We start from the raw sequence: 66,246 nt of genomic DNA, 5'->3' as shown, positions 1-66,246 counted from the left end.
AAAAAACTGAAATCGAACATACTTAAATTATAAGTTGATCTTGATTAAAATTAATCTAGACCCAGGAAATGGATGAAACAAAACCTTGGAAAAACTCACTCAGTTACAAATACTCATGAGAAAGGATATACGAAGTACTGATATCTACTAGAAAAATGCTAGAACTTATTTTGCGAAGTGCAGTTCTTACAGAAACGTTTCGTTCTCTACATTAAGGCAAACAATATAATAGAACACATAAACCATATGATTAGGCGTAATATTTCGTATGTAGCACACTTTTACGCAATTATTATAAAGGTAACATAACGTCAAAAACAATAAAGGACTAACGATGCTTCATCTGTTATACGAATATTGGCTATCCTGGCTGGAAATGCACGCAAAGGCATTCTTCAACCGTCTATATTCACAATCTCACGATTTAATGGAAACGTGACACCACAAAAACTTCTCCTACCCACATAAATATTTAATCAAAAAATGTAACAAAATTACTTTTTTTCTGGTATGTTATTTATAAGCTATTTAAACTTTATCGAGAATTTTTATTAATGGGCGAAGGAAATTACTTTTCCACAAAGTAACATGGAGCTTTTGAATATTGCAAAGATTCGCAAATCAAACTAAAGCTGCAATGGTGGCTTCATTAGTACGGCAACGCAATGATTTCTTTTAGGACTAAGTTGTGATTGCTAATGATCTTGTTCTAAGAGAAAAAAACATTTCCATTGTATACGAATGTATGTGTATCCGTCCATAGGACAGTCCGAGAGTGACATACAAAGTCAGTTGCACGACAAGTTGTGTGGCGTTCTTCTAACTTAAATAAGTAGGCTTCATAACTTTTTAATAATCGATACATCGATTTTCAATTTAGATATTTTTATTTTCGGATTATACAGGGTGATTCATGAAGTTCTCCCCCCACTTCTACAGCACATTTTACTAGTAAAAATAATGAAAAAAAATGTTATATAAACATAGGTCCGAAACGCTTCGTTAGCGAGTTATAGCTAGAGAAAGATTTCGCCTGAATTCCTGGGTAAAGAGTAAAAATAAAGCCATACTGAACTTTTGGAAAGGTTAATTAAGTAAGAAATATCGTGGATTCTTATGTATTTTTACCTGATAAAGCTAATAAAATAGGTTTCAGAACTGTAACCTGTAGTAGTTTTTGAGGGATTCAGGGTTAAATGCAAAAAATCGGGGCACGAAACCATGTTTTTTTAAGTTTGATGTACAATAACTTTGTTGAATTGGCAATAAATACATAAAATCAACAAACATTAATTGTAGAGAATTTAATTCTGAGAAAATTGATATAATCAAAGTCTAAAATAAAACTGAAATAAGTAACAAAAAATCGATTTTATTCAGTATAATACATTACTAGTTTTAAGCAAAATTAATCAGGTTGGGGCCAACCGTACGCACCTTTTTATAATAGATGTTCGAAAATGAGGCCATCATTATCAATACATTTTGCAGCACGTTTGTGTATTGCTTTTGTTGCGTTTCTTAATTTTTCAGGACTTCCCTGTATCTGCACAGCTGAATCCATAATAAGGGCAATTAATTCATCACGAGAATTCACTTTTGTCTTGTATACAATGTCTTTCATCCATCCCCAGATGCAATAATCCAATGGAGATAGATCTGGTGATCTTGGTGGCCAAGGGTGTGAGGCCCTCCACGACCAGTCCAGTGTCCAGGAAATTGATTATTTAAGTAAGCAGAAACGGCACGTGGAAAAGTAGGGAGGTGCTCCGTCATGCTGGAAGTAATAAATTTTGTCTGAGATGTAAAGGAACATTCTCTAACATCTGCGGCAACTCTTCTTGAAGGAAATGCAAATAGAACTCAGCATTTAGGCGTCCAGGTAATATGAAAGGTCCAATCAGCCGATTGTGCAAAAGGCCACACCAGACATTGACGCTAAATTGGTTGTTGAAAGTTCTGTTCCACTACCTCATGTGGATTTTCTTCTGCCCATGAGTGTTCATTTTGCAAGTTATTGACACCATCCCAAGTGAATTGTGCCTCATCCGTAAAACAAAATACGCTTGTAGAGTTGGATTATTAATATTCAAAAAGTTGCAAAAACTCCAAGCGAAGCGGACCATCCCCTAGCTGTAGATTTTGAACATTTTGTTTATGAAACGCGATAAAATTTGTTTCGATTAAGTGACCTCCACACCGATAATAAACAATATCATCATCAAGTTGGACAGCTCGTTCATAATTGGTTGTAGTACTTGGTAGTGATTCCTGTTTCCCGAAGAGTACGAAAAGTTCCTGAAATTGTTTTGGTATCTGGAATCCTCCCTATTAGGGAAACGTAGTTTCATATTCTTCTACAGGAGCTCTAGCATTACCATTACAGTAACGCAAAATAAAAACCATATCAGCGTATTCCTCTGATGTAAATAAGTAAGGCATTTTTTCGCTGAATAAACAATCGAATTATAACTCAGAACAGAAAAATTGCATTTAATAACACGATTACACAGAACCCGATTTCCTGCTTTAGCTTGCAAAACACCACTAATACACAGTTCTAACGAACAGTACAGAATACCATTGTTGATCAGCTGTTATTCGTGCGTTACCAACTTAGAAATTAATAAAAAACAAAAAACTGCATTTCGATGATTAGTAAACAATAATGGGAAAATGTTTGCTTCATTTATTTTCGAACATTTGATGTAAATTTTTATTAAAAAAAAATACAACGTAATAAAAACATGATGTTTTTATTATTTACAAACAAATTTATTTAACAGTTAATCTTGTTTTCTCAATTTATCTCATCATTAAGGAACAAACATTTTGTTTTTGTTTTATTTTAACTAAATACCGTACGGTATTTCTTTACAGCTAGTAATGTATTATACTGAATAAAATCGATTTTTTGGTACTTATTTTCAGTTTTATTTTAGACTCTTTGATTATATCAATTTTCTCAGAATTAAATTCTCTACAATTAATGTTTGTTTATTTTATGTATTTATTACCAATTTAACAAAGTTATTGTAAAAAAAAAACATTGTTTCGTGCCCTCCGATTTTTTGCATTTAAAACCTGAATCCCTCAAAAACTACTACAGGTACAGTTCTGAAAACCTATTTTATTAGCTTTATCAGGTTAAAAAATACATAAGAATCCACGATATTTCTTACTTAATTAACCTTTCCAAAAGTTCAGTATGGCTTTATTTTACTCTTTACCCAGGAATTCAGGCGAAATCTTTCGCTAGCTGTAACTCGCTAACGAAGCGTTTTCGGACCTATGTTTATATAACATTTTTTCATTATTTTTACTAGTAAAATGTGCTGTAGAAGTGGGGGGAGAACTTCATGAATCACCCTGTATAAAAGTTATATATTTATATATATATATATATATTATATATATATATATATATATTCCAAATAAGGAATATACTTTGAATACGTCATGTACTTCTGCTACCTTTTTACGCTCCGCCGTATGACTTCTGACAATCTTTGGCCGGAGCTAGTTAACAGCTGGTAAATTGTTTTGGTTGGTTGAAGGTTATCTCTGCTATTTGTGGTCTACTGTGTTAAATTAATGTAACAGTCAGTGTCCTGGTTGTGCTTTCTTTGGCGATTTTGTTAGTATTATTTTTGGTATTGTGAACCCCGTTCCTTTTTTTTTGTGAGATACTAAATTATGGGTTCCTAGTAAATTTTCACTGCAGGTGCACCATAAATATTTCTGAGCAGCTTCAGAAGACGTACGTTTTAAATTTATACCGAGAGGTTTATGGAGCGTACACCAAAATAAAGTTATTATATGTGCTAAATAATATGTTTTTTGTTCATTCTGTGAAAGAAGAGAGGCTGGGTTGCCATTCATTTAGTTTAATATCTCAGTTATAAGCTGTCCACTTCACACCTGGCTAGAGTGTGATTGGATTGTAATTAGATTCTTTGTGATTAGCTGTGACCCTTGTGCTCCCTGGTACTTGTAAAGGGATTTAGTGTACACAACTAAATTTATTATTTTTACTTTTTACTCCCACCAAAACTATAGCCTACAACTTATTATACATGGTCTAAAATAAGTTCCGCGTGAGCTTTATTCCCGAACGAATACAGGTAAAGCAATAAAACTTGGTACATCATTACTGCACTAATAAATGTACTCTTTGAAGTAACTAATATATTTTTGTTGTGTTAATTGGATGGCCCATAAGGAGTTAAACATAAATCTTAAATAAGACCATGGATCAAATAATACATCAAATTAAAAATTTTTATTATTAGAGTACAATCCACCACAAATCCGACCTCAAAGGGTTCACGCTTTGAAAAGTTATGCTGGTTTAAAATTATAAACAATTACAACGCAGGTCCTGCTCTATATTGTTCTTGTCTTGGAACACGTTGTAAAAGTTAAACTTAGTAAATGAATATTGGACTTATAAAATAAATCTATTGATATGTTATAATTGTTCATTATTAAAGAGATTTAGAAAGCTCTTTTGTTTCTTAAAAACTGTCTCTTAATTCTATAAGATTTTCTGCAATCTATGACTACAAATTTGGCTTTTTTCAAAAAGGCTTGCAAAAAGATATTTATTGTGTTTTGATTTAAACAATATTTTCTAGGAATATAATCTGTCCGTAAAATGTCTTGATAGCAACTACAATATTGCTACCTCTATGTAGAACGATTTAAGGAAATATTGTTTTATTTGAGAATCACTTTTCATAAAATATTTATAAATGTTTTAAGATTTGTAACATTTTGAAGGTTTCATCTTGATTTTAATAATTTTTTATAGTTAATGTTGTTTACATTTTATTAATGACTTTTTTTACAGTTTTGTTAAATATTAGCATTAATTCTTCGATTTTCAGAAAAATAAGAGATTTTCTGCAAATTCTTAAAAATATATATTTCTTTAATTTCAAATGGTTCCAAAAGTTTATTTTTTAATTTTTCAGATTATTTTTTTAACATTATATTTGTATATGATAGAAACAGCCAAGTACAATATAAATGAATAGTAATTAGTAATGGCTTTGTGGTGTAGTGGTAGCACACTTTTCCGGCAAGAGAGAGATCCGGGAACATTTATACAGATTGTTTTTTAATGTTTTTTGGCGTATAAAAGATTTAGGAGCATGCACTACATAATGTTATAGATCCGATAATTGTATTTAAAACAGAATTTGAATTAGAATTTTTACTGGCTTCAAAAGTAGACTGGGAGTGAAAGCATAACATCTACTGATAGGCTTCAACGGTGTTCAGCCAAATTCCATGTTATGGAAAATTATTTAACTCATTCTTGCCTATGTGTAAACTAAATTTCAATTCTACATATGTAGCGTTTCTCAAGTAATCTTTAGACTTCATTCATTAATATTTTATCATGCAATTTAGTTTAAAAACAAAAAAATTTTACATACCAATTCACCATAAAATGATGTTTGATGTGTTAGGATGATTAGGCTACATATGTTAAATACGTCACGTATTAAAATATTTGGTGAGTATAATAGGTTTATTTTAAAATTTATTCACTCTGCTATTGTTCCGCTGCTATCATGGTTACCTGTAAGACCAACGTAAAAATATTCACTAACCTCAGAAAATTCATGCAGTGACATGCATTCGATAATTACGGAATCAACTCATCTTATTTATATAAATATAAAGCAACATAAACAATTTATAGTTTATAACTTAGTTTTTGAGATAGGCAGACAAAATTAAATTTTCCAATAACGCGAGTGGTGCCTCGCTAACGCTCAACCAATCAACAGGTTTATTGCAATCAATGATTATAATTGTTCTTTTATTTCATGTACAACTTGACATATGTAGCGTGTAATGGTTTAATATTCTTTTGCCACCTATAAATTGTATTTCGCTCGTTAGATTTTCAATGTTTTATATATAAGCAAGACGTATCCAGTCTCGCCACGGAACTCCCGGCAAACGTAAGATTAACAGACATTTTTGTTTTGGCAGATGATTATTGTTAAAATGAAAAATCCTAACTGCAGATACGTCCCCACTCTTCAATAGATCTCCATTGGTGCAAAATATAATCTATATAGGTAAAAAAGGTTTAAATTTATGATTATATAAACCCATGCTCGCACACACCCAAATGCACAAAAGACGTAAACGTTTCAAACTGTCCGGGTTTACTAAGAATGTTTACGATTGGTTTAATTCCTTTAAAAGCAACGTATGCCTACTTTGCGGGCCACCTAGCTCATTGCTTTTTTACAGCCTTTTGCATCCTAATCCCTGTTTATGGTACTTTTTTTGTTAACTCTAGGAATTATACGCGTACAATGTAGGAGTACAATGTAGGACGCCACATCATATGTCGCGTAATAGGCTTATATGAGGGTGCTTGCAAAATTTTAAATTTTTACCTCATATCATTCTTGAGGTGACCTGCGGACAGATAGATAGGAATAAAGTATATAACTATATAGGAAGGAGGATTTCAAAAGTAGCGATACAACTCATTCTTGTCTATGTTGTATTAAATCTTCACGGAAATGTCAAACGTACAAATGAATACACCAAGTCACTATAAAATTATGATGTATTTGTTGGGATAGCTAGGCTGCAAGTTAAAATCTCTTATAACTGTTCATATATCTCAGTAATGAAAAAAGCTCGTCTTAAAAAGGCGAATCTTATTATAAGAATCTTGGTTTGGGTTAATCCTACCTTGTCTTAAATAATGCAGTATTAATAAGTAAGATATACTTAATTAATTATATTAAATCAAGTCAACACTAAAATTATAATTATAGAATATAATACTGGTAATAATGGTTTTTTTCATTCCTATGGATGTAAATAACATGGTAAGAAACGGTAGATATTTATTTGAATTAACCTATGGACTACAGGAAAATGTACTAGAATATCACTTTGAAAGCGCCTTCAATTAATGAAAGCTTGCATCAAAACAAATCAGCAGCAATATTGCTTCTCTAGAAATTAAATTCTGCATTTCCAAATCCGATTTTTATTTTGTAACTGTTGTGTTAAAAAATGTATAATTGTATTTAATTGTCAGTTAAATGTAAATAATTTCAGAATATTTAATTAAAAATCTTACTGTAACTGAAATTGATGAAATAAAATATTACCTATGTGTATTATTAAAAGTTATCCAAAAATATTATAAATGAGATTATATATTTAACTTAAATGAGAGTATTCACTTTTAGAATTGTTAACTTAGAAAACATAATTAGTAACTAAAATATTTAGTGAATTTTCAATTCTTGTTTTCCTAATTCTTAATCTACTCTTAAATGAAACATAAAAATATAATTCAATATTTTTTAAATCTATTTTTGGAAAAAAATAACTTATATACAAGTAACGAGTTAAACTGAAACTACAAGTGAATGGTATGTAAGACCAACTATTATTACACTATGCCTGAATAATGATGAAGCGTTTATTTCATATCATTCAGTTTGAAACTAATGAAATAACTTACATTTAATTGAAAATATTACTACAAATTATTTCTTATCCGTATGATAAAAACTCAACAACACGTATATCCCTGTAAAGAATTGTTTAAAAGAATTTTTAGTCTAGTGAATGGTTTAAAATGTATGCTCGTGTGCATTTTACCATCCTTTACCTTTTCAACGTGATAAAAATATTGGATTGCTTATGTATTGTTGTCTTAATTACATGTACTTAACAATAACATAAATCATAACTTTCGTCTTCGATGCAACGGAAGGTTAGTTGGGTGATAATCATGTATAGTCTAGGTTACGTTTGTCATTACCGGTCATTTCTAACTCAGTTCTCACTATTTATTCACTCTTACATCAATAATTCCTGACTCCTAAAATATAGCAAGCTCTAGGATAAGCAAGTTTTAAAACACCCATAAGGCTAAAACATCCAACAACTGGAGAAATTAGGTATATAAAGAAAGTGTGAATCATGTAAGTCATAGATCATTTGCCGTTTACACTGGCTAATTTCGGTATGAAAACTTTCCTGGTCTCCAAAGTGTTTTAATTACACTACACCGTACAAGAGTTCACCCAATGGAGAACCAGCATCTTGTAATAACAGACACTGAATTGAACACAAATTGTAACACTAACACAAGTGACCTTTGCTCTGTTCTCAATGAATATATGCAATAAAAAAAAATTAACCAGTTGAATCTAATTATCATAGTACCAATGATATCTCTCTCTCTCTCTCCTTCTCTCTCTCTCTCTCTCTCTCTCTCTCTCTCTCTCTCTCTCTCTCTCTCTCTCTCTCTCTCTCTCTCTCTCTCTCTCTTCTCTCTCTCTCTCTCTCTCTCTCTCTCTCTCTCTCTCTCTCTCTCTCTCTCTCTCTCTCTCTCTCTCTCTCTCTCTCTCTCGAATTCGTAAACATATTAAAATTATATGACTTTTGACATTTGCCATAGTAACACAAGTAGCCTACCTATCTACCATAATTCTATACAAATATTTAATCTGAAGACTAAATTTCACATGAATCTTTACATCTACAAATACAAGTATGATTTATATGATGGAGTATTCTCACCATTGGGATTGGCTGAACGTTTTTGAAGCCTACATATCACAATCTAGGCTAAAACAATACGTTTTGCGACTTACAAGGCATTGTTACACTTCTTTTCTAAATGTCTGTACATCTAAAAAATTAACTAAGTCATAGATATGAATTTTTCTTGTCACCTAAACGAAACGAGTCGCCTTTTTATCATATTAAAAAGGCAAACGATGCAGGATTGATTACTAGTACACATTTTAAACTTTTATTCAACAAACATTTAAGCTAATGTATTTTTTATTTGGATATACGTGTGTCTGAGTTGTTGTGTTAGAGTTTTAATCTAAATGATACACAATATTATATTCAGAATTACTCACGTATAGTGTAATGGTAGTTAATTTTATACGACATTTCCTTGTAGTTTTAGGTTTAATTTAAGTCTACTTTTATATAGATGAATCTTGATACACAAAAATAGTAAAAACCAGTGTACACTGATCTTTTATTAAATTCTAATAGTCAGATAATACAGGTAATCTCCCCGATCCATGAATTTACCAACCATGATGAGTAATCATAGTTCATGAACTACAGGTGAAAATAGGAATTATTATTCAAGATCATATCCATTTAATGAAGTTTCTATTGGGTGGCGACGGCGTTTTATCTTTATGGAATAATGAATCGTTGGTCATAAAAGAGACCGTATGACTTGGAAAGGTCATGACATTCATTACTAATTTATTACACATTTTAACGTTTATTTTACAGTCACTTAGGAACAGCAGCTTGGACTGGATAACGACCCGAGCTGACTTTACACGTCGTGACACGTACACAGGTTGTAAGTAAATGTTAACGGTCTTTACCGTAAAACGTGCAATGGAAGCAAGGCGCTTATTGCAATATCATATAGTAGAGTACCAAGTACGCATGAATTAAATCAGTCCGTTTCTTAATTTAAAGTATTAATAAAATAATTGAATTATAAACTCTATTTTTTTTTATTTTTCCCTGCTTAAATAATTATTAACGGTAAGGCATACTTTAAAAATTTCAATGCATGAGAACTTAAGTGGCCGGTGCTTACGACTAATTTTTTTTATAGTTGCTCCTTCAAATCATAGCTTTACCTTCAGAAGCCTGCTATTATAACCATCCTCACTCTGATTTACTTTTGTAGCAAACGGTAAGCAATATTATTTTGGCTTCTCAAGTTAAAGGAACTCAAGGAGTAATTGAACTTATGAGACATAGGTCATCTAATTTGTTTCATCTCAACTCAATATAAAAAATGAATACTTTAAAGATAGATATTTTAACTTGAAGCCGATTTTAAACTACTAATTATGTACTACTAACTGCGTTACTATTGGTAACAATAAAGTATGCTACAATAGGTGCAAATGGTTGTTTCTCGAAGTATAGTACGTGTTTTATTAGTATCATTCGTTGACCTCATTTTAAGACGTTTTACTCTGGTACGGGACATTTTAGTTGTCATATTATCAATACCGTTATGAATGCTGACTTAAATTATGTTAAAGTTTATTTGAATATTTTTTATGTTCATTGTGCATTTATATTTATGAACACCAGTTAAGTATAAGAAATTACCTGATAATAAAAATTTTGCCTGTAATAAATAAAGAACTGACCCATTCAAAATTCATCTCCTATATGATATTGTATGACCTATCCAATGGTCTGCTGCTTTCAATGCTGGATATGCAAAGGCGACCCTAAATGTGCAAAGGAATAGTTAGTCCCTAAATCATTGCAAGTCACGAGTAGGGTATGCCTACTATGTCAATCAAGTGTTATTCATTAAGGTATTAGGAAATCCCAATTCAAAACGTAAAAATCAATTTACAAATCACGAAAAATCAAACACAATTTTTGTAAAGAAATTTAATCGGTGTTTATAAAAAATTCTTAAAATGAGGAAACATAACTAAGGAATTAGTTACATCCCTCTTATGAGCATATTGTACTCAAAAGACGCTCATAATTTTAAGGCGAGACTTTTGACTTTTTATTACGAGTAAATTAACTTAGTTAAACTAAGGCAGATGCATACACTCTTTTTCATAGCTCATAAAGAATCCTCAACATCAAAGCTCATAAATAATTTATATTGTATTATGTTGTATTGTATAAAGAATTTCGTATCCCACAGTTGTATATTAAGAAATAAGGTTACACATAACCGAATTCTTATTAATATACATGACAAACTATCACCAGGACTACATCCAAAAGGACGGTTCTAACATTCATTCATTTGACAATAACTACAAATCCATCAAACGTTAAGCCGATTTACTGGGGCTTTGTGTCAGTTGAATCCCTAGCAATGATGATAGAAACGACACAATGGGCTATTGACAACATGCTTGTCAGTTTTTACCATTGAATGTGCTAAATTTAGTGATCATACTGGTACAAATGTCTTGTAAAATCATTTAGCTTGGTATTTCCGTCCAGGTAACTAAATATTGAAACTGGTCATTTTTTTAAGTTCTCGAAATCTGCATGCAAAGTCAACAGGGTGAAACAGAGGCTGAAAACCCACAATATTTCGAAGCATCTGATCACAGAATACTGGAATTTCAGATGCCAGTCTAACCCAGAAACTGGAAGATTTTGAAGTCAGAGTTTCCATATATCAATGATCCTATAACTCTTACAGGTAAGGACTTTAACAAATGAAAATACCTAAAATAACCGAAAGTTTACTAGAGCCAAAATATTTAAATAAAAAAAAAACTAAAATTCTTAGTGTGCATAAACTTTCAGGCGACGCGCTCTAAGGGAAAAGTAACTTAGAGCCTGGAATCTTCCTTATGTGCACAATCTTTCAAAAATCGGGAGTTCTTTAAAGCTTTTCAATTAGATCACTCAAGTGGCCGGAAGCTTCCTTAAAGCGGAGTAACCCCATTGCGTACGTTAATAAAAAAAAAAACATAATTTGTAGTTATCAGTTTAATTTATCGTGTTTTAAAATGTTCATATTAGTTTGTAGCTTAAATTTGTTTAGTGTAAAATGTATTTTCCTTTATTAGATCAACTGATAATTTCTTTTGATTTATACTATGTTACTTATACTTGTAAGCTTAAATTATTCATTCTTTAAGCAAATAAAAATGTTTAGTGTAATTTATATATATATATATATATATATATATATATATATATATATATATATATATATAATTTCCATAAACATTTGATAGCAAAAAGTACTTGCTCCGCCGGGACTCGAACCCGGATCTCTCATTTGCCGGGTGAATGTGCTACCATTACACCACAGAGCCCTCACTTTTTACGATTCAATTATTTTGTATTTGGCCGTATCTGTCACATATGCGTTTAAATAACCAAACTAACATATGATCGGAAGACCAAATACCTGTATTAAATATATATATATATATATATATATATACATAAATATAGCCAAAAGTCACGCTAGAATTCGATTACTGGTACCTAATTATATAGTATTTATTTAGTCGTAATATAAGAGTATACTTCAACCTACAAACTATTGCGTGGCATAAATATTAGTAATAAAATTACTATTAATAATTGGTAAATTTTTGCTGAGAAGCCTAAAGTAAGAAAATGCCGTAGCTATTCAAGTCACATTATCTGGAATATACTGTGGTTTCAGTACTTAAGTTTCACTTCACTAAACATTGCTGATACTCCAATTTGCAATACAATCGAAATCAGTCCAAGCTCTTTCAGAATGACTGTCTAAAACAAATACACTTTAGATTTTAATATCTATGTAAGACGTACATAGCTGCAGCTCAATTATGGGGAGAAGCATTTTGGTGGATAATTAATTTTGATACGGAATATTATCTTTCCGAAATTATCTTAAGGCACAAGACTGCAAGTTGAATATTTGCAGAAAGATATCATAGTCTACCAGATGAAATGGCTGGGATAGAGCGAATAAAACTTAACGGCAATAGTTGTGGAGTGAATTTAAAGAACCCGTGTTTGACTTAGGGTTAGTTTTATGTGACCTGTAATCCAGTAAGTTCTGCAGACAATCAGAGGTGATACTACAAAAGAGGTTAGCACAAAAATATCGTATATAGGACATTTTTAAACGATTATCCTACAAATATCATTGACAGATATTTATTTCGATAATCAGTTATAGTGAAGGAAACAGGATTTTTCCGTACTTTCGCCATCGATCAGTGAAACAAGAAATCAGTAACACTACGTTTCGAGATCTGCAATCTGATTTCTTCTTCAGGTATAACTAACCTTATACATAATTACAAACTAGGTTAAAATAAACTAAAGTTTGTAATTATGTATTAGGTTAGTTATCCCTGAAGAAGAGATCAGATTGCAGATCTCGAAACGTAGTGTTACTGATTTGTAGTTTCGCTGAACGATGGCAAAAGTCTGGAAAAATCCTTTTTCCTTCACAATCCTTCCATCGTGAAAATAACCTTCAAACAAAGAATCAGTCATAGTAACAGTAAGTATATAAAAACCTTGCTCTAAAATTCCAATTTATGAGGGATTGCAATATAAAACATATATCAAGGTTATAACATTGTGGAGTTAAGAAGTTAACTTTACGTAATACAGCTAGAGAGGTTTATATAATATGTAACACGTTTCCTACTGCAGGTTTTAATATAAGCTTACTACAAAACGTCCAATATTATCCAAGAGGGCTAGTAAAAATGCTATCAATACAATATTACACTACACAATCCACTTGAAATTTGGCGGATTTACTGCAGTTGGATTATCTATTTAGTAGGAATAGGTACTCGTACAATAAGTAATATTATTTATAATATCGAAATCCTTATATTTATGTACATGTTTATTTATACTTTCATTCTTTATTGTTGAAAAGAATTGTTCTCAGAAATATACAGTTAATCCATTGGAAACAAATATTGGAAGAGGCTAGAACAAATATTGGCACTCCGCAGGTGGTCTCTGAATTCACAAAGGTCAGCTGGCAAGATATTTCCCACTTACATACCTGGCATAATAGAATATGCTGTAATGTCCACGGCATTACTTTGTCTGAATATTACATTTTAAGTTTTTAATAGTTATACAACAGATAATACATGTATAATAATCTATATGCAAATATAAAATTACCACAGAAAATGGAATTACCGCACGAACTGTACATTGTTGGATATCGTGTAAGGTATACCGTTGATGATAATGGGCAATAGGGTTTTGGGGCAGTTTTAAAGAAAGACAAAATCTCTTATAGGCGTTGAGATGGATCAATATATTGCATGCACCTCAGAAGAATGTATGTATTAATAATGTGCCCGGCTACAAACAACTACATCCGTAATGCACACCCTTACAGTATACGTTAAATTGATGACTATCAAAACGCAATAATTGGCGTATTGAAAGTTTTAACAAAATGTTACGATTTTCAGAATGCCAGCTACACCTGATTTGGAATGGTATTGATTTTCTCCCAAATACTTGACCCGTATATTATTAACGTAAATAAAACAATACTAAAACACTGAATATATCTCTCCTGAAGCCTGGTGAGCAACGTCACACAATCTACTGAGAATCTACCCAGACCTAATATTACACTAGTATGTGTTTTTATTCACCTAAATATTCTCGAGAAATATACCCACTTGATCCGCAGATAGATTAGGAGTCGAGAGGGATGAACCCTTTATATGTTCTGAGTTACAGCAAGTTAAATATTTCGCCCGGATTCCAGCTCTCCACGTACAATGAGGACTTCCTGAAACTCTATTAAGATAGATTAAAGGACAAATTCAATCATTTATCACGACTTCTAAACCGATAAATTGAACAAAACAAGTCGTATAACTGTTAACTAAGTAGTTCTTGAGAACACCCGTTTCAAATGCAAACAAAATTGGAGTGAATAAACATCTTTTTCTATCTGTTCGCTTTTCGTATATTTTATTTACACTATTTTTTCAAAACTAAATTTCTAAAAGTTTTATTACATTTTTTATATGTTTCTGCGTGAATAAGTGTTATTGTTGTCCAAAGATTTAAAAAGTGTCCCTGCACTCTAATTGTATTATATTTTTAACCTTATTCATCATTTTTACATCTAGAATGATCTCTAACAGTTTCTGCATATCTTCGTGAATCTCCCTATATGACAAACTTCATGGAAATTCCATTCTTGAAGTCAAAATACTCTCTAGATATGTTGTGTTACAGAAATATAAACTATAACGAATGTTTCGTTAACTAATCTGTACCTGACTGATTATAATTATTAAAAAAGAGGGAAAGGAGCGTCATGGTATTTCTACATGCCACAACTTTGGGCTGTAAAATTTGTATCAGAGCTTAATGTTACACAGATCTTTTAGCCTTCAAAACTTGTCTTCTTTTCACTAACCCAGGTTAAAAGTATCTTATTCAAATATCAGAGCAAAATTGGATTTAGTGCTAAAACCATCTATGTTTTAATTTTAAAGCAGGATCTGAATTTAAAATACTTATTTTTTTGAAATTTGAAATATTCTCTTTTGAGAAACATACACGTTGAGAAACTTTGACGATTTCCACACAAAAGAATACATATTTTATTCGTTTAAAATGCATTAATACTGCGGCTCCTGGAAATTAAAACATGCACAGTGTGTGCTTTCTTGACATAAAATTGCATCATATTGATTGAAGGAACTGTGGAAATTCCAATTACTGGTATATATCACAAATTACAAACTTTAATAACAAGAAATATATAATACTAGATTGTCATTAAACATGATAAGAACAAAACCTTTTTCTAAAAAGCATATTAACTTCCTAAAAAAGGGTTTGGAAAATCTTTATACAATGAATACAAACCAAAATACTCTCAAAAGTTCCAAAGCCCATAAGAAAGTCCTGGGAATACCAGTAGCTGAGTTTGCCATGTCATCTCTTATTGTTACCAGTTAATATGTGAGACCATTCAATACAGTTACTGTGTCAAATTGGTATTCCCAGTACTTCCTAATAGGTTTCGGTCAGACAAAGCCAAACCTAATAAATACAATGTTAATCACGGTGTTTTATGTTTGCTGGTTATTGAAATAACTTGTTAAATTATTTTCTTCCAAGTTAAGTTAAAATAACTAGGCAGAAAATGTTTTATCTGTCTTTATATATATATATATATATATATATATATATATATCTCTTCAATAAGAATAGAAAAGAATAGAAGAAAAGAACATAAAAATTCTCTATATTTCGTCATAAGACATTTTCAAGAGATATACAGAAGGTAAATAAGCAAATATATCAACAAAAAATAATAAACAAAAGAAACATCATATGTTAATAAAACTAATTTTGAATTACGTACAAAGAGTAAATAATTTTGCTTATTACAAGGAATATAAAGTTATAAATTAAAATTGTAACATGTAATTTATACATACTGCTATCCGTATCTCAAATTTAGACCATCCGGATGTTTAGTTTGTAGCACCCTCTGATGAGCTATTTCTAAATAATTTATTTTAAGTTTATGGGGGTTCTGAATTTTGTTAATACTTTTTAGAGAAAAGCATTCATCGAATTTTTTGTTATGCTCCATTGCGTGGGCCGAAATAGGATTTGATTTAATTTAAAGATTTGTATCGCTGCGATTTTTGTTCATTCTAATGTGCAATGGAGTTATAGTCTGACCAATGTAGTCCTTCGGACAGTCTTTACATGACAATTGGTAAATAACATTGCTGGATTCACAAGTCATTTTACCAATTATCGGATAATTCCTTTTCGTTGTGCTGCTACAGAAATGTTTTGAACTTATTATTAAATTACATGTTTTGCAGCGAGGCTTAAAACAGGGTTCACAGCCAAAAGGTTTGTTTAAATTTTGAGTTAGCTCATACATCCTATATATATATATAAAGGACTTGTAATGGGCTTTGGAAATTTTGATAATATTTTTGTTTGTATTCATTGTATAAAGATTTTCCAAATCCTTTTTCTAGGAAGTTAATATGCTTTTTAGAAAAAGGTTTTATTCTTATCATGTTTAATGACAATCTAGTATTATGTATTTCTTGTTATTACAGTTTGTAAATTGTAATATATATGTACGTATACATATATTAATCTAATTTATATAAATGGCAATAGCCTAATTTAATTAATTTTTTTTAAAACATTGAATCACAAAAAGTACTTGCTCCGCCGGGACTCAAATCTCTCACTTGCCGGGTAAGTATGCTACCACTACATCACAGAGCCCTTACTTTGTACTATTCACTTATCTTGTATTTGGCTGTATCTGTCACATTTGCGTTTAAAATTACATATTAATTACTTCATATTATAAGCGTATATATACGCAATTTTGATTTACAAACAGGAACACCATGGCTATGTTAATTTTCAGTAACACTGTAAAACTCCTGAGATGCTTGATTAGTATTTCCTGTAACAATGTAGATTTAAATTGAAATAGCTATAAAAAATTAAATTGTCCTCAACGCTCTAGAATAGCTTCAACAATTTCAGAAACAATAAAAATCTTTAGGAAAATGCTGAGGAATCCTAATGTCAAATTCCTTATCTTTTAGTTATCGTTTTTAATCATATATTTAGAGTTTACTTTATGATTTCAAGACTATAAATGTAGTCCTTCCTTACTGGTTCTTTAGCCCACAAGATAAACCTATGTACCATATTCGTGTCTCTGTCTGTCATGGATTTTGCTAGGCGTTTATGATTGTCAGTTAGCTAGTAAGAGTATCTTGCTTTATCTTTTGATTAATCTTTTATGGAATCTGAAAATCTCAGATACCCTAGAACCAATTTAGTAGATTTTTGTAAACAAGTTCGCATGAGAAACATGAAAAACCACGAAAGTTTTGGTTACACTTTTTATAGTAAAGCACTAAAATTACTATTAAGTTTCCATAAGAGTTTTGTAGATTAACTTTAATAAATATGTTCACGTTTTCTTAGTTAATCATGGAAATTGTAAAAATACTAAAATATTGTTAGCAACTTTTCATAGTTAGAAAATTTCCAAAACTACAGCACGGAAGTATTTGACAGTTTCTGTTCATCCTAACTCTCAAGTGTAATTTAATAAATAGTTTTAAAACTTCGTGGTTTATCTAAGTAAATTCATAAGCAGTGCTTTTATTAACTTCTTCTTCTATCCGTTTATATAAAAACCTAACAATATTGACTGATCACATTTTATTTAAAAGTATAATGCTTTGGACCATGATACTCAGTAACATTTTTCTGAATAGGCTCAATATGTGAATAAGACAAGACCTCACGAAATTAATCCTGCAAATACCTAAATTATTTAGAAAACCCGTCAAGGTAGGTTTGTTGCCTACGAATGTTGTGAAGGCGCGGACATTTTCCTCGCAATATCTCGCCAGTCACTACCTAGAAACAAAAACAAAAAACCACAAATATCATTTACAGCTCACAGTTGCAAAACTGGCAAAAAATAGTTTTCTTAATTTATTTTAAAGTCCTCATTAGTATAAATATGTAAAAATATGGCTTTTGTATTTTTGCAACATTTATGAATATTAATTAACTTCAGCAAAAACCGTATAAATTATGGGAGCAAAAGCCTCTTGCAGAATTCGATTCATTATGCAAAATGGTTGAATTATATTTGGTTAATTTATTGCTAGCAAACCTAAGGAAATAAAAATTCATAATGTTCACGGTGCCCATCAACAGGTAAATTTACGGGAAAATCTGTGTATGCAGTATTAAAGTTACTTCTTATCTAAAACATCACTGATACTTCTATGTGCAACATTTTAAAACAATCGAACTTAATTATGTAGAATCATTGTTCTACAGTCCAATAGAGACATTTTGAAGCTTGAGAGAGAACTCTGTAAGACATGAGTAGCTTACAAAGTCAACTACAATAGATGTTAATATGTCACATTTTATTGTTTCGGATTGAAATTCACAAATCAGTTTGTTCACAAGTTATTCGTTTTTTCTGAAAATTCCTCGTCATCTTTCGTATCATTTGTACATTGATCACCCATATGACCAATGTAAATTATTTGCTAGTACAAAATCTTATATCATGTAGTGACATGATCACTCATAGAACTCAATATTGTTTATACTGACATGAAGTTTCACACAAAATTTCAAGTCTATAGGTCAGTTCATTCTAGAGATATCGTGTAAAGGGACAAAAAGATGGACATAAATTAATTTCCAGCCCTTCGAGTTGGCCACTCCCATGCTGCCATTAAAATCATAATACTCCAAATTTTTCACCATGATACTATTTCCTTTCCGAAAAGAAAGTTTTATATATATTAATCCTTCAGTCTACTCGTTTATTTTGGATTGTCATCTGGATTCATCTGACAGGAAATATGTTAATTGTACCTAAATGGTTGAAGTTATTCGGTAACAACAAGAGACTGGTATTTTTTAAACTGTTTTGCAAGAATAACCGTCAGAGAAGAACGCTAGATCAAAGTTTACGTACCTAGAGTAGTCAAAATTATGTTCTCATACCAATAATTGCTCGTGTAGTTTAGTTTAACAACAAACAACGGACCACAATTTAAATTGTAAAGTTACAACTTTCTCTTTACTTGTAAACAATGGAAACGATGTATTTGTTTATAATAAATTTAATTTGCAACCCAACCTATTTGAAATACATCGAATCACAATGCATTACATTACAATATAAGAGTACGCCACACCTCGTGCTGTGTAACAGTCTCCGCTGAAGATGAATGCAAAATCTACAATTTATAGCCGTTTCTATTTATAAAATATCCTGTACATACAGATACAAGAAAAAATCTGTTAGACTAGTAAGCGAGACGATACAGCAAAGCTCAGTCAAAACTCATGGGTAGATCATAGATCGAAGTTTCGAGCAAAGTTTAGCCCTGAAAATAACATCTTTTCTGAGATATCCTGCGTATAGGCTACGTAAATGCTCAACCAAATTAATCAGAAGCTCTCAAAATAAATCACTTTACTCATTAGTTCATTAGTTAAAAACTAATTAAAATGAGAACTTTTCAATTCGGGTGTTGACACAAAATGCTACGTATTTGAAGTGTGTAATCTTATGGGGAAAATTGTGTAATTGTTCATTGTCTGAAGTCATTATATTGGTTATCCAAATATCTTAAAATCGAAACAGTCCATTTTTAACATTATATTTGAAATCATATACTATGCTCATACTTACAATAAATTGGTGACCGTTCGTCTAAGAGGTTTATGTAAGGTTACAAATCTAAAAATAATTTGATTCTTGGAATTTTTATCTCTTGATGTTATACTTTTATAACAGAAGTTGTAGCGAGAAAGGCAAGCGCAGCAAAGAAACAAAAGGTCTACCTTAACGTGCCTTGTGGAAAAATAAGATGCGTGGATGCACTCATCTGAAAATCTGGGTCAGTGTGTTATTGGTGTCATTCTAATGAGGACATTCCCAGGACTATCAACCTAATTGCAGCTGAGCCACTTTAGTTACGTCATCGTCTAGACGTCTCGTAAGTGGTCTGGGCTTTCCTATGATCCATGATCGCAAGTGATAGTAGTAGCGTAATGGTAACACATAGAGGAAACGCTACAGAAGAAGGATTCAAATACCTATTTTTTCATTCCCAGAATAAATATTCAAAATATTTCATTGTCTACGATAAAATTTTACCGAACTTTAAATGAAATCCCAAACTATAAGGTTAATTTCATACTTTATGAATACTAGTCGAATTCGCAATTCATCTTACTCGCAAACACTAGTACTACTAAAAATAATCAACTACATAATATTATTACTATCAAATTTCTTTGATATTACATTATGTAGTCTTTAATTGATAAGTTTTTGTTTGTCTAGTTAGTTTAATGTCTTATGACCATTCAATGGGAATAATATTTTACCCCAAAGTTCTACAATACGCTTGCTATTAAATATTAAAAAGGTATGAAGGCTAGGTATTACTTGGTTGATATCAGCCTCATTAAACCGACATTACAATTCAAAGTTTCCCAAAAAGTGGCTAAATATATCGTTAATAGATTACGCCTAAGTAAACGAGAGGTTGGTATACCTTTACTTTTACGTCTTTCCTACCGCTATAACAAGACTCATTGATTTTTAGCGCCCATAGTTCAGAAATAGTAGGCAAATGACGCTTGTTGTAAAGTTGGCCGCTTAGTAAAGATGGGTTTTAACTTTCTAGACTGCATCATCTAAAAAGAACTTGATTTAGTTTATAAAGGGTTATTATAAAATGACCTATTATCTTCTACATTCTTAACATTTAAAATTAAATATTACATCCTGGTTATATTAGGAATCAAGCTGGATCCCACTTTCCAAATGCAACATCGCAGGTATAAAGTAAATGTAATTTTAGGTCAAATTAATTTTTGAACCAAATACTAACACCAAAAATTATAAAACTTTACAGGCGTTCATAAGAACAGTACAAAAAACGTAAAACGTAGTTTAGGCCATCAGTTCATACTTGGATCTAAAATCTTCCAAAGTATGATATCTTAATCAAATATAAATTTGACATTTGATTCCTACAAATCAGAGCGGATTCAACAGAAGTTCGAGTAACTACAACATTTACATTGCTCCAACTTGAGGCATGTAAACCCAAATTCAGTTAGTGATCTATTTTATATACCTTCTGTACAAATCTGTATGGTCATTTCAAATCCAACATTAACTGTAATCACCATCTATACCCATCTAAATGTAATTTGTGCTATCCGGTTAGTATTGTCTGTATTAACATGTTTCATAATATAATTTATAATATAATAATAATAGAAATATTTAATAGTTCTGTTCTTAAGATCATTCCACGACCAAAAATAATTAATTGAACAATATTAACACAGTTATATTATTAACAACATTTATAACCTGGAGGTATAACCATCTTGTTGAAGACCATCTTAAGTCAGTTTTAACTGAAATTCAAGACGTTTAGAAAAGTTTTGACGTTGTGTGTACTGGAACGTTCAGTTTGTGCTAAGAATTCTTCATTTTGACCAACCTTAAAAGAAACACCAAAATACAAAAATCTTATTCGAAAAATTTTACTAAGAAGGATCCCCTTGTCTATTTGTGAATTATAAATGAAAATCACAGCGTGTCAGCATACTCTCCTTCTCTGCCAAATCCTTATCAGAGGGTAACACACACATCTTCCATGTATCTCAAGGGTTGTGTGGAGAGCCGGCCTACCCTTACGAGATAAGCGTTGCCATTTGTATGCGACGTCACAGCTCTTTGCAGGCATAAGGGGGTATACGTTGTGTATTCTGGGCAGGAACAAACTTGAACACCGCTCTTGTCATTGCAAACTTACTTGACACAATGTTCTTCCTGAATATCTCTTTAACTACTTCCTCCTTTACATAACAATCACGTACAAGCAGATTCTTTTGCAAAATTCAAGTTTTCTTTTTTCATATTTAGAAAAAATTGATAAAACAAACACAATGGTTTATACTCTTTAAAAATATCTAATATAAGCTGTATCAAAATTAATATGATTAATTTTACAAACGATTGTAGTTTATTTCCAATAAGTTAGTATTAGACTATAATATCAGTAGTAAAAATCAAACAATGCATGGGTTTATTTTTAGGGAAGGGGTTTGCTTATGTGGTAATCACACTTACTATAAGATCGTTGTAATATTTTACAGTACATTAGAAAAAACTTCTGTATGTCCTCGCAGAAATATACTTCAATGGAGGCACGATTAAATAAATCAACTATACGTTATGTATACCCAGATGTTTACGTCACCCTGTCTTACCATGTATATATTATGTAAAAATGTAATTAGTATGTATAAATTCTAATAATATATAGTAGAGTATGTCACGTATTAAACTCACAACTATTCTTATAGAAACTATTTTAGCATTGACACCTTATTAAATACTGTGATTAAATATCACTACTAACCCTAGTCTAAATAATCATGAAGCTTTAAGTACAATTATTCACTTAAAAGACATAGTCATCTCTTGTAAGAATGAATTATAACCAAAAGTTTCCATGAAATACATTCACTGTTTGCTATGATCCACATTTGTAAGGCAGGTTTATACTTAAAAGTCGATATTTCAGGCACGCTAATTGAAAAGTCTCAAAATGGTTAAAGAGGAAAAATTAAACAATATAAAATCAAACAGATAACTCAATGGATCGTTCTTTTCTTAATACCATATTTGTTCAATTTTTTCCGATATCGCTCTGTTGTACTAATTTCGTTGTTCTATGACGTATTTTATAACAACTGTGTATATTAATAATGATTATCAACATATTAAAATATGTACAAAATTTATTCTTAAACATACAGTGTTGTCATAATTTTTATAACCACAGACATGTCCTCGGTGCACTTTTTATTACACAACTAAGTGTCCCACAGATTGTCATTTTATTAGTGGATCTTGTTACACCTTTCACCATATTGCTGTGACTTGTTGAATACGAAGTGAAATTGAACAATTCTACGCGTAGGTGTTTTCACTTATCACAGTTTACTTGATCGACCTTCTTAAACTCTTTGGGATCTAAAGAGTCATAGTTTTCTAGAACTTTTGACGTACTGTTGTAGAATTCCTCTTCCTCTTCTGGCGCCAATTTCTGTTTTCGGCTCATCAACCAACTGCAGTCTGTAAAATTTAAAGAAGTTTTCAAATAATATAAAATTTTACACTGTTGTACTTGTTAGGACTATAATCTAAATTTGATTTGAAGTCCTACAAATTTTATTAGGATTGTTTGTATAAAGCTATTTTAACCAGCCCTTCAGAAATAGGTTGATTTTGGGAACACTGAAATACTTACACCTTTATTTTATAAATACAGTATTAAAATACCATAGTTTAAAAAAAATTATCCAAGGCTAAGAATTATGAAATTATGATTTTCTTAATTCGAAGTTGCCATAAAGGAACAAAAGGCGTATGGAGATGAAATGAACTTAGACGAGATAATTAAAACACCAATTTTTATACCAAATTTTAACTTGAATTTTAAATTTTATTTTAACTTCAGCATTTCTTCCCACGGAAATGTTTAATTGAAACATTATGGGATTTACAAGTAATTTATATCTCGAAAACTTAATAGCTAACCAAACTGGTCAAGGAACAGCCTAAACATTTATCAAATAAAATTTTATACACATTTTCAACTTTGTTTGGGTTTTTGTGCCATTTACCGTTTCGACACACTGTTTATACACATTAGACATAAACTTTGCAACTGAAGCCGGTTTTGATCACTGGGTTTCGTACACAACATCTGCTTCAAGGTTAATAACTGTATCTTGCTTAAAAACTAGTTAAAATATTATATTTCTAAAGAATCTAAAAGACTTAATAATAGGGAAACAAAGAAATACGCTTGAGAAAAATGCGTTTGATATTAATACGTTTGATATCATGTGTTCAGAAAAAATTGAACATCAAACTAATACCACTGCACGGAAAAAACAATGTGGCCTGCGCCACTCAGTACGTTAAGGACCGATATGATTCATATTTATATTTCGCTCTTTCGTTTACGTTAATTACTTTACCACAGTAAAGTAAAAGCTTTGGCAAAAAACACTTTAAAGGAATGTGCAACCAGATTTAGCGCTGTACTTCTCGGTACATGCGAATCGGTTTTACGAACTCGGCACTACGTCTTTGAAAAATTATAGTTTGTTCTTATAAGGTTACATAAAATCCATACAACAGGGACGTTTCACAACTTAACGGCAAATATGAGGTGTATCAACGTGTAAAGTCTCACAAAATTTAAGACGACCCTATGAACTTTACCAAGTATATGTGTATTTAAAAATTCATATTTTTATAACAAAGTTTTCATCATAAACTAAAGCTAAAGCTTTATGTGTCGCTTGTCAAATGATACACTTATTAGACTAAGGCTCCTTATCGAAGGCTTATCTTTAAAAACCTTTTTATAAAAGTCAAACCTAGAACAAATGTACATTTTTAACAGACGAGTTGTAGCAAACATTGCAGCAGCTAACATTAGTGATGGATGGGATGCCATAAATTACAGTTTTTACTGTAAAATTATTCAAACAGCATAAATGGATTCGTTTGTGTTTAATTGCTCGTAAAAATACGTATACAGCGATGTGCCGCAGAAACCTACTGTTTCTTTTAATGTATCCACTCTTTTACTATTACTGTTAAGTTGATAACACTAAGACATTTTACTAATTTATTCATATAACAGCTGGACTACATCAAATGCCTTTTTGGATTTTTGTGGCAAGTTCATCTGATATTGAAGTTCATAATTGATATTTTGTGTTACTATTTTACAAAATTTTCAAGATTAAGACGAGGACTGTGGTAACCTACCACCTTAGTCAGGTTTAAACATCGAAATGAGGTCAATGGTTAATCGTTGAGGCTATTAAAGCAGTGGTCAAAGTTTACGTCACAGCCTATAACACACATAGGTAATAAATCATTTCTAGGACTGCAGAAAAAAGCCATTGATTTCTGTTCTGAAAGCAGGCGAAGGGAGATGTGAATATGAAATTTGATCCTCTACTAACGAGTAATCATCACAAGAGATGCACAATTTAATTAATGTGGTTCGTTTGATTCAGTGAAGCTTGCATTGGGTACATACATTTAAGAAATTTAAATACCAGTACTTTGACATACGTCATACTTTTAAGTATTAGAGTCAGATGAGTACTTGATATGAGTAATATTCGCCTCGATTGAAGTATAGTGAGTCGTGTAAACATCTATAGATAAAGAGCTCAAATATTATTTTTTATAAAGATACTTTTAATAAAGAGCTAACAATTGTACTTCTTACTAACTTTCCTTTAGCACCGAACAATGGTCAAATTACTACCTTCCAGAACGATCACAAACCTCCAAATAGTTTGAGAAAGGGCTTGTTGCTATAACTTGAAATTTACATTAATTGTTGTAAAACATGAGATCTTTCCAAAAAGTAAGGGCTGTTTGAGGAATATACCGTGTTCCATATATCATAGTAATCATACACCTAATACCTATAGTATATTCTATTATCTTTAATTTACACATAACTTAGGTGAATTATTTAAACGAATAACGATATTGATTTTTAGTTTACCATAATGTAAAATACTGAAGAAGCTGCCACATCCGTGTATAACTGAGTATGTCTCGTAGTCGGTCCCCAGCACCGAGTACTTTCCACTCACCTTTCCCCAGACTGGTACATGCCACAGATAGTATATTATTATACAGTATTTCTTATTATTAATAACTTAAATCATAATAATATTTACTTGTTAACAACTATACATAATAGTACATTATGTGTTGGTTAATTATACAGTTACTTACGTTATATGGGACACTGTAGTGTTTAAATAATAGAAACTAGCCAAATAAATAAAATTTTTATATAATGGCGTTTGCTTGTATTGAGAACACATTTTACTTTCATTCCTTGTCAGTTTTTGTCTGTTGGTTTGGAGGATTATATTCTCAAAATGTAAGACTAAATCTTATTAAAAATATTATTAAGCACTTTAATAGTAAATTTTAAATAACATATCTTGCCGCATAAATGTTTCAATGATAAGACGAGATTCTCGATAATATAATATATGAGCATGTATCTACAACTCTCTCGTTTAAATACAGAGCATGAAAAATCTTTATATAAGTGATAACAATTCGAAGTTATTTCTTCATCATAATTAATTCCGGAAAAATATGACACAACAGTCTAAAACTTTAGCTTGGTTTGGAGTGTTAACTTCCCTGAACTACAGGTATATTTTAAGTGTCTATACTCAGAGTGGCTACAAATTATAAACTGGTAGTAGGACTTTGCAAACAAATGTTTTAGACTTGCAATATTTTATTATAAGTCTTTATATTACGAGAAAACTATTATAAACATAATTATGAGTGCTTGTAATGACTTTTAACTTTTAAATTAAAAAGCTTCTAACTAACCTTTACAATTTTACATAAAATTAATGCCAAGCAATAAGAACATTTCTTTCATTTTCAAAAACGAATAAATAAAAGTTTGCGAGTAAAACTTATTACAATTTTTTTATGTGTAATGCGTTTAAAAAAACAGAAATTTAATTTGACATGGCATAAATATTGTTTTAAAAACAACGAATACATTAGCAATAAGTTGTATTAATTTAAGGAGCTTCACAGAAGAACACAGTATAGCATCAAGTAGGTACATTCTGTTGTAAGAAGATTATATTATTTCGAGATACAAAAAAGAACTATAGCATTTCTTTATTGACGTAAATTTTTGGAGATATAAAATTCTCTTAAGAACAATAAAACAGTGTACGTGCGGAAGTAAATAAACATGTTTGATATAATTATTGTCGTTTGTGTTCAACTATATTGTTTTTATTTATTATATTTTAGTTATACTATTTATTTTAAAAATTATTGCTCTGAACTTCCTTTCTATGCATACACACACACACACACACACCCATATATATATATATATATATATATATATATATATATATATATATATATATATATATATATATAATGGCATAGGAAATATAATCAAACATAAAAAATTCAAGACATATCCAAACTTACTCGGAATATCAAAGTATACGTCGAACTTGGCATCACCAGCAGTCGCGTTGGCTGGCGTGGCAGTTGCGTCCAATCTCTCCCATGAATTGTTACTGAAATATGAACATTTAATTAACAGCTAAAAATACATTCATGAACTAATTCACAAATACAAGATCCATTTTACAGGTAAAGTATTACATTCATGCTCTTATGGGTGATATCAACCTTTGCTTTTTTATGTATTAAATAATGCAAAACTCCATAGTATGATGACTGTGAACTATTGCTCGGAATGAATCTAGCTAAATCTGAAAATAGTACAATTTAGATGAGGATGTACATTGAAATGTAAAGGAAAGAAAATATACGATACAAACGAGCTTCAGCTGTGCATATTACTGAAACCTCGTTGCATTTCAAATCAAAGCAAAATCTTTTTATTCACATACTCAAAACAATAACATATACACTTCCATAATTTCAATGAATAATTCCCCATATAGACTATAGGTCTGTGTAAGAGGAAGAGTCCATCAACCAGTCTTTTCTTAATTTGTAAGACCAATTAGTATTATTGGAGTACTAAAGTAAAATAACCACCATTTTATAAAATGATTTGTAATTGTAAATATATTTACCAGAAAATTAAAGGTTTCATTATCAACTTGTCGTATGAAACTACTACAAACATTTTTTTATAGCTTCATCGTTTACATCGATATGTATAATTCTCATCACAAGTTTGTTCCAATACAACTTCCAATTTTATTATGCTTAGTGTGTTTTTAAATTTTCTAACATAGAATTATGTCAAACTTTGGAAACTGTTGAAAAGTGCCGAAGAAAGAGAGAAAAAGCCGCCTTGTCAGTATGTATGGAACAACGGAACTGAAGTAAAGTCGTCTTACTTGACGTCATTCCTATCCACCCAACTCAAATCCTTTGTTTCAACAAGGTAGCAAACCTGCAGTGTTTATACATCCTTTTCTAACAAAACTGTAAAGTATTCTTAATAATGTATCGTTGGATTATAAATGGAATTCATTGACAGACTGTTTATAAAAAAGAGTTCTAATAATGTTTTTTTACATTGTTTTCTATTCTGAATAGTATATCACCAGTATTAACTTGCACAGTTTTCTCCAACAATGTGTGTTGAAATTTTGAGCAAGATCAATGTTTTTGGTATTAGTCCTTTTAAAAGATTAATAACATGTTAGATTTTCACTGTGGAAATAAATCTAAAACTGTGGTTTAGATTGATGACATCATTCAACATGATTCAAGTCGCTGTTCCGTTTATTCCAAGATTGACTAATATCAAAACTATGACAACTACAAGGTAAAATTCCCTTGCATGTATAAAGAACGACTTACACTTATACCGGATTATAAATAAGAAATAGAAAAAAAGTTATAAAAAAAAAACAGACTAATTTTATATATTTAATATAAATTTATTACATTTATTAACGAGGTTATTACCGTAATAACTAAACGTCCATTACAGCATAAGAATCTCAGATAATATAATAAAAACTGTTTAATATGTAGTTTTATAAACACCTGTATTTCATAGCCCCCAATTGAATCAGGTGGATGAGTTTAATCATGCTGATCAGGTTTTTGCTAGGTACAATGTCTTATTCTTTTTATTTTTGCAAGTTTGAGTTTTAGCTGAGGATTAGCGAGGTCATCACTCGAGGGGCTAGAAATATTTTATTTATGTCTGTTTACCTATACCTATACGATATTTTAAGAACGAACTAAGTTATAAACTTAAAATTTTGCAGTTCTATTTCTATTTAAGCAACATCGACTGTGGTGATGGTGCATGTCACTCCATCAGATTTTCAGAGCGTTAACAATCATTTTAACTTTGGTCTTCTGGGTAACCAAGATGGCAACGAGAAAATCGCAGAAGAAATACATTTTTAAAACTGATTTCAACCATATTATATTTTAATATATGATAGAAGAGTCAGTAGCTTGCGATTTACACATGACATGTGAAAAAAACACATAAGATGCAGCTGAATGAAATGAGCTTTTCACTTAAAATACTGCATGCCACTTTAACGAAGGTTTGTTACAAGAAGAAACTGAATGTATTCGCAACTTTTATCAGTTATACAAGAGGTAATCTCTAACTCTCAGACTGCAATCTTCGCAAAGAAAGGTCAATAGTAAGAATTTGAATTGCAACGATTACAGTACGTGGCGCAGCCTAGCGTCAAACCTCAGAACTAACTCAAAAAATCCCCAGGACCTCAATAAACCACGTTCATATAAACGGTCCATCCCTTCTGTAACTAATATAATCAAAGCCTGTACACAAAAACCAGCTACGCATTAAAAATTTCCATTTTTGTCACTTAAAAAGCATATAAAAATAAGAACTTTATTTTAAATAACAGGCTGCTCACGGTGAATAGTGTGCGATAAATTTTAGTTGTAATCAAAATTTAGTGGTTAAGTCTATCATTTTAAGTGTTGTCAATTATTATTATAATTACAAGTTCACTCACTCTTCATTGAACTGAGCGGTGGCGACCAACACTGCCTTGTTGAGAGGGTTGTACTTGTAGGAGGCCGTCATGCAGCGACCTTTCCCCTGCAGGATCTCCGTGTCGAAACTGGACTGCACGTACCAAGGTGCCTGCATAAACTGTAACATAATACATTGCACTGTCAGTAAAATTCAGATACAATTCATGTAATTTACAGTAGAACTTAAATGACTTGAAATTTTATCCTACACTGGGTATACTCTGATAGGTTCAATAGTCTTAAAGATAACGTTTATTAGAATATTTAACTAAAATTTTTGATTTATTAAAGAATCACCCACAACGAGGTTTTAAACCTCTTGACACATTTTGTTTTTTCCAGGAAGTACTTTACCAACAACGGGTTTTGGTTTTACCCATATAAACCCAGGACCTAGAGAAATTTACAAGCCACTACTTACTTTCTGTAAATCGAAAAAATAATGGAACGATATTATCTTATAGTAGAAACTTTATAGTAGAATCTATAACACGTCATAGTTTCGTGATAAAAATTTTAGGTTTTCATTTTTATTAGTTGTTCACAACACGGCTTTTAAGAAGACAGTTACAATTTTGTAATGGTTCCCAAACTAGAAATATCGGAATAATAATACATCTTTTTTAGTTTCTTTTTCAAGGTCTGCATTTTATCTTCATGGTCAGTCAGTGAGAGTTCATTATTTTAACAGATATGTTTTATAAATATTGTATATTAAAACTTCTATTGAATTTACTTTAATATATTTATTCTTTATTTACCCCTAGTTATCATTTTAGAACCCTTTATCTTTTTAAATTGCTTTGCTAATTCGCCAAACAATGATTATCAGCATATGAAACTTGATGAACAGATTAAAGCCCAGACTTACGTTTTCTGGTTTAGACCCAAAGTCCAAAGTATTACATGTTTGGTAATAGAGTTACCAATCCATCTAGGTACATAAATAAATCTCGCTCAAAGCTATACAGTAGTAATATTTATGCATAAATATAATAGTCGTACAAAAACATAAATTACCAAGATATTGTTATTTACACTGATTACAGCAAATCTGTTGATATGAATATAATTTTTATCACATTATTTTAATTAACAATTTATTATATTATAGCTCTTTAAATATTATACATGATATTTAATCCTGCAAGAGATGCAAGTAGCTGACCTATACCTTAAGATATGGAGATATGGTGATAACCATAACATAACAGTTTTATTCTGTATGTCCATATGTACCCTGATGAGGGGTCGTGAAGTGCATAGATATGAGACAAGAGGCAGAGACAACACTACCGTTTTGGAAAACATAGAACGTTGGTTTATGAACACTTGACTTCGCAAGCAGTTGTCCATTTTATCTGCCAGCTTCCTTTAAAAATGCACCAACACCTAAGGCGCTAAAAACCCGTCTTAAACGCTTTTTAGCATCGATGGCATTTTATAATGTTGGCGAGTTTTTGGCATGTAACTGCAAGACCACCAATTTTGGAAATAGACCCTGGCGTTCAAAATGGTAAAAATTGGCGAGTGACTGGAGTGAATGAATGCAAAATAAGTATGTGTGAATGTGACACTGTGGTATGATTGCAAAAGATTATACTAAATGGCTGACTTTTGCCATATAATGTATATTGTTTATGGTAATAAAATGATTGAATTTGAATTTGATACCAAGTAAAGACATTTGAAATTTTTTTTTAATTTACCATCCACATTTCATGTCCTGTTCTGTTCACTTTGGGACAAGGAGTTGAGCAAAACTCTTATTGCACTTAAGGTTAAAGGTCCTTCGCTCTACTTCTGGAGTTACAGGATACTCAGGATAGGTAAGGTTCGGGGTAAGTGATCCTAAACTTGACATCCCTTGCTACAACCACAATGAGGAGGGATATCAGCTGTTACATCTCACGAAAGCTTGAACGCTCCCCTTGAGGGAGCACTATCTACTACTATCTTCCTCTCAAGTAAACAAGTATCGTGCATCTAAATTTATGGATAAAACGACAGCTTGAAACTTGACCAGATCACACCTTAATGGATTTAAATGCACAAAAACTATTCTCAGCAGCCCACTAATATACTATATACAAATTAGTTGTGCTTTAGACTCAGTATAGAAAACACAGTGCGGACAAATACGACACGAACCTTATCGATATTTGGCATAAAATCCTGCTGAGCCGCCAGGTCAGGGCAACCTCCAATCTTGGGCAGGTGGAAGGTCCAACTCAGCACCGTCCTTGCTGAGGACAGCAGCATCAGCACGCACGGGGCCAACCAGCTAGGTGACATCTTGCTGACAAACAGGAAATATTAGAACGTTCACTTTCACACATTGCATGCTTATTGCTTCATAATGAGTACACCATCTGCAAAGTATTTTGTTAATATAAAGTAATAACAATATCACACACACATAATATGTATACACACACACACTATATTTCACATTTCTTGAAATTAAGTTACTTTGGATAGGTAACCAAAATCTGGAGTCAGAGTAAGAATTTTAAAACTTATTGAAATTTTTGGAATTTTTGGAGGCTGGAACAAAGAGGCAACTCGTGAGAAAAAGGGTCTACTAAAATTCAGAACCGTTTCCTTTTTAAATAACCAACGTACAGATTCGAAAATTATATTTTCGTATAAATAGTTATCAAGTCATCAAATTAAACAGTTCTATCTTTACAGGATTGGTTTTATAGGTATTAAAGTAACTAATCTGAATTTATGGTGAACATATGACCGTGGCATAGTAACTTAAAAACATTTCATACTACAACTTACAAATGTAAAAACCCGACCATTCTCTAATACTAAATTCTACCTTACCAACAAATTGTTTAATTGCTTTGGTTATTTTTTCCAACTATTTTTTTTAATTCTAGTAACGGTTCGAGAAACTTGCAATATATCTTGTTAATATATGGCATTTTAAACAATGTCGTAGGATTAACACAACATTCTCTCATATGTTGTTTTCAAGGAATACTTTACATACAGTAGTGTTTTTTTATGAAACAAATAGGTTTGTATAATTAATGATTAGGTAATTGCACAATAACTTTAAATAAGGTAGCTATAAATAAAGGTTTCCAATATGTGGAAATAAAAAGTCATCTGACAAGCTAGTGAATCTTTTAAACAGGAATCGCCATTATTCAAATATGAACAAATATATTAAAATTTTACCTCGCATTAACATCAGTGAAAACTAACCAATTTTGGAGTTAAGAAGCACACAAGACAGATACACGCATCACTACGTGTGTGGCACTATCAACTGCACAGTATTCGCTCGTTAGAGTAATACAACCGCATTTGAATACTACAATGGGATGTGTAGTTCAATGTTTTTTTCTTGTACAGTTCTCCATAAAAAGGTATGTGCTACGACAACTTTTTATAACGTTTGTCATAATTTTGATTTTACTTTGTATCCAAAAAATAGTGTATATTCTCACCTCCTAAATATACTCATTCATTAGGCTATAGCGTAAAATACTACTTAAATATGATAGTCAGTACAAACGCGCTGTTTCCGTATTGATTTATTTGTTATTAATATTATACCTTAACGTGATATTGGCATTATAAAATTTGTGTTAAGGAGTTTTGTACTGAAATCATAATTTATTGAATAAAGTTAAAGTTTTAATTGAGAAAACGGACCAACCCTATTTGCAAATTCGTATGGAATTTCCTACAAATCAACCTTTAATTCTTCGTGAGAGATCTTAAGAATCTAGTTCATTTTGAACGGTAGAGTTATGTACCATGATCTGGCCACATATACGAAATAGAATTATACGTCCGAGATGTTGACCAACAGAATGATGGCACCCTGAGGGTGTAGTTTCGGTCCTTGGTTCTAACCACGTATTGGCACTATTCCCCGCGGATGGTGTTATTTAGGCAGTGTACATGTAAAGCCCAGGAGCTTTTACTAAAGTGTAGTCCGTATGTCCAGCCCTGATGTTACACTTCCCCGCGTGTGATGTATAAATAACATCAGATCATCAGAGTTTGCGTTCCTGAGGGAAAACCGTACATCGTTGAATATTTTACCATTTTTATTATAATTTTGTTATCCACCTTTAAAAACTTGTCCACTACTACTTCAACCAACTCCACACACGTTGTCTCAAAATAAAGAAAATCAATATAATAATTAATGTCACCAATTATTAAACCCACATGATAATTCTTTATAAGCAACCAACGCTTACGGACATGTATCGTAAAATATAGAATTTTATAAATTTAATATGAAAATGCATAACTCTTTTTAATACGTACCATGTGCAAAATATCTCTAATGATAAAATGTTCCATACACATGTGTTTTATCATCCCACATTCCACGTGGAATTATAGATATTTAAATTTAAAGTCTAATTAAAAAGTTAAGGATTGTTTAAATATGTTGAGATAAATACAAAGGATAATACAAAACTTTTACAGTATGACTTACAGCTTATTGAAATTACATGTTTTTAATCATTTAACATTGCGTTTTAAACTGAATATAATTTAGGAAAGTTACTTGTTTTTAATAACTTTATATATTGTGACTATTGTGTTTTTTTTACAAATAAAATCATGTTTCTCCTTCCAGTAATCTTTTGCGTAGCCTTATAAATTTCATATATTTATATTCAACCCCTTCTCTTTCGATCTAACTATTTTATATCCCAAAATTCTGCTTCAAACTCATACCACTCCACATAGAATAATAGTTCTTCTAATCATTCTGTCTTAAGAAATTATAACTTACAATAGGGAATTATAATTCCCTATGTAAACATGTTTGTTTGTAAAAATCACAAAGCAAAATATGGAAAACTAATTGCACAACGAGACTTGATGAGATAAACGTAAGGTATGAAAATGTTGGAGATATATCTATTTCGCTACTGTGTCTAAATAAAAATCATTCAGGATAAAACAATTATCATAGGTTTTTGTATCGTATGTTGCAATTAATAACATATATAATGTACATATGGTTATATATGTATAACCATAACTTATATTATGTAAGTGAAAGGTCCAAAAAAATAATTCAATTAAGAAACATGCATTTCGATTTGTTACAGTCAAACTATTAACTTTATAAATTATCTTTACGTTACTAAATTAATTAATGACTTTGAGAGTGTAATTACTTATCGCAAGAATATTTAAAATTTCTCTTCCAGAAAAGAATGCCCTGGTTACTATTGTCTATAGCTAATGTTTTCTATAAGTTTGTCTACAATTCTCAGTCAGAATATTCTGTGTCGAAATAACGCTGTGTTCACATTAAAATGTCGTTAAATAAAACGAAAACTTAAAATTTATTTATCACTTGATTTTATTTTTCCAGCTTAGATAATTCTTTAGAAGAACAAACACTCACATCAAAGCAATTAAGACTAGTCCGATAGTCTACTACAATTTAGACTACTTAGTCCACTTAATAAATGCCCAACATTATAAGCCTCCTTACAAATATATTTAAATCATATTTATTTTACTTTTGAAAGGTTTACATTATTTTCATCGGTAGTAAAGAGATTCCTCTCTGATTACCATATTTTACTGCTCACAGAATTACCACTGATTTAGCAAAGTTAATTGTTACACAGACCGCAAAACAATGAAAAGGATGTACTAATTACAAGACCGTGGTTACCCTACTCTGTATTGTGTAATTACACTAATTATCACAGTGGTATTTAGAAATCACTAATTTATGTTTAACCTTAATTATTTTTTCAATTGGTGCTCGAGTATGGACATTCCAGACTCAACACCCAAGTGTTTGATTACAATTTTTATATATCTGTTATTAAATTTTTGAATTGAAAAAGAATAATTTTAAAAACTTTTAATAACAATCTAAGTAATAAACTCATTAATTTAATTCCAATTTATTAAAGGTTTTAATTATTAAAATACTCTATTCACCCATTACAATAATATGGAATTATTATCTATAAATTTCTATTTTATTTACGTAAATATTCTTCAAATTTACATAATTAATAGGACTTGAACTTAACGAGTAATACTTTCAAGGCATCAAGCGTTTATAGCGTGAGGAAAACCATCCATGAAACAACGAACACTTGTTGGCGAAGGTTTTGGAAAATGTTCCGAGGATGATCTAGAGGATGCATGCTTTGAACAACAACAAAAACCGCGATTTTTCCCTTAAGATTTAATGTAAAAGTTATAAATTAAGGCACACTTCAATAGAGTAAATCCTCTCAAAGAAATCCTCTCGAACTAATTCAAAGTTTCTTGTCTTTAATACCTCTTGAATGCTTCCATATTATCACGCATTTAACATATCTAGTAAAAACGTAGCTATATACTCATTATTCATGCTACATTAATTAATTGAATGTAGTTTATTATGATTCGGGTATATTTTAATATAAAAATATGTAATCTTACTACACGTATTTCATATACACTTTCAATTATCAAGAGTAAATACAAATGTATATTTTTCCATTTCGTATTTTAGTGCAATATGTATACTAAACTTACAACTTAAGGACTTATGTAAGAAACCACGTTGTTTTATACATACTGTACTAATATTCAGCTGTGTGGCTAACCCAGTTAAGATACAGGGTGGTCCGATCCGTCTTGCTAGCTTACTCTCTTCTCCTGTAACAAAGACAATATATTCAGCTTATCTCAATGTAGACAGCGCGTGGCAACCATATCCACTATTGTCAAAGTGGAAAATGACTAAAACAGTTTTGAACTGACAATGCAGAAATGAAAGGAACTGGAAGTATATTTATTGAAAGGTGAATCTGGAGATGTTGCCGTGTGTTCCAAATCTTATGCACACGAGAAGGGTCTTTGGATGAGAGAGTCAGCAAAGTGATAATGTTGTGGTTAATGACAAGACCAACAAATTAAAGTTCATTATCAGTTCCGTCGTGTAGTTGATGCGCTGAAAAAACTGATTTTGGTAAAAATGTTTTCTAAAAAATCTACATTAAATTTATTGTAGTTTTAAAATTAAAAATCAGGTATACTTTCTTTGCTAATTTAATAAAACCATTTGAAGGTCCTTTTTTACATGAACGCCTATTTGAATGAATAACTACTAATCAATGTTTTTCCAGATGAGCAGATGATTATATTCGCTATAATTTCGTTGCAATGTAACTTTTCGTTTCATCAATTAACTGGGAACTTTAAACCTTATATTTACAGATAATTAAAATGTAACAGTGATGAATCTTACATGGTTATACAACAAAGGTCACCAGACACTTGTGTACATAAATAACAGAAGTGCACAATACTAAACAACAGATTAATTAGAGTAATATATAATTAAACATTCTGAATATGAATATGAAGTACTTTTCAAAAATCTCTATACTTCGCCTAAATAAGAATTTTCATAAGAGACCGTTTAAGTAATTAGTAATATAATTATAATAAACACAACAAAAACTATATGGTAGTTGGACCAATTTTAGACGAAAAACAGTAAAAAATGTTGCACTGTATAAGAAACAATAATTCACTAAAATTATGTTTTGTATTGTATGTGTTATTAATTTAACACATTTATAATCCTCTATCACGTTGTAGAATTAGGTGAAAACTAGTACTGGTATCTAATACTTTAATAAAGTTGTGGTTAGATTAAAGTACACGTAAGGGTGAAATTTTAATTTAAAATATTTGCTTTTTTACATACAAAATATAAGTAATTAATAAAAATACTATATAATTAAGTTTGTTGCACAAGATTCATATTTATAGTTAAAAGTATAAAAAGTTTTTAGACACAATTCAAACATTTCATTACTTCATCACAGCAATATGCAAAAAGATACAATTGTGGCGTCTAAAAAATTATCTTGTAGCTCCTTAATGACATTAAATTTTTATCTCCTAAATTTATATAAATTAAACACCTACACAATTTTATTTGTTTGTTCATACTCTTATGTTTGTGTAATTGAAATGTTTCTTGTATTAATTCTCTCATATTGTTTACTTCCTTCTTAATATAAGAAAATTGATAAACGGGATTTGAATATTACACATGACATATTAGTGTTTGGAAACAATCATGATTTTATTCATCTTAAAGTTTAATTTTATAAAGTAATATTTCTTAGCAAACTTGTATTTCGCAAACGTAATTTTCTTCAAAATGTACATAAATATTATGAAAACTTCTTATCTTTGCCCTTAGTTTTGTTTTGTTGCTTTATTGTAAAGTTATACAATTTAAATGCCTACACTTTCTTTTATATTACTCAAAACACTTTTAAGCATTCATTCCGAAAACTTCATTTAAAGGTATGTGAATAAAAATGCTTGATCAGAAACTGATCACACCGTACTAACGTGCTTGCTGACTGGTAAAAAATTTTTCAAAGATTATAAAAAATAGTTCTCTAAATAAAAACTTGTATACTTGAGTTCAATTTAAAATTGTATTAAACACGCATTTATAATATAACGCTCCTATAAAAAAACTTTTATCCTATAAAACTACGTAATTCTATAAAACGATTTAAATCATACATTAACTTATTTGCTTCCATTGTTCCAGCAATAAAATCAAATTATGCCGGATTACATTATTACTTTCAGAATGCCTGACATAAGAATTTTAAAAATAATTCATATTGAATTGCATAAAGTGTGATTATTATATTTATACAGTAATCAAAATCCTATGTAAAAGCCACCGTGAAAACCAACGGTTGAATAAATTACATTTCTTTTTAACTCGCTAATTATATGAGCACAAACGCATCCATGTAGATCGCTTCACTCTTCTGTCACATCATGTTGACAGTGTGTGAGGGAGGCCTGTCACTGTCACTGTCACTGTCATTGTCAACTTTGAAATGAATCATTGACAAACTGACGTTTTCCTGAAACATCGCGTCAATGTTTCAAAACTGCGTACGTTCTGCGTTTTAAATAATAATGTTACTAAGAAAAAAGTGGTGAATATTAAACTCAAACTGTATTAAATTATAAAATACGCAGGAACTAATTGTTGTATATGAATACCAAGACAAAAATATTCCTCATACTAAACTTAATATTGATTAAATCAATTGTCTCTCTAAAGTACAGTAAAACTTGTCATCTTTCAGTGATGCAACAAATCAGTAACACCAAGTTTCAAGATCTGAAATCTGATCTCTTGTTCAGGTGAATAACTAACCTAACACTTATTCCTTGTTTCTTTCACAATAGTTCCATCATCAAACACAAACTTCAAACAAAGAACTGCAGTTGTAATAGTGTACATTGGCACCGTAAATCATATTTCCAGCCGCAATTTTAGATATCGGAATTATTCATATTTTTAATGTAAAAAGTGATCCATGACCTCAATGTAAATTTTTTCCCTGTATATTATTTCTCAATCCAAAATGTTAGATCCTATTGGTTCTTGAGATAATGATACTTTTGTCATTAAATTATAAAAATATCCGAGTTTTCAACAGTCGCTAAATAATATTAAAATTAAAATACCGCCTAATAAACCGAAACAAATATTACTCAAATAAAAAAGGTGTTTTATTAGTTAAAGTTTTATTATTTTTTACATAAAAAACTCTGCAAGGTAGTGATCTCTGGACGGGGTATACTACTATTACTATATACTATATTGGGAGAATTTGACCACTCCTTTATTAATGGTAAGCTGTTAATAAGTTATAAATATTTTGATTTAATAAGTCACTTAGCATGGTTGTATTAGCCAAGACGTTTTTATATTATTTTAAAATCATTAACACCTCAAGAAACGATAAATTTAAAACAGATCGTGATAAATAATTAACACAAAATATTTTTAACATGATTCAAATATAGCATTTTAAATATGTCAGCCAAAAAATATGAAGCTAATCGATATAAATTACTGGTACTCAAAAGTGATCAGCAATAAAATGGATATGTGAAGAAATATTGGAAAAAGTAGCAGGGGAAAACATGTAAAGTACACGTTTCCTATGAATAAAGTACGACTGTTGGTTATGTTTAAAAAGTAAAAGCAAGAAGGAATAAGTCGAAATCAGCATTGAATGAACTTTTTATATATGTTCGACATAATATATAATCGTGTAGTAAAATAATTCTGTAAAATCGTACCACTACAAAATTTGTGATAATTTACGTACGGTATCAAATCATAGGGACTGTTCCTTGGATTGTATCGTCATTTTATTAGTCAAATTATCTTACAAAAACAAGATTTGTGGTTAGCTAACGATTCATGGTTCGCTAATCAAAATAATAATATGGGAAGAATGTTGAATCCGGCGAAAACTTGTGAATTCAACTTTACAAGTGGTATTGATTAGTAGCCTGATAACACAGACGGAAGTACCCTATTACACACAAGAATACCGTATAGATCTACATAGTAGTTTAAAATACAAGGAGGGTTGACTGGTATATGAGAATCCAGTCTAAAGCATCATTATTGTAACACAATTGTGATTTATTATTTCGAGTTTCGAACTATCAACAACAAACTTGTAAATGTAAATGTAAAAGTAAATCGTTCATCAAAAATGTACATAGTGGTATTAAATACCAGTGACTTACCTTATTTATTAGTGTTTCATTACACCAGCGCTTAATACAAAATCCATTTTCCCACTAGTATGGGTTCATATTATATGTAATTTAACAGAATAGTTTGGTTGATTAAACCTTTACCACAATGTTATTGAATTAACCATGCTGAAAATCAGATCTTATTAAATACTCGATTAATTCCAAATTACCGTTTGAAACTGTAATTGAAATTCAATTGAACCCTACATTTGTGGATACATACATGATTACGTTTTAATTGAAGTAGCAGCGTTAAAACTATTTCCAACTTGGCCGAATACACTGGTGAGCGTGCTATGTAATTAGGTTGGTATTTGAGCCGTTTATCAAACTAGATCTTTATGGCAAGCGGTCAAAGCCAACTTGTAAATCTTTATTTTCCTTCCCGGGTATTGAACTTTTGCGACCTGTTGAACCTTTGTGATAGAGAGCCGTAGCCTTCGGCAAATCTTATTGAATTTGAATTATTGAAATTTTATTGTTTATTGAAAATGTTTAAGGACTTAAGGCTAGACTACATAAATTTAGTCATACGCCCAATATTCTGATTGCCTTACACCAGGAGTCGTAGAACCCTGTCTTTATCGCAATAGGTTCCTCCACATTGCTACAAATAGCGATGGTTTTTGGAAGATACCCATTTCTTATATCTTCTTCTTTATAGAAGTTCAAAATTCTGCAATGAACTTGAATGTTTGTGACAGTTTACGATTTCAGCAATCCTACTTACAGCTGAAACAGCTGATTAGGTCTTCCTGAGGGAACTTAAATTCTTATCGAAAGAGACAAAAGAGTCAAAACTGTCGTTATTCTATTGACAAAACAGTGAAAAAGCAAATTTCTGAACATTACTAATAGCAAAAACTAGAGAGAATGGATACACTCTTTGGAAATAACTTCTCAGATAACCTTACCCAGTGATTATATTTCACTATACGACAATGTGAACTTTGGTTTATGGAGAGAAGATGAAATCATACCATATGAGAAGATGAATGATGAACAAGATGTCAATCCGTAAGAATGGCAACACTGCACTCTTTGTTTGGTTTATTTTTGATGGAAGAATTGTGAAGGAAACAAGATTTTCCGGAAATTTTCCATCTTTCAGTGATACTGCACTCTATTTTCTGGTGTTCTCAGGTTATAATTTGAGATAGCTGTTACAGTCCTATCACATTTGGTGATGATCCTCAGTTTGCAAGCATCAGCTTCTTAGTTTTCCTCATGTAATTTTGTTACTGTTTGTTAAAACCAAGAGAGAAAACGACCTGATAACAATTTGCTGATTATAAAGGAGTGACAACGCTATTTAGGAATGCTTGATTATTCAGAAAAATATTCATCGTCTCCCTCATATACTGCAGACGAAGATTATCATTAGAAAAAATAATGATGTCATTAAAATCGGCTTGGAAACTGCACGGTACCTATTCCCCTTGTTGGGAGATCACTCATCAACTATATTTCCTAAATTCTCTTCATCGATATACTATAAATTACTATAATTATGTAATTGATGCTTAATCAGTTGCAGTATTATACTTTATTTATCAATTGAGTGGACTTTATTACTACAAAATAATAACTAACTCTCTTTAAATATGTTTACGAGATTGTTACGTAGTGATTTGTTACCAGTGACTTTCCTCTGTGACAGTTTTCATTGTAAGTAGAATAAATATTACTTCCCAGATTGCAACCGTTTATAGCTGAAGACTTCAGAAAGTTTTGGTAAATAAACCATGAAAATCCATGATTATGACATACCGTCTTTAATCTATTTCCTCACTTTTGTTTTAAATTTTCCTTTTTTTACCTTTACAAGACATTTACCAATGAAAACCTATTATTTAATTGGCCACTGTGTTAATAGATAGTTATATATTGCCTATACAAATAAATAATTTCCCAAAATCACGTCCATATTACGTCATACTTTCCAAGAAGTACTCAAGGTTAATGTTGACGTACATTCAGCACATTTGAAATGACCTTGACTGACCTGTTATTCCAGTCTTACATTAATACCCACTGAACTACCTTCTTAGACTGATTATTGATCAAATTGTCTATATTACATTTAGTCAAATGCTTATGTTATATTTTTGTGCAGGTTATTGAACAGTCTATTATCACGTATAGTACAGTACACAGTATCAAATATGCTCCGTGTTATCAACTTATCTTCACATAATAGTTTTTAATTATACCCAAGTACTATTTGAAATTACTGATAAGGATTTAAACTTTCCAGAAAAATAATTAAACTAGAATGTAATTTCTACCTATTATTATTTGAAAAATGTATTGAATAGCCCCTTTCTTTACCAGTCATCCTGTAATATTTATTCAAAAAACTTTCAAAACTATTCAAATCTTTTATATTTATCTTACTCCGTACATTAACTTTTATTTATATTGTTAAAACCCCACTTTTAATACATAAATTAAAATATTATTACTGTATTTAAAGAATAAAAAGTTATAATTAACTACACAAATCCCAAAAAAATTTATTTTTTAGCAATTAAAACATTTATGATTAATTTAAATTGTTGTAAACGTTTTTGGCTTTAGTAGTATCTGAATTCCAAAGTACTAAATATTTTTTTTTATTGAAACTAACAAAAATCCTGAGATTCAATTTATCTTCACTATAATAATTTATTCATTTTTGAACCTTCGAGAAGATTAAAACCAAAAAGGATAATTCACGTGGTTGTCAAACATATAATATCTAAAAAAAAGCTCCAGTAGACACACTATTACAAATACATTATTTAAAATAATTCTATTTCTGTAATATATTTTCCTAAAATAAGATATATAAATTACATACACTCGTGTTATTACCTATTTTACGTGCAGTCACGACTTCAGACCATTACACCTTTATATTTATTTGTGTTTTATATTGATATTGCTAAAATAACACAAAATTAATGTCTAGTTACAATGTTGTATATATAATCGTTTTGATTAGTGAGTAGAAAAGTATAAACGACGGGGGTTACTGCAAATGAGTTGGAGCGCACAGTAAAAATAAAAGGTGAATGATATTGTGTTAGGCTGGATAATATCTGGAATCTGTACATCCCTTGGAGAGTTAATCAACTAAACCAGCAATCTAGCCTGCTCGTCAACTGCCGTGTCGCCATCAGCCAGATTGTGATCTCTAACTTCATCAGCCCTAATCTCTATGATAAGGTCATTGTATACTGTGGCTTTCCCATCATTTGATTTGTTAATCTGTCCACAGTAATCGATTAGGATATCTTAAACGTTTTTAAAATCCTTTTAAGTGTGCCTAGTGTTAATTAAGTGGCATCGTCCTTCCTTCACATTGTGTTGAACTCAAAATGTATTGCAGAGTATAAAAAGTGTATATTGCATCGTCTGGTTAACAAATTATTTTTTACTGATGATGTATATTTTGATTAAGTTATAAAAAACCTACACTGAATTCGCTAATAATTCACTTACTCTTACTTTTCAAGTATTGAAAGAGATCAATGTAACCGTTTTAATGTAATACTCAATCGAGTTTCCGAAGGATTCAAATGATTTCTAGAATCCGGATTTATATTGTCCATCAATAACAACATTAAATATGTAGTCATTGTAATTGCTGCTTTTTCATATACAGTAATTTATTGTGTAGAGGAATTGGTTTTGGGATAACTGTAATACCTACGATTATATATTACATGTCGGTTGATAGTAAGTAAATCAAATCTTATCTAAAAAGTAATATCTTTTTACATATTACAGAATAATTGAAAAAGAAAAACCATTATTAGCTCATATGTGCTACTTATTTGTAGTAAACGACTTTAAACATCAAATTCCGAAGTTTTTCCATTTACACAATTTAGTAGAACGTTTTGAATTTTTAGATTCTTTCGATATTTATTTATCTTGTTTTTTATAAATCTGTGATTGTTTGAATAAATACCAAACTGAATTTTCACTACCCTATATTAGCTTGGATCAAATTAGATTGTTTATTTTTATTCAACTTAGGACATGAAGTTGAGAAAACCCATTACTGCATTTAGTCCCAAAAGGACCTTTGCGTTACTTCTAGAGTGATATAATGTTCAGGATGAGTAACGTTAGTTGTAAGGATCACTCCTGTTGACATCCCATGAGGAGGGTTATGGGACTATAAATCTTAGCCATGTTATTTTAAATAAGGCGAGGTTGACTTTGTTTCAGCCTCCTTTAATCAAAGCGAATAGGAGAACTCCCTCATGTTTAGGCTAGTAACAACCTACAATACAAAGGGAGGACCACCCACTCCTACAATTATCCTCCGCAGTACAGTAGAATAGACCTATTGATATTATCGGTTATGACCGTTCCTGGACATCCATAGGGTCAGCCAAATGAAAGTGACACATCAGTTTTTGCTGCAACTAGTTCAGCTGGAAGGTGTAAGCCAGCCTGACTGTAATCCTTCTGGGTCTATGTGTGCGTGAGTGTACGTCTGAGTGTGTGTGTGTGTGTGTGTGTAAATTTCTTACATTTAAAATACTTTTAAAATCATGAATAAATTAACAAGAACAATTACAGTTCTTCTGTATACTTCTCTAATAACTGAATAATACTAGTAAATTAGAAAACAGGCAATGATTATTCGTAGTACTTAAGTTACTAATTAACCGGTTCTATTAGATAACGGGAAATGCAACGGACGGTTATGAGTAGGACGGGGGAAGCACTGCACGATTACGAAATCAACTGCTGAAGTGTAAACAAATTCGCTGACCATTCTCAGTATAAACGGCCATTGAGGTCAATATACAGTGTAGGTCAGGTTAAATGTTATCACTGAAAACGTTTGAGATTATAACTGCAATTATAATTCCGGAAACTCAACAATACAAATATTGTTTTTTTTTTGTAATCAGATATAACAAACATTTTATATGACACTAGATTTTCAGCAATTTCTTTGTCGAATTGAGAATAAAAGCTATTTTATAACACTATATTATATTAAAATACTATATTCCAAATCATGAGATCTTTTGAGACCATTTGAATATCTCCTAGAGGCTCATACTATAATTACGGTAGTTTTAAATCCCAGAATCTTAAAGCGAGTTTTTAAAGTCGGAGAATCGCTCATTCAGGTACCAAATACAAGTAGATTGATCTCAGCGGATGACAATTATTTTACTAAATTGTTGTGGGATATGAATGAGTTTTGGGAATAGACGTCCAAATGTAGTGATCTTCAGAAGGAAAAGTAGTATGAGACCGAAGGGATGTGGTCTAAGAGGTACATATGTGGTCTAAGAAACTGAATGTTTTTAGAAATAGAAGAATTTAAAGACCGAAAAACCCTGTATAAAAACTGGTTTACTATAAAATAGCTTACACAATATTTACGACAGGTAATTGCATATGCTTTTCTTAGCTTAAAGGTGAATCAGTAATATATCTCATTGTATATAAGAATGCTTTTAGCACTAATAGCTTGTTGTCTCTTTTCTAGATCATAAGTACTTTTTAATTTACTAAACGAACATAGAATCTATAACATTCTATCAATCCATATTGTTGGTGAAGTGGTCGTTTATATTTAAATTAGAGTATATCAAATGTTATAAATATCTATCATATTAACTAGTAACGTGCGTTGGTATGTTTTGTATGTGTGTTTAAAGGGAACACCTTTATAGCATAATAGGTCAATGAGAATTGATTTAGGTTATAATAAATGTAAGAAGACGATAAAATACTCGTAGTTAAATTACAATATTTTTACCTTAGTTGTTAACACGCAGAAGGGTAATTCGCACTACAATTACCCACAATAGAACAAAATAATATATGTAATTGGCTGAGCACTAGCGAAGCATACCTTTCCAGGGTTGGAAATATTCAATTCTGTCTGTCTTTCTCTCTGCATTATATTTCGAGAATTAAGTGGCATGCAGATTTTAATTCTTGTAAGAATTTTATTTTCTATAAAAGAATCAATGTGTGTAATTATGGTGCGTGCCACATCATAGGATTTGGCTGAGCGTTTGCGAAGATTCTTACATTGTTGTTATAAACCCTGTTGGCAACGATAAAATCACAGATTACATAAAAAACAGATTACATGTATGTATAATTAACATGTGAAGTAGTAAGACATGTAACGTAACCATTAAAAAGAGATAAGCTATAAAATTTTCATTTTGCATGTAACCTCAGATGAGACTGTTACGCAAAACATGATGTGGCGTACTACTACCTCGTAATTATTGCATTGCAATTAACAAGAACAATTTTGGTCCAAAAATGGTCTCAACATGCTAATGGTTTTTCAGTGATTTGCTGATTTTACGCATGAATTTGAAAGTTCAAATATTTATGAGCATATTATCTTTTGCTTCGACTTGATCCAATGTTCAGTCTAATAATAAACTAGACATACCGTTGCCAATGAGCCATCTCCGAGAGCTGCCTTTTTTACATTCACGGTTGTTAAGTATGCTTGCTATACGAAAGGTAGTCTTAAATTTGTTCTGCAGAAACGGTGCACCGTAACGATTAGTTGTATCCAACAATCAAAAGATCCTTGCAAATGCGAAACAAAATGTTTTCGTAGCAACAGTTTTAAAAGTCTTGCTAAATGCTTTAAAACGGATGTTGGTTTCACTTACAATTTTGAAACCCAAAATAAACAACCATCAACCAGAAATGCGTGACCGATGAGCCGTGGACGAAGGCCACCCATATTGACATTCACAGTTGAGGTGCAGACAATAAACGACCAGCCAGTGACCTCTATCGGCCACTTTGTCAGCCCAGGATCTCCGCTCTGTGTATCCTGTTTGGTTTGGTGTACACTAGCCTTGATTGCTGCCGTCCACTGCGACTTCCTGATGCCCGCTCACGTCCGCTCCAGGACCGCTTCTACTGTAATGCGAGACTACAGACGGTTGGTGCAGAACCGAAGCTAGATATAAAATTCAGGAAGGCCAAAAATACTGAGTTGGTTGCTACCTTTATTTTTACTCGTGTTCATTAGAGAAATATCCTAATGCTGTATAGATTTATTTAAGAGGCGAAAAAACGTATTATTGAATTATTTTATCTAATATGAACATTACAATTTATGTTTTAAAATCAAAGTTAAATAAATTTTGTTACGTTTACTCCAAATATGTGTTTTTTACAACAATTTTAATATAAATTTTACGAAAAACTATAGTAAATATTTTTTTAATTCAATATGGACATCTAGCCCAAAACCTAGGCTAAGTATTATACAAATTGTGATGGCTATAAGTGGGTATGGCTTTCACAAGTAATATATTTAAGGCGAGCAGAACTTAATAGAAAAAATAAATAAATGATTAGATCTATATATTTTTATAAATTCCCTCTCGTATACACAACAGAACTTATTTATGTACTTAAATGCATGACATACATGTATATGTGTGTTACAAATACAATTATATACCACGAATAAGAAAACCTTATACCAATCACAACCAGATGCTTATCCTTTATTTTCAGCACATTATGCTATGAATCGGTACTAACCATCCTATCAACTTGGTTGTGATATATTCTACTATACTATAACATATGTTATACTATAACAAGAAAAATTGAATTAAACTTGACATTAAAGTAAAATTCTAAAGTATGTAAATAACCAAGGCTAAGTTTACTAGCCGAATAAAGTTCGAATGTTTTTTATCCCAAATTTCCTGTTATTGCCTATAAATTGAGATTAAAACCCCGATTTACTTCTTTCCATTATCTGAATCAAATATCATATGATGAGATTATGCAGACCTGTCAGAAATTACAAAATAGTACTTATGCCCGAGTATTATTGGCTGAGTGACAGCGAAGCTTGTCACTCCAGGTGCTGAAAATACTTCTGCCTCTCCACTATATCTGGAAAACGATCTGCAAAGTTTAAAATTTGCGTGAATTTTATGTAGGCAACATAGGCTTGGATCTCACTGCATAGAATATGGGAGAGACATTTTTACATAGACTTATCGGTAATCATGAAGGCAACAGGAAAATTATTTAATGTAAATGTTTAAACAAACTGATTACAATCGTATAAAACTTTTTACACGAACCATAGACATGTAGCTAATCTACTCGCAAGATATCTTAAGAAAGATATTATCGGTTGGCATTGAATTTTGCATCAAATTAGAGAAGAATGAGTTTATCAACAAGATGATGCATGTTCATCCATGGAGTACCTATTGCAATTATTAATGACTATTTAATACTACAAGACCAAATGAGGCTCTGTGTTCTTGATGGATGACAGGTACGATATCTTGTTTTGTGCTGGGACAATTCCTATACTTGTATTGCATTGCATCTGTCCGCTCTAGATTTGTAATTGTGTACGCAACCAGCACGAAGGGTTGAACACTACACGTAGAGTTACGAACACCTACCTCGTATATTTCAGTTTAAAACTGAAAGTGAAGGTTTTAGATAATTTTTTCTATAGTATCAATAGTGAAATGCCATGATTGTGATTCAGAAGAAATGAGCATTTTGATAGTACGAAGAACGTAAAACTTATAATTGGTTATAATTGATGACAACAAATAGAATACTCACAATGCGTGTTCGTAGGTGCAAGACAGGCTCGACACTAAAATGGTTCCAAGAGAACGAATGACCTTGAAACTTGCAAACTAAGCCGTGTCATGTTCAGCGTCATAAACTGTCAACCGAGACGACCACCTGCCAGCTGGCCTGCACATTGTATATGGCAGCGCAGTGGGACCAAACCGCGCATTAGAATGTTGATTGCAGTAATTATTGTAGATAATCACCGTGTCCTCGGCCGTCATCATTTTGAATTTCAATCCCTACATCACTGTGAACATTGTTGAATTTCATTGTAATGTAGTTCTTTGTGTACTGTCATAACAAGATAATTTTAAGCAATACGCATTCAGAAATTAATAGCAAATTTCATACTGAGTATTTTTTTGACAAATTAATAAAATAAATTTAATTATTGATTCTTGCTGAAAAATAACAATACTGACTGTATTTTTACCAATGTAATACAGTATTCACGACAAATTTATTTTATTTTCATAATTTTTAGCACTTTTAAAGAAATAGAACTGTAGTGTCGTTGCGTCTATTTATTTCCTTAGTTCTAATTTTACACACATATCTTTATAAGTATACATTATTTTCATAGCAGTTTAGTAAAACTTACATAGGTTTTTACAACATTAAGTTCATCTGCTAGATCTACTGCTCCCGTTATGGATCAATTATATCGACCATTTTTAATTATGAGGTGCCAGATTTCTCATATAGATTGGCATCGAAAGGAAAGTACGAGAAACGTATTATTAACTAAACGCTGAAATTAATAATAAAGCGTGGCTGATTACCTGTTTGGAAATATTTTCGCCGTTTCTTATTGATGGTTTCTTTTTCATGTGTTAACATAACGAATCTGATAGTACTATATTGCTGAAATTCGAAGAATTCTTCAATAACATACATTACATTGAAATTGAACAAATTTAATTAGGTGAGAATTTAGAGACCCATAACCTAATAGGAAACCAAAACCATGGAAAGGCAATGTTCATAGTATCTGCTTGCTGCTTCTCATTTTATAATTGTAAATCCAAAACCTAATAGTATGATGGCCTGGCTGAATGTATAGGTATTTCGAATGTATATCTTCTTATCAATCTGATGTTTACAAGAGATACGGTTTATATTTTTAAATAGCCAGCAAGCAGATACTATGAACATTGCCTCTCCATGGTTTTCGTTTCCTATTAGGTTATGGGTCTCTGAATTCTCACCTAATTTGTTCAATTCCAATGTAATGTATGTTATTGAAGAATTCTTCGAATTTCAGCAATATAGTACTATGAGATTCGTTATGTTAACACGTGAAAAAGAAACTATCGATAAGAAAAGGTAAAAACGTTTCGAAACAGGTAATCGGCCACGCGTTATTATTAATTTTAGCGTTTAGTTAATAATACGTTTCTCGTACTTTCCTTTGCATGCCAATCTATACGAGAAATCTTGGCACTTAAAAATGTATACTCAATTTAAGGTTAAAAAATACCTTTTATAAGTGCTGTGTACAAATTTTGCAGATCCCTTTTTGCGTAACATTCTTCGAAGATGTATACAAAGCTTCAAGTTTATAGCGCATTTCTTTCTAGACAGATCCTGCGGGTGTATATGTAAGCAGACAACGACTTGTTCCAGCCCGTAGACATACATAATATTTTGCCAGCCTCTTCCATTATGAGTGGCATTCAAAGAAATTCCAAAGAGGAAAACGTACTTTAATCTAAATCAATATGCATATGAAGAAACGAGGTTTGATTCAAAATCTGAACTATAGACGAAATTGTTCGCGAACTATTTTGCATTATTGTTCATTACACTAAACCCAACCAAATCTCATACAGAGAAATTCACCATCATCGTACACGAAGTTGGCTATGTAGATAAGAAGATACATTTTCTATATTGTTATGTACACAAATCAATTTTTTTCGAAATATCTTGCTAAAAAGGCACAAAGATAGAAAAAATAAATTATGACAATCCTCTTAGTGACAGCCAAATAGAAAACACTTCAATCCTACAGCTCAACTATTTGTTGAGGAATTGTGTGAACAGACACATAGAAGATTGAAGACACATTGAACTGCCAGTTTCCTGAGTGATTGGTTTGGCTCGCTAACGCTCAGCCAATACATTATATTAAACAATATAAAAACAAAGTTTCGCAAATGTGTTCAATAATTATATCCTTGCCTTAATTTCCAGCTTTAGTTTATCTTAGTGCTACTTTAGAATTTAGGTCAGATTGAGACATTTTTATTTCGCTTTTGGAAATTAAAAATCCCTTTTACGATGTAAAATTAACCATTCTCGAAGTAATTTATACTTTATATACCATATATATATATATATATATATATATATGTGCTGAAAAAATTTTAAAAATTATATATATCTTTTTAAATTGAAAATTCATTATTTTGCACATCCTATATGGCGATTTGAACAAATACAACTTTAAGTGAAATATTTTAAATGGATCATATTACAAAAAAAAACATTTGCATGATATGAAATATTTTATAATCTTCTCTTGTTTTCATGAACTTATTTTCCGAATTATTTAAAAACAAATTGTTTTACAGCACAAATAATACACCACAGAACATAAAATATTATTATTCAACAAAGTTTAAAATATTTTGTAAACGTCGACAGCGAAACCTTCCTCGAAAGACACATCTTATGGCGTCACCTACCTCAATTACGAGAGTTTGACACGTTGGAAGCGTTTGGATAAACCGAGGCATACAAGTACAAACAGACGGCTGCAAACACAAGAGCAGAGGTCGGTGTTGTGCTACGTAACGAAATAGCACGTGACGTCACTTCATTTGCTACACTTTGTGGCATTAGTGTTGCACCTGAATGGCGTGTCATTAGAACGCTGGCTTTGGTGTAGAGTTCTGCTGTCATAAATGTAGCATTACTTTGTCACACGCGCCCACACCTCTATTTGCGTGTTGATAATTTTAAATTAGGATAAAGTTGACTGACCTTTCCTCGTAAAATCTCTTATTAAATGTTTAGTTGAAATTCTACACTTGAAAAACTACATCAATGTTGTATAGTTGGCTCGTATTACAGGATTGAATTGTAAAGCACATAATTTTGAGTAACAATTTGCCAAATTAATTATAATATTTTACTTTTTAGGTTTTTTTCTTTAAATGGGCAGACCAAGTACGACCACAGCTGATTGCTACAAAAAGAGGATGTAAAATGTTTTTATTTAACAAAGTTTATAGGTAAAAGTATAAGAATTATCGTTTAAGGGGTTCATAAACCCAAAAGTGCTATAATCCAAACGAAGTATTTTTAATGGTTATAAGTCATCTAAAATACTTATTAGGTTGGTGCAATTTTACACTGTACTTTGGTAGCTCCCAACGTGCTCATACGAGAAGGCAAATTGCGATATTGCGACAGAGCTCTGTACATTTAAATGAATATCTATAACCAGAGATAACAGTACAAAGTGTTCCTCTTTAATAAGGGGCGTTGTTTGTAATCTTGTATCATCCATGTTGTAAAAGTTATGAATTAATCTTCTCCTTAGTTGCATTTAGTTCAATTATGCTCAGTATCAATTGACAAAAATAATTTACTATGAGATAATGTTTTAGTGTAAACATATTCAAAACCGATAAAAATTTCATCTTGAAAGAGTTTGAGCATCATATTCTAATAAACAACAGTAAATATTTAATAAACTGTTAAAGAGAAGTAGATTTGTTTGAAATATAAAATATAATACTTACTGCAAAAGAGTATAATCGGTCGATAAGTTCAAAATCAATTATTACGAATTAAACTAGAACTATACTAAGTTTAAAAAATGTTCGTAAACAAATACTACTATCCCAATAAAGTGTTATATTACTTAACCACTGACTAACTGACTACAGAACACATGTTATCACAGCCGAAGGTGTCCAGGCTCTACCAAGGCCTGACCACTACTGACAGCCCGTCCACTAACTGCACTAATCCTAAAGAATTAACTCAAGGTCAGCTATTGTCGCGTGACCTGTGACCCAGCTATGTCGATATGAGCTTCCGCGCATAATAGATCTAATAAAGGAGGCACTGGTATAACAGGTTTTAATATGGCATACGAGATTATATGCTCTCCAGACATCCATAACGATTGCAGATTGCATTTACAGAATCAGTACTGTTTTAAACCGCTATTCATATTTATTCCATTAATTTTATTCTGATATTATTTTATTTAATTCTGGAATATGAGCAAAGGCTTTTTACTTGCTTAAGGTAATATATATTTTTAATATTATTCCAGATTGTGGTACTTATGAACAACTTACTTTATGCTTTTCCTCTTTGTACTTACATTTTAACCCATAAGACACAATAGACCAAAATGTCTGTGCTCATATAGTACTTTCATAAGTTTCGGTACAATTATATATTCCTTCATATCCTTGTTATATATTTACTGGAATTCCAGAAAAATATTTCTCTGCAAATAAAAAAAGAACTTTGATTGATTCCCTTTATTAACTTCGAAAACCTTTAATAACTTATCTTACAAGAATATAAATTACATTTTAAAAATTAAAGTGATATATGTGAAATATGTTATATATATATATATATATATATATATATATATATATATATATATATATATTCTTTTCATTGCTCATTGTTTTATATTTAAAAAAAACCAATGTTTATTGTCATACAGCTTTTTTTAAACCAAATAAAGTAACGTTAAGGAAAACAAACTGCCTATAGCACTGGACATGCAAGTTTTTCTCTTTCACCACAATGAATGTTTCATCTCCAATATTTGTTGTTTACACGCACTGTTCTACAAAACTAATTTAGTTTCGTTCCCTTTGACAACCCGTTGTGGGCTTACTTAATTTTTCAAATATCTCTACAAAGGTAAAGTAATTCGTTTCCACTATAGCAGTTAAATATTTATTACAAAATGATTAACAAATTTATCGTTTTATATCAGTACTTTGACTGTTCAATATCTCACTGAATGTATTAATTTAATGTAAATTTCTAATCCATTTAAGGTTTGTTATTTTAGTAATCAATGGAACCAAAATGTGTAAAATTTACAGAAAAACGTGAAATATTTTAACATTTTATTTATTTTAAATTCCTTTACTTTTATGAAGTAACTTCTTAAAATACGCAACTGAATCCATACTCCTCGTCATGATTAAATAAAAACATTTATAATCATGTTTTGAGATTCTAGACAATGACAGTTTTTAGTAAATGCCAATATTTCAAAAATAAATTCTTACTTATACATTAAAAATTTTGTAATTCTTTTAAAGACTTATATTTTATGTAGAATATTCAACAATTATCCAAAACAATTAGTAAAATTTAAAACTTTATATATAAGGTGTAATTTATTGTAACGGCAAATGGGACGTTTTATATTAAATTCATATACTTATATTGTATTAAAGCAGTGATACAGCAAAGAAAACTTGTTATGCGTTATTGTATTTATGATATCATTTACATGTACATACCGAAATATTTTCAAAAATAAGCAACCTTTACGTATTTAGTCATAATAACATTTAACAGAGGTACCAGAACTTATCTCGAAGTTCAGTTTGTTTATTATGCCTTTTGTTTGCTGATTTTTTAAGTACAGGTCAATTCTCCTTGAAGTCTTATTATACCGGCCCTAATGGCCACAGAAGATCTTATCAAACAGAATGGGGGGAGAGTATGTACAGTAAAATGTTTATGGTTCTGATAAAATGACTACACAGTACAGTACCAGGTACTTACAGTTCATCAAAACGATTAGTTTAAATTTTTTTATAAAGCAGTTATTTTAATGTACCTATAAAATATTATCTATTTTTTCAAGTTCATACATTATATTAACAGATTTACAGATGCAGGAACGTTATGCTATATTTTTAGGTTAATTCTGAAGACATTTCTGCATTTATGGACCATGACGAAAAAAGGGCATGTAGCAAAATTGCTAGAATCATCTAGTTGATATTTTTAGAAAATTTCGATACACAGAATAGATTATATTTAATATAATTACAAGAATTTATTTATCAAACTCGAATCCCGTGGATTCTCAAACACCGATAGAAATAATGATTATAATTAAATCAAATATTTGTATACTTACATTGGAAGTATCCTGAAAGATGCAGGTATTAAACACAAATTTTCAAGATCAGATGGGCATCTTGCATTACTAAAGAAGCTAGAACTTAAAGTTGAACACAAACACATCCACAATTATGTATGTAACACATTCACTATCTCATTCAAGTTGCAGCTGTAGCGCTAGGAACACTATTGTCGATGACCTCACCAACTAGAATAACAGGTTGCAAGAACGTTCACCTTCCAAAACTCCTTAGTGTGAATCACTCGAGATGACTAATTTCTAAGGCCAATAACAATACACATACGTCAACTTTTGAGATGGTTCCAAACGCGTGGATCGATATTATATTTCACAACCACAACTGGCAACACTGTCTTCACATTTCTGTTCACTGCCGCAGTGGAACCGACAGGAGCGGAGGTGAAAGTGCCTCTAACAAGTTACGTAACACGGACTCGCTCTATCTTTCCACAATTGGTTCCTAATATTTAACCGTTCCACTAGGTACGAACTGATATAGAACATATTCATTACATGAAACAAATTAGCTTGTAAACATATTTTTGGGCTCAACAATGCATTGTAAACTGACACTATGCTCCTATTCCAACTCCGCTTTTAAATAAATCCTGTTCTATTTTACAAGGAATTGTAAATATTAGCCTGGGTGATTTTCGTTATGGTTGAAAAAATACATAAATGCTGGTGTATATTCATTCATGTATGTAATTTTCTTTAAAACCATATATTTTAAGAAAGTTTTTATACTTAAATTTAATACAAATAAAAAATATACATGTTCTAATTCAAAATATATTTTAATAGTAAGAAATAAATATGAAATAAAATAATTACTTGTACATGTATGAACATAATAATCATGGGAAATAATTCAGCTGATGATAGAATCTATTACTTTTTCATGGTAGGATGAAAATTATCAGAACGAATATGAAGTGAAATAACAAATTTAACAAAATGTTTAAAATAGCTGGTCCACTTATTTATATTTAGAATCAAACATAAATATGCTTGCTAAGTATACCGAATGTGCTTCTATAACTAAAATGTTACGGTATACATGTAAATAACATGATATATATTTTCTCTTCATTATGTTAATTACAAATATTCGTTGTTACAAATAATTAGACATCTCTTTAAAATAATTCAAAAGCTTGTTAAAACTAATTTAATTGTTTCTATTAATAAAAACAAGAGTTCTGTGAACGACCTCAACTATAATGTTTTGGCAGGTTATAGTTTCTACGTTCAATAGTTAGAACGTTTATTGTTTATTAGTTCATTTATTAAAAACATTACAGTTCAGTAGTTATGCTTAAAACCACACAACTATAGCCTAGTTATAAAATAAAATTAGATCCATGCCGCTTTAAATTTAAACTCGATATCGATTAAGCTCCATGAAAAATTTTAAGTAATTCTTTTTCGAAATATCGTGCAGACATACAAACAGAAATTAAAATGTTCCAGTTCATTGAGTAAATATATACATCTCTGACGCTCACAAAACAAAATATGACACATTATGGAATTTTATTTATGTTACTACTTCTTAGATAAGTTTAAAAACGGCTTTGAATTGTATTACTGTAGTTAACCAAACGTTTTAAAAACTTAATGAAGCTTAGTGACCAAAATTAGAAACTGATGCTACTAGCAACTTCTCCATTAGGATAGTTTAGTTATAAGTTTATATAATTAAGAACTTATTTTGACATAGACACACTTGTAAGAAACTTCTATTCACTCCCAGCCTTATTAGCACGAATATAAAGCCATGAAAATAACAAGGGACTAACCATTAATCTTATAATTATGTTAAAATTGCACAGAGAATTAACACATTTTAATTTTTTAAATTATGAAATACTATCATAATATAAATGGTAGCAAATTAAAATTCACATTACTGTAATAAAGTATAAAATCCAATTGTATATTTACATTTGGTTTCATTATGTTTTAACTGTTATTAAACATTTACAAGTGCATCGTAATATTTAACAATTTGTATATTATCTCATTGCTAAATAGTTGCAAAACATTATATGTGATAAAAAAACATAGTAGATGCCGGTTATGAAAATAGAATAAATAATATTCGCATTAAATTTTTTTTTACCCTTAAAGTTGCCAAAAAGATTATATAGACAACCGAAGAAGTCTTGACTCAGGGTACTACTTCTTCTAAAATAGTAGCTGATAAGAGTTATCAGTTTAACTACCATTTGAAATTATGTCAATATGGAGGCATACGAGTATGCTTCTTTTGAACTATGACTTTGTTGTGAATCATAGAAAATCATCTGTCGTTTTAGCGATACTAAAAACTTATATTGTTTAAATTTATAATAGTATTTATATACTAAAGGCACAAGTTAGTGACTGATCAAACCACCAGTAATCATATAAAATGTACTTACTTTGTGTGTACTGCTCTCAGACCTCAAACAAAAATCACTTGTTTTAACATGATGGCCCCCAAAGGTGCTAGGTTGTTATTTGTTAACACCGGCACTACCACTCAACTATTCTCCACTCACAATAAACTGTAATACTTATATATCACTATAAAATAGATACATTTGCCCTGAATGAAACACAAAACACTCCGCAGTCACGGTTGGAAGCCGGTCTACCTGGTAGCCACTGACTGCTACAGGCTTATCGTTACGCTTGATGCACAACTCAAGGTCAAAGCGTCCATTATCTGTGTCCACACCGTGACCTTGCCTCGCTCCAGATTCTGTTTGTCTTCCTCATCCTACGTAAACCAGCTGGTAATGCAAAATGCCAAAACCTTGAGTTTCTTAGGAGGTCTAATCAGCAAGCAATTAAATCGTAATCACCTTGAAATGAAGTATATTTGTTAAGATAGATATGTAATGCACATAAATGGGAAACTTCATTAGGAAAAACGGTAATTTATCTCCTCAACTGAATGAAAACACAATTGTTTATTCTCGGAAAGAATCAAATGCTGAAAGCAAACGTTCCGGGTAAAACAAAACTCTTTCAACACAAATACCACTACCGAGGTTACGTCTGTTTGTTCAGTTTTTCCAAGAAGTCAGATTGCGTAATCTGTTACTAACCGACTGTGAATAGCTAACTGATAATGAAAATTCCATGCTTGGCCGGTTTTGAAGGTTAATTTAATGTAACATTATATCTTTGAATTACAATGAAAAGATTATTATGACAGATATTTATGAAGGGTAAAAAATCTAAAGAAGTAAATACGTACTAGGAAATTTCGTCTGTTATGGAATCTTGTTGATTCATTATTTCAATGTACGTGTTGAATATTAAACACAAGTGGAAGAAAGTATACCAAAATACTAATTGAGTTTAATTGAATTCAGTCAGATAACCTATGGACGAAAATAATATTTATAGTTTCGTAGTTAAACTACGAAATAACGAGACCAAAACTCACAACCATCCACGTAATGGCAACCCTTATAGGGTTGGCTTACGTGACTGATGGTTGGTTTTTAGCAGTGAGATGTGATGACTTATTGTTTGTTACATATCATATTTTAATTCTTTCAATATCATTCCATTTCTAACCTTCCCAAAATTTTAGTGGCAATTTTCTATTTATTTCTTAGAAAAATTACTCTACTGATTTCATGGAAAATTAGATTTTATGTTTATACAGTATAAATTAATTCTCGGCGTCTGAACTGTATTTCTTTCTTTCTTCTGGCTAGTTTTAGTTTCTATTTTATTTACGTAATTTTATTATAAAATTAATCTTTACACCACAATAATTATCTAGAAGCCGAGTCATTTCAATTGATAGTGGCCGCATAATTTATTAAAAGGTTACAAATAATAAATTGATATTTATTCACAGATTACATTATGTAAATGACACGATGAAGTCTATCATCAACCACATAAATAAATGTTAAACCAGCGTCATCTAACTATAAATGGAAAAGACCAAATATATTTTGACTGACTGTTGGTTTTAAGTGTAATAAGCTATGAAAAATATAATCTGAGAAACATTTTGTTATGCTTTTAAACTTGTTACACTGCCCCCCCCCCACCGTATTTTCAATTCCACCAACGCGAACATTTTTTTAATGTTTGTATTGATTAAAAAATACGGAGTTTGTGTTCTTTTTTAGATTTTGTTCTTTTGAGTATAAATTTGCTTTTTGTTCCTAAAGTATATTGAGCCTGAGACCAAATGAATATATTATTGAAATAGCATAGCTCATTTAGTCAACAGATTTATCACAGATATCATATTTACATCAACGCAAATTATAAAATTCCTACTCAATGTACGTGTTTTTATGACATAGTTTTTATGAAGTTAACTATTGAACGTATACAGCAATATTAAAACCTTCGTAATACTACTTTAAACCAACATCTAAGCCGTTTATGCAGTCATTTATTTATATTTAGTGAAAATAGTATATTTTTCAAAATTATTTCAATACATGAAAAAGAGAAAATATTGTATATTCTATTGTGCCTGTATATGGCTCTCAGCAGGAAATTAAACCGATTTATAGTGGCTACAGTGATGCATGCATGTACGTAGTGACAAGTATCAACAATCCTTCAGGAACCAGGAAAAGTAGTAATGGACCTTACCCAATTGCATTTGTCTCTTTTCCTGTAGTTCACCAAAGCGTTGCAGTGGTATTTAAATGTTTAATATCTTAAATTTTAAAATATATTTGCTCTATTTGGGTATTTTATAATTAACTTAAAATTAATAATGTGACTTTCTCTATTAATTGAGATGGTGAGACTAAATACATCTTTACTTTTTAAAATATTAATTATTTTAACTTCCTTTTGCAATAAATGCCGTCAATCTTGCTACACACGTTTAAAAAATATGAAGCAATTCAGAAAAAACCCCGAAATATGTGTGCTTGTTTGAAAGAGAACGTTATTGCCTTAAAACGTAATATGTAGTAAAGGTGGTTAATGTTTCATTATTATTTAAACTCCCACTAGAAATACATTTATTTTTAAATCCATCCAAAACTGATGCTAATCTATTTTGATTAATTTAACATTTATATTCATTTTTAGAAGTCAGAATCATATTTTCATTTAAATAATTAGACAAATATGAGTCCAGATAATTTACAAACGAATTACATTTATTTTAAATTATTGAGTTAACACAACTTATTTAAAAATTTATAAATGTATTTATTCAATTAAATTCAATTATTTAAAACTAATAAACTTTTTATATCTAATAGATACTAAATAGGTTTTTCTCTCAAAACGTTTGATTTCTGATCAGTTTTAAATGCTCATTATGAATTTGCAAAGGAATAACCAAAGAGAATTTGTGTTTTTCCTTAACACACATAACATTAAACTAACTATTTAAGCAGTTTCTTGACTAATCTAACTAATTAGTAAGCCAAACATAAATATATTTCGTAATTTATCATAAAATAAATTAATATATTCAAAATAAGGCCGGGATGGACTTGTTAATTTGGCAACAATAATCTGTCAATGATATCGTGCCTGTAAATGCCCCTAATAGTAGACAGAAGCTTTCTGATATCACTAAAAATAGCCATTATTTACTTGGGTTTCATTCTTCAATAATTTCGATGTTTCCTAACTGCTTTCTAACTATTTTATTAATTAAACTTAACGTTATTGTATAAGCTTGTAAAATTGCGACTTTATTAACACATTACGAACATTTTTTATAAGGTGGGAACATATTACCTGAAGGCAGAATTGGAGAGGAAAACAAATAGAACACAAGGAACCCGCCTTAGCCACACAAACAACCCACCAAGACAAAGTGCTTCCAAACAATTGCTTTCTTTTCCCTCCCAAAGTACACAGACTGACCTTCTCTGGGAGAGAAAATAATCTATTGCTGAACAAGCAAGATTTGGAAATATACTCAGCAAGTTATTGGTTATTGGCACGTCACTGATATACCATTGAAAGTTATTTAAATTGCTATCAAAATATACATATATTTATTACGTTTTGTATAGTATACAGTTACATTTTTCGTACTTCTTTGAGCAATCAATAAGCGTTGCACGTACTATTTTGATAAGCTCAAAAGTTTTCCTGTATTAAATTATTTATTGACATTATAACTTGGAATGAGATCAACGAAATAAAGCCAACAATGAAATATAAATTCTGAGCCTAAGGGGATAAGGTAATTAATTTAGCTCCAGTGAACCCTTTTTATAATTACATTATTTGCCAAAGGGTCAGTTTCCATTTATAACAGTTCTTTTGTGCTTCATAATAGTATTAAAGTCTACACTTACCTTCAAAACATAGGGTAACCAGATTGGATTTTATAAACAAGGAATTGTCCTATTTTAGTACTATATTAACTGAAGAAGACTATGTTATGTTTATTCTGATGCTCAAATTATCTGTAAAGTAGAACCAGCTATAATAATGTCTAATCTTCTTTGTGTAAACAAAATATTTATCAAGTATTTTCTTGTTGAAAACCAATGAGCTGTTGATCCACATTGATAGAAAAGTAGTATCCAACGTTACAATAGTAGCATTTACAATAACATTCAATGTATTCCAGTCACAGGTGTGCCTGTAAAAGACACCATAAAAATAAATATCTCAATAAATGTTATTCGCTGAGCGTAAGCGAAGCTTACCACTCGAGTAGCTGCGAAAACTATTAATTTCTGTCAATCCGTCTATATTTCTGACTGTCTTTGTGTAGGCATGATTTCTCAAGACGAACTATTCTATTACTCGTACTTGCACTTTTTAAGCAGTCTCATTTTCAGTAAGAAACATCGAGTTTAATGATGATGTATGTCCCTTTTACGGGATATTGCAGATCGTAAGAAACGACGCAGATACACTCAGAGTAATGTACTTTCTTTCCATTAACTATACAATTTTTACATTTTACTTACTGATCACTGGGGGTTCTAGTAAAGTTTCTATTATGTCTGCCTAACTACCTCAGAGTTGAATAGAGCTGTATGCTATTGACATTTTGGATTTCATTTCTACATAGAAAACTCCATGTTTGATTCTGGGAATGTTCCTGTATGGAATTTAAGTGAGCCTTTACTTAGCGTAAGAATCTGAAGGAAATCATGAGAAAAGTTATATCAATAGATGCTTTAGAAGGATTGTTATTTATAGGATTTGACCTCGTGTTATGGAAACTTATCCCTCAGCGGGCTGGCAGATTTATTTTTTGAATAAGATTATATTAAATATCCCGGCAGTATTGAAAACAATTAGTAAATTAATTTATAATACTAATTATTGTAATTTATATTTCTTTACACCGTAAGTCCGAACGCTCTGTCTATATATACGAGGTATAGTTTTATAAGTGTTTAATTTACCCTCGTAAATTACTATATTAAACAATTCAAAGAAGTAGCGAAATAAATATATTTACTTAATAATTTAGTTGAGTGTTAACTGGAATAACTACAATGTTATCGTACATCCTTGTTCTACTTCACATTCTTTGATAGCTATTGTAGAATTGTGTTACCGAATTGTTTCACGTGTTACAAGACGGTGCCTGCAAGTTAAAAATACCATCACATCGTCGTACTGCTCTGAAATCACATACACAAGAGAGAAGGCGACAGTTTTCTTAGTGGATTTTATCTCGTATTTTGTTTAATGCTTGGTTTTAGGGTAATGAGTGTAGTTATTGGCTATAAATTTAAATTGCATTCACGCATTTTTTTTTATAATTAGTAACAGTTTATTTTACTTGTAAACTTACAGCAAAAACTGAAATCCCTCTACATTAAAAATAGAGAGAGACTAAACAAAGTTTCCATATAGCTCTATTTATATACAGCTTTATACAATATTAGACCATTTATAAACAATTATTTAGTGATAATTCTTTTAATTAATTTATTTACTTTAAGTTTGGAAACATCTTTATTTGCCTGAGTGACCATTACCTGAAGACTTATTACCAGTGTTAAACACTTCTCACGCGACACACATTTAAATTAGGCAGGAAACTAGTGTGGCACTGTAATATATGTTTGAAACTGAGAATATGTACACAAAATTACCTATAAATGCCTATTCATCTGTGTTGGTCGGATTCAGTTATGTTCTTGAGAGTTGCAGGCACGCTCTGAAAATGCCTAAAGGTTCGTATAACTGGTGGTTAATAAGAACGGATCTGTCCCGAAAATACATTTCTGACACTAACGTCTTTCGTTGAGGAAGTTTGGCAGGAAAGGGTTAGCTTCAGTGCTATTTCATGAACGGCACGTTATTGAAATAGATACCTTATTAAAATGGTTAAGTACAAATAAAGTAGATTCCGTATTGATAAGTAGCACTGTGGACACAGACTTACTGTGACGTGACGAAAATGATCACGTTGTTCTGTAGTTTTTTTTATACTTACAGACAATCAAAGTTGTATGTATGCCTTCATGAAAAACTTTGCATTGCCTTTGATTATACTAAAAGAAAATCTAGTCTACTAATAGTAATGTTTCCATGTCAGATATATCTTCGAGTGCATGTTAGAGGACTAGGCATGAATGACACATAGGCGTGACGAGTTGGCAATGGAGAAGATGAGTTACAGCGGGTGTGGATGGTAAGTCTATCCGGACATATGATTTGTTGTGTGCAAGAGTAGATTTTAAAAACTTTTCTTAGACCCTTGGACGAGGGAGAGGCCGGTTAAAGCGGATTTCCTGTAATTTGCAACGTAATGGGCTGTTATACTCCCCAACGGGTGGGTTTTCTTGCACGAGCAGTACCCTCAACAAGAAAAACCACTTTTGACCATTCTAAAGTGGTTCAACACTTATTTACTTTTGTATTATCAAACGCTATTTATAGCATGTTCCTTTTCTCCTTTCCGTAATTGAAGACTCTTACACTAACAAGTATGAACTATCCTTACCACATTAGTGACTAGTCTGAAGAAAGTGACATACCATTACATCCGGTAATGGGAGACATCATGTAAATGTACAGGAAGCTCAGTGAGAGTTTGATGGCGGCAGTAAAACGCAATCTTACTGGAGACCAACCTTTTACTACCGGGGATTGCATTGCACTTGACCTGCGCAACTTTCGATTTCAGCTACGGCGATAGTGCGTAAATGGACTGTTTAAACCCCACTCACATTGTATTGTTGCATTTAACGTTCCTTAATATTATGAATAGGTAGTATGAGAATTCAAAATGGCATAAATCTGGAACTAGTTTTATGTACTGTCGTTTAGTCTTTGCCTGTATTTTAACACATTTATATTTTTCTGTGTTATTAATGAGTAACTAGAGACTTTAGGCAAAGTCGTAAAGCGACGAATTTAAACTTTTTACTCATAAGATTATTCATCATCAAAGTTGTTTGTATTTAAATCAATATTTTTTTCTCATAACTGCCTTGAGTTGTAGGACTTTATCTATGAGTATTGCTGAGTCGTGAATCTAGCGATTTAGTAATAAAGAATCATCGTTCCTGGATAAAATCCTTCTCGTGAAATACGCATTCATTAACATAAAATTAAAATACCTATAGGCTGAGCGTCAGCTAAGTTTTCTCTGTATGTCCAGACGATATCCTGAGAATGAACTAACCCAGGCTTCATGGCTTGAATTGTTGCATGATTTACATATAAGCAGCATAAGTTCAACGATGGTGGCATGTTATTCAATATAATTTGGCTGGGCGTTAATGACTGTTTTTACACTGGTCTAATGGGTAAGGTTTGAAAGATTCCAAAGTAATAGTAATTTTTACATTGCATATGTAACGTGTTTTGAAAACAATTACGCGTCTGGGTTGAGGTTATCATAAATGTATAAACTGTCCCCAACCAACATAATGTACTATAAAATGTTTGATTTCAGCATTCCAATTAAAGAAAAAGCTTAGTAGATGAAGACTGAATTTGGAAAAATATAAATACAAGCTAGAGTATAGTTCTGAAACCTAGCAGAAGTCTGTCTTCAAGATGACTGGGTAGATAGTCTAGCAATTATTCTAATGGCCTTAAAGCCTCTCTTTGCAGCACTTGGATTTCCCTAAAGACGAACCTCATAATCTAAATAGCTATACAATAAACATAGTATGGCAATAAAATTGTATAAAACTTGACGCAAAACTTAGGCTTTATTATCAAAATTATTACCCTCGACAGCTTTTTACAAATGTTGCCAACATGTACACTTCAATTTAGTTTAGTTTTTTTTTTACTAACTAACAGTTTTACAGTTTTTAAGAAAGCATTCACTCTAATTTCGTATATGACTTCTTGATGTAATGCTATATTTATGTTTGATTTCAGAGTGCCAATCTTTAGTTTATTCTAAGGATGTTTGTTGTTGTGTAGTAACGTTATTAACGTCAACACCCGTACTAACCATAGTGGCCTCGTTAGTGTATAATATAGACAGTGAAGGCAAATTAACACTAAAATAATTATCATAAACTAGTTGTGAGTTTGACGGCCAGCCTTATTGTATAAAAAGGTTACAATGGTAATCATCTGTATAATTGTAAATAGTTTTTGCCTCGTATTTTATAATCTTATATTATAAAAACTAATCTTAAATCAGCTTTTAGGATCATTTACATAACAAGAGTTACACGAGTAAATTCAATTTAAATATTGTAATTTACATTGACTCCTACTACACGACTCTTGAAAAATATTTACGAAATACACGTCTGAAGAAAGTTCTTAGGGTTGTAGTAGATTACATTGGTTTGTGAAAAATTTTAGTTACTACACAAAACCTGTCAAAACTTAATATTAAAAAATTACAACAATTACTAAAACAATTTTTATTGCTGAAGTTTTATATTTATTATTGTACGACGATGGTGGTATAAGAAAGTTTATATAAACAGATTAATGAGCACGATCACTATATTGTATTGAAACCTTTTACAACAAAACCGAGAATGATTGTATTAGTACGGCCTGTATGAGTTTATATTCGTAATAACCTTAATTTATGATTTTTAATAAATTAATTCAGCCATAAAATCTTTTTTAACTTTAAACAAATTAATACCTCTATGCTATTATTCTT

At 30.9% G+C, this 66,246-nt stretch overlaps 1 protein-coding gene across 10 annotated transcripts; it reads right to left on the bottom strand.

Moving 5' to 3' along the window:
- Positions 1-22,926: 22,926 nt before the first annotated feature.
- Positions 22,927-57,901, bottom strand: LOC124364410 (apolipoprotein D-like). 10 transcript variants are annotated; one of them, XM_046819868.1, is made up of 7 exons: positions 57,602-57,901; positions 36,357-36,436; positions 31,922-32,065; positions 29,749-29,888; positions 27,239-27,330; positions 25,752-25,853; positions 22,927-23,281 (listed from the first exon to the last, which is right to left on the bottom strand). In XM_046819868.1, exons 3-7 carry the CDS (start codon positions 32,063-32,065, stop codon positions 23,133-23,135), a joined length of 627 nt encoding a protein of 208 aa, XP_046675824.1. In that variant the 5' UTR covers positions 36,357-36,436; positions 57,602-57,901; the 3' UTR covers positions 22,927-23,132. The 10 variants fall into 10 exon arrangements, with proteins under 10 accessions (XP_046675824.1, XP_046675821.1, XP_046675830.1 ...); XM_046819865.1 differs by having other exon boundaries at positions 31,922-32,069; positions 57,602-57,896; XM_046819874.1 differs by lacking the exon at positions 57,602-57,901 and adding an exon at positions 55,170-55,515.
- Positions 57,902-66,246: the final 8,345 nt, after the last annotated feature.

The sequence above is a fragment of the Homalodisca vitripennis genome, chromosome 6 (genome assembly GCF_021130785.1).
Source record: "Homalodisca vitripennis isolate AUS2020 chromosome 6, UT_GWSS_2.1, whole genome shotgun sequence".
Lineage (NCBI taxonomy): Eukaryota > Metazoa > Arthropoda > Insecta > Hemiptera > Cicadellidae > Homalodisca > Homalodisca vitripennis.
The sequence above is the reverse complement of the archived record's forward strand: the minus strand, read 5'-3'. Positions and strand labels throughout refer to the sequence as shown.

Coding starts and splice junctions, on each gene's coding strand:
- LOC124364410 (XM_046819868.1), bottom strand. CDS start 32,065: ATGTCACCTAGCTGGTTGGCCCCGTGCGTGCTGATGCTGCTGTCCTCA. Junction 29,889..31,921: donor TTATGCCAAATATCGATAAG/GTTCGTGTCGTA, acceptor ATTATGTTACAG/TTTATGCAGGCACCTTGGTA. Junction 27,331..29,748: donor ACCGCTCAGTTCAATGAAGA/GTGAGTGAACTT, acceptor TTCATATTTCAG/TAACAATTCATGGGAGAGAT.